Raw genomic sequence first — 70486 nt, 5'->3', positions numbered from 1 at the left:
TTAATGAGAATTCTTAATTGATTATTTTTCATGCTCTTGGATTAAATTTGCATTTATCTTTAGTTCGTCACGCGCACAGAATCACTTAAACTGCTGCCTCTATGCGTAGTGAACAAGGACTATCTCACACAAAGAATGGGCTGTGGAGGAAAAAGATTCCTGGGTGTCCAGAGTAGGAGCTTGCATCATGATTTAGCCATTATTGTAAAGAGTGTGGAGAAAAATAAGCCCAAGAACTTGCTTTTCCTCACAGCAAAATCTATTAAAATGACGATGAAGGTCCACAATATTCATGTGGTTATTACCCTGTAATGTAGAGATCAGTAAGAAAATACAGCCCAAAGACTCTCCTATCTGCCTCTGCACATGGCATCCATTTCTCTCCTGTCTTCATGAGACAACGACATGTCAGTGAGAGAGAATCTGGTTCGACATCCATCTGCTGCTCTTTTCAGCTTACCTGCCCATTTGTTCAGCTAATTTATCATTCAGACTTTGCAACTCTAAACGTATTTCTTTTCATAATAACATCAAATTAGATGTTGCTGGTAGAAAAAGAAAAAAAAAAAAAAAGGGAGGGATGGGGGTGTGTGTCTAATTGTATATAGATAGGAAAGGAAATCTGATCTCTTCTTGGATCTCTGTTGCTTGCAGGTTAACAAACAAGATACTATCCATAAACCACAGTGAAAAGAACGTGCATATTCCTCCCCCAAATTGATGCTGAGCAGATTAGAGAGCAGAACAGTGACACTTCAGCCTTGGTATTCCGAAGACTGTTATCTTTGTATGTATATGTACATACATATATATATATATATATATATATACACTACATTGAGATTTCTATGTAATGAATAAATACTTTGTTCATGCCAATTAGAACTGAATTACAGTTTTGTAACTATCACACAACAAGTGTGCTGAGCAGCTCACCTGCCAGGTTTCATCCAGTTACCTTTTAGAGGGGCTGGCAGTGGTCCCCCTCCCCTCATAAGCTGGTTTTCCTTGAGCATCTGCAAGTCTGGTTTGTCTGCCAATTTGGGATCACATTTCTTTTGCCAACAAACAACAACAGTGAGGTCCCTACATGGCCTGGTGTTGATCATTGTGAATCCTAAATATCACTGAGATGAAACAGGTTGGCATGCTGACTGCAGACCAACATTTCTGAAGGAAACAAAGACAGCATCCAAATACACAGTTGAGAAACTCTACTTCAGTTACATCAGTACAAATTCATGTTCAGGGCACTGAGTGCACTCACAGATCTCTATGCCCCAGGCTATGCTGCTTAAACCAATCCTAGTGCCCTAGCACAGAGGTGATTGATGCCCAGGAGTGTCCTGCTCCCTTGGGGTCAGGCCTGGCTGACAGTCATGTTTTGATACTCCTGGGTCAGTCCCTGATACTTGCAGCTGCCTGCAGTGCCTGTACACCTCACTGCCTTAGCATTCATGACAGGTGCATGCAGTTCTTTTGATCGTGTACAAGCTTAACACACCTAACAGTGCTTGCATTTGAGTCTCTCTCTGTGTGCCCACTGTAATTTATTATCTGAGCAGGTATGGGAAACAGCTGAGATATCAGACAACACAGCATCAGGCTACAGGGGTTCAGGAAAAGCCAGTAGGATCTTGTGTCCTACTCAGCTTAAAGACCTTGCTAAAAACAAGGTAAATTGTGTCATGGGTGGAAAAAACTAGAAAAGAAAATGGAAGACAAAAGTTTAGCTCACTAGTTTGAAAGTGACCCTTGCAATCAATAACATGTTTTGTTAAATTTGGGTTTGTTGTTGTTGTTGTTGTTTTAATTGTTACTTCCAGCTGCTTCATCTACTAAAGCAAGAAATGTTCTACTTTCTGTCATTGACTGAGGCTTTGGGCTGCCACTTGCCATTTCTTTCCCTGTCTCGTTCACTGGGGTGTTTAAAGGCTGAAGTGTGTCTCATTTACCATTTTCAAGCACTAATTAGTGCTTCTCCTAACTGTATGAGGGACAATATCAGGATAACACCAGTCAGCTTGAGAAGGGTCACAAGCTTATTAATACTCCAGCTGACTCATTCTCTCATTGTGATTAATATCACTTTAGTTGATTTTCGCACTATGTTTTGAGTGAGTCTGCCATTTAGGTTAGAGCTAAGTCAAGATACATAACTAACATTATTAAAAATGTACCTTGTCCATCACTCAATGAATTTTCATCCCTAATTATCTCTCCATTGTTAACAAACCCAGGACACCATCAACATATGATAACCAAATAACAGGGCTTGCAATCCAGAAAAAGCAAAACCAATCAGTTCTTTTGCTGCCACAATGACTCCAAAGAAAAGTAGCTAAAATTAATCTGGAGCTCTGTTCTGCACAATGCTTTCTGCTCCTTTTGACTTCCACAGAACACTGTCTAACTGTGCTGCCAAAATACCTTACATTAAAGTATTGTTTGGAAAAAATAACAAACATATAAACCCTGACTGAATCCTATGAAACACAGCTGTAATGGGATAATTCTAGTACTTTATAGTACTGCAGCTCTGAATTCTTTAGTTTTCTTTGCACAGTCATGAAACAGCAGCAGAAAAAACATCTGAAGCACGGCTATTTCCAATTTGCCGTTGTATCTGTGAGAAAATTCTTTCCTCTTGCAGCTCCTGAGGAGAACACAGACTCCAGAGGCTGTGTATGTAGAAATAACAGTTGGGCAGGCATCCTGTAGCAATATTAACAAACAACGCTTATTTGTTTTAGTAGGCTGTGTGTAAGTATATTTGTCTTAGTTTCAGCTGGGGTGGAATTATTTTCTTCACAGTGTCTGGTATGATGCTCTAGGAGAAAAACAATGCTGCTAATGCACTGATGTTTCTAGCTGCTGCTAAGCAGTGCTGGACAACGCCAAAGCCATTCTTAGTGAAGAGACCAAGTTGCTGAGTGGGGACAGAATTAGGACTGCTGACTTAAACTGGCCAAAGGGATGTTCCATATCATACGGCATCATGCAGAATCAATTTTGAAGGGAGTGGAAGTTCATCTTGCTCTCTTTCATTGCTTGTGGGGTGAGCTAGGCATCAGCTTGGGGGTGGTAATTGCTTACACATCACTTGTTATATACATTCATATATATATTTGCATATATATATGTCATAATTATTATCCTTTTTTTTTTTTTTTTTTTCTTCTATCTGAGTAAATGGCTTTTTCTCAGCCCACAAATTCTACTTTGTTCTTTTTTAAAGTTCTCTCCCCAATCTTACTGGGAGTGAGCAAATGACTGTGTGATGCTCAGCCACCTGCTGGGTTAAACCACAACAATCTTAAAGTGTTCCAAGGCTGCTGACAAATACTGCTTGGCATGAGAGATAATACAATACCCAGAGCTGGAAAAAAACAGTTCTGTACAAAGCAAAGGCTGCTGATACCTCTAAATTATGAAAGGACAAAACAAGATGTAATTAACCTTGAACATCATTACAAAGGTACTAAAAGGTGCAAACTAAGAGTAGTACACAAATATATCCTCACACTTTGGTGGCACAACAAGTTTTCCAAATGTAGGTGAACTATGTAACCACCAAAGGGGCAAAATGTCTGTGCAGTTGTATGGATGAGGCTGTAAGTAAAAGGATGAAACAAGCACAAATGACAAATAGTGCGAATATCCTTCTCAGTAGACAAGGCTTGCAAAGACAAAGGAAAACAAGGTAAGCATTTAGAGGAATGGAGGAAACCCTCTTTCAAGTAGGGGCAATAGTCTAAACACATCAGCCTTCAGCTAGGAATTCTTGGCCACAGTAAGAAAAAGTTTCCTCTGACTCTTATTTATCCAATGCACGATCCAGTCTGGGAGATACTGGAGACCTGTATATTCACATGACAGCAAATCAACTGACCTACCAATACAGCATCATCCCCTCAGAACCACGTCTTCACAGCTCATTTAGGATGTGTGGAAGACTGACAGCTTCGTACTCATACCTCCGATGAGAGTTTTTAAGAACAGATTTCTATCACTGGTAGTGCTGCTAAGAAACTAAATTATTTCTTTGGAATTTAAATCTGACTTAAGTCATCAGTCCTGCAAACTCTCCAACACAGCAATCACTGGATGCACCTAAAGGACGCACAGGTTTTCAAAAGAAAGATTGGTCTGAGTCTGGTTATTTCTGCAGAAAATACATAGATATCACAAACCAGAGCTACTAGCACCAGCCAACTTGCAGATTTCATAACTTCACACTTTTAACATCAACTGAATATATTCAGATATACTCATGATGTTACCTTTATTTATTCTTTCATTTCCTTTTCTCCCTCTTGTACCTAGTCAGATTTTAGGGTATACTGAACACCACACAAAGTCAAGCTTTACAGAATACAAGGACAAGTGAGATGTCTGCAATCAGAATGCTAACAAGGATGAGCAAGAAACTTAAGGCTACTGAATACAAACCATAACAATCCCCACATCTCTAGCACAGTGCTCATTTCATCTGCAAGTATATTGTGCTCAGGTGCTGCAGGAATGCTGTTATATAGCAGCAATCACATCAGAAACATATATTTCAATACAGAAGTGAAGGCACACATGCTGGTGTGCAGATAGAAACAGATTGTACTTTCCAACATCAGTAAATGATATTCAAAACTTCTGATATTACATTCCAGATATTTAGATGTTATCTGCAGGGAGAGTTCAGGCATTTAGAAAGAAAAGTACCATCTTCAGGTTTTTAGGAAGGAGATTTTTAGTGCAAAAAAGTTACATATATTCTTACTCACCTCGATCCATTCTTGCTAGTGATAGGTTATAACAGGATATAATCTAGAAAATGTGACTCTGTCAGTCCACATTACAGCAAACGATAATTTGTGCTACAAGTCCTCATTGCATTTGTTTATTTACTGGCACTCTCGTGCTGTTTTTCTCATGCTACCTGGAGAGGAAAACTTGTAAACTGAGAAAAGAAAGAAACGATATAAACTTTACGTGGTGGTTACCCATCAAATGTTACTGAATGCTGTAACCTTATAAATAATCTATGTATTATAAATTACATTACTGATTAAGTTCTTATTTTTAATACATAGTTAAATTAAGAAAAAAAAAAAAAAAAAGAATAGCTTTAGTGGAGCAACAGTATGTACACTGATTGTTAACTGTGAGTCATATTATTTGCTTTTCTTTCCCTTTATCCCTAGAACCTAACTACTGGATAATGGCAGTAATTAGCTGTGGTCAGTGACATGGCTCAATCCAAACTTCAGTGCCTTATCAAAACAAAGCACATTCTCTAAGTGATCATAATATTGATGTTCAACATTTGAACTTCTACCTGTAAACAGGATGTCAGTACAGAAAATGAACCTTTTAAAAATTAAATGTGTTAGACCTTGTTTTTTTCCACAAGAAAAAGACATTAATTCCACCCAGTTTAGCTACAGGCTGTGTTCAAAACTAATGTATTATCTTTAAATTCAGTACTGAGTAAGATGCCCTCAGGATGGCAGCAAAGCTGCCCTTAATATAAGCCCTTAATAATGGTAGAGTTGGCTGAGTAGAATAAAAGTCATTAAAATCTTACAGAGGTCAAATACAAGTGTGAAAAACATTCTCAATTATAGAGTGAGGAGTTTTAATCTGATAGATATTTTGCTGCTCTAAAGGCAAATTTTTGCATCATGGAAGTCATCCTATAAACTTCTCAAAACATTTTTACAACAAAATTGAACGGCTTATTAAGACAACAGAAAGGCTTAAATAGAATTCATTATTTTGGATAAGCTGTTCACCTTTCACTCCTCATCCTACCAATGTTTATAGGTTTCCAAAGAACATGTTTTTAAAGTATAATCTTGTTATCAGTGATACCCTAATGTGTAGTTGATACAAACCTTGATATCACCAAATGTATCTTCATTGGTTACAACTTGTCACATACATCAGTAACTAGTAAAAATTAAACAGTTGCTGCTCACAAGTAGAAAAAATTGTTGTATTTATACTTACATTTAGTTCTATGTTATGATTGATTTTGTTCTCCATTTTTAGCAGTGCTTTTGGTTAACTTTTCCTGTTTATTTTCAGAAGACATGAATGTAAGTAGTAGATTTTCTGACCAAGAGTTTCAGATGAAGGTAAGAGATTCATTTATCCTGTAAAAGGAAAGAGTCATTTAGACACTTTGGCATATCACATTTATCCATTGACTGCTCTCACCTCTGTAAATATGCTTATGCAGCTCAAGATCTCAATCTGGAAAGAAAAAAGAGCGAGAGGAAAAAAAAAAAAAAAAAAAAGAACATTACATATAATATGGCTCCTGCCAACGCTTGCATACAACAGAAAATTTTGACCTTTAGGCAGGTATTTTGGGCATGAACTAAATGTAATGCATTCGCACTGTGAATGGCAATGCAATAAACCACAGCCACTAATAAGATAGAATCATAGAATGGTCTGGGTTGGAAGAGACCTTAAGGATCATCTGCTGTAGGTAAGGTTACCAACCACTAAAGCAAGCACTAGATCAGGCTGCTTAGGGCCCCCTCTTAGAAAATCTCCAATGAGGAAGCATCTACTTCTTTGGGAAACCTATTCCAGTGCCTCACCATCCTCTGAGAAACAAATACCTTCTAGCATTCAGCTCAGCCTATCTTTGCTGGGGAGGTGCTCCAGCCCTTTGATCATCTGCATGGCCTTCCTCTGGACCCACTACAACAGCTCCACACCCTTCTTGTGCTGGGAGCCCCAGGCCTGCAAACAGTGCTCTGCTTGGAGTCTAATGCGGGCAGAGCAGAAGGGCAACCCCCTCCCTAACCCTGCTGCCAGCCTTCTGCTGGTGCAGCCCAGGCCTTCTGCTTTTTTGTCTGCCTCACAGATTATTATTTTATTATTTTCTTTCAAGTATATGATCTTCAATAATCTAAAATGTAATCCTTCCTTCTCCAAATTTCAAATATTTCAAACATTCTTCAATATTTCAAAACTTAGACTACTGCTGTCCAATACTTTCTCTCGCGCTCCTTTTCTATTGGCTACAAGTAGCTCCACAGACCAGAAGCAGCAAATAGGAGTGCCAAGACTTCTTGCAAAATCATTTTATTTCACACATTGAGTATTTTACAAAAGTCACTTCATGACACATAGAGTCCTTCCTTCACCTTAGCCAAGACCAAGGATAATATTGCAGGTTGGAACATAAAACAGCTTTGTTTTCAATCAACTCCATGCTAAAAGTGTGTCCTGAAGTTGCTTAATTGCTCTAACAGTTTAAGAGTATATTACATATTTAAACAAACCCCAGTATTAATTTAACATGAAAATGATTAAAAGTCATATTCCTTACATATTTTAGAATTTTTTCAGCCCACGTTAATGTGTAATTGCAAGGTGCCTGAGGCACCTGCACACATTAATTTCACATTCTCTGCTGATGAAGGAAAATCATAAATAGCAGCATGACTGCTGGCAACGAGATTGATAGGATGGCGAACAAATAGGGTTAATAAAAATGACCTTCTGTAAGAAAGATATTGTCAAATAGGACAACATAACACACTGTAAATAAAACACCAAATAATGTTTAACAGATTTCTTTCCCCAGGGCTGGTAACAAGCAAGCTTTCTGTTTGCAAGCCTGTCACTGTTTGCTTTACCTATTTGCTTTGTTTTAAAGCAGAGCCACATTAAGTGGAGCCAGGATATCACGTTCAGCATGCAGGTGACACAACCTTACCAAAAGACATCTCTTCTAAAGCAAAGCATCATCCAACATTTTTGTTCTGATTCAGAGCAGAGATTTTAAGAGATAATAAGTTCACTGGAAATCAGTGTAACATTTCTGAGACATCAAAACATTTTGTTTCTTTTTCAATAATAAAATATTAACAACATCAACATACTCTGAAATCATTCCTCTCCCCCCTCCCAAAACAAACGAACAGACAAACAAACTTAGCATATACCCATAATTATGGAAACATTCTGTCCCTGCAGACAGCCAAGGCCAGGCTGGGCTGGGCTCTGGGCACTGTGATCTGCTGCAGGTGTCTCCCTTCCAACTCAAAATGATTCTGTCAATCTATGAACTACTGTGTGTATTCTCAGCAGCCCATCCCATTGTAACAAAGTCACCATGCTGTTCACACCCACTGAGCCAAGGGATTTGATTCAGTGGCTGAAACCTGCTTTCCTTGGAGTGCCTAAAGGCCAAATTAATAAATCCATTCTCAACTGCGAAATGTAGTGTTGCTCCTTTGCAACTAAAGAAGGTTATTGAAAGGCTGCACTTCCAACTGGAGGACTGAAATTCTTCTTGTACTCATTTACACAACAAGCAGAATAGCTTGTCTCAAATGTGTGTAGAACCAGGAAAAATAGAGGAGAATATAGGCACACCTGAAGACGAGTAATTAACTGTGCTGCCTCCATTGGAAATCAAGATTTTTTAAAAAAGGCTACCTTCCAGCTCTTTAATATCTTTCAGTTCTGCCTTCAAAACACTGAGCCTCCGAAAGCACTTCTTTCAAACTAATGAGCTAACACGCCAAGCTGTGGAAGATAAATTATGTGGCGGTATTGAAAAGATATCCTGTGAAACAGCTCAGACCAACATCAATAAAAACGGTAATTTTCCACCACTAAAAGCATCTAACTTTAATTGTCCTGTGCTGTTCATTTAAAATACCTGGCTCCATCATGTCAGTTCCTTTTAAGACTGAAGGCAAAAAAAAAAAAAAAAAAAAAAAAAAAATTTAAAAAAAGTAGGAATGGGAAATGATCTTACTAATAACAATTGTCACCTCCATTTTCAAAAGGCTTTTTTAATAGGAGGGGAAGGCAGCTCCTCCTGCTCACTGACATAGGCACATCACACACAGTGAAAAAGCACTGTGCACAAGGTAGATGTGGGGACAGATCTTTTCCATGCATCCTCATCTTTGCTGAACTGCTCACCACTTGGCACTTAATGTTTTCCAGCAAGCATGCACCATCACTATTAGTTGCTATCCTACCTCCATCTAAAGCAGTTGTGGTTATCTGAGAGTACCCGCTGTCCACGAGGAAATGAGTCAGATGAACACTGGAAACCACAGACAGCCCTTGCTACTGGCTAGGGTTCATGCAGCATTGCTGGCCACATCTGCAATGGCACAGCACTTGCCGTGCCTCTCCAGTGATGGATGGTTTCAGACCCTTGCTGGTGGTCCTTTGCAAAGTGAGACTCATGCTCAGGTAGTGCCATGAGCCACCTCAGCACGAGGAGGAAAGCAAATAGTCCCTATTAGATAGAATAATCTGTTCCTTCGTACACACTCTTTCTCAGGTGAAGGAAGGGATCTGCAGGGTTTACAGCAAGATCTCTTTGTAAAAAACAATCACTACAAGCAACAGTTCAGTGAATACTCAATCATTTCTTGCCACAGTTGTCATGCTTATAGCAACTATCTAGATAAGCTACTTCATCACCAATGATAACTGAATTTATTGCGAAAAAAATCTTCTTTTTAGTATTGATTTGTCTGTTCTCCTGTCACCAGTTTTTCAGAGTAGGGCAAGCTGCATTGCCCTTCCTTACACAGCACAGAGCCTCTCCTGATGATTATCTCCACTGACTGCAGAAGTACAGTTTCTGGAGATTACCAGACTACACAGGGAGTCTGTCTCCACCTCATTACATGAAAAGTGCATTATCAACCTCACAGAACATACAGGAAGGTAACCGCACATTGTCACAGTCACACAGGTCATTTTGCACACTTAAAGATTTTATTTACACCTTCTTACAGCACTCACTTTTACTTAACACTCTGAAGAATTCATAGATCTTGTCACTCTGTAATGGATTCTTCTATGTCCACCAATTTCTGCTTCCGTTTGCTTTCATAACTTTTAAAACATTGTCTTTGAATTGTGAGCTCAGATACCCTTTAAGTTCATTCCTTCTCTTCTTACCCAGGAAATACTTTCCAAACCCTGCATTATCATTTCATTACAACTTTTTCAGTTTGTCCTGGAAATGTTTCCACTGCTCATGACATTTCTTCTCTATTCTGCACACTCGGTGCCTCCAACATTTTCTGTACTGCTTCCTCCTTTCCCATTCAAAGCCATTTTTTTCCTCCCAGAAAACCAGGGTAGTAGTAAAATGGTTAATTCTTTCCTTATATGTTCTAAAACATTAGTGTTACCTAAAGGATAATACTCAGCAGCCAGTATGTTGCAAGAGGGGGAAAAAGGCAAACAAAAGCAAAAAAAATCCAAGATGCAGATAAGTATAATTACAGACAAATAAGTTGTGTCCACTGATGCACAAAACTGTACACTTAACTGATGGGCTGAACTCAGCTCACAGTTCCAATTGCCATGACTCAATGAAGTTATACTAATCCACCCTACTTCTATAATTTGCATGTCAGTGTAATACCATATTGTTTTCCCCAAAATTCATATCTACACACAATGTTCTGTAATACTTTCCACACAACCAGAGAAAGCCCATTTGCCATTTCAACCAAAAAGGCACCATATGCTGACTTAAGATTCCACAGAACATTATTACAAAAACACAGTAGTACACTATAAATTTTCAAGTGAATCAGCAGCACTGCAATTTGCAGTTAACTTTGAAAACACGGGAATAGCCTGACAAATTAAGCTAGGTCAGTTTCCTAATGAAATGCATCATCAACCTTAATTTTATTCAATAGAATTTGTTTTACTAGCTGGAAGGAAATTTCATTGTAGGAATGCTACTTTCTAATTTACTGAAATAGCTGCTTTGAAAATAGAGCATTTGCTGTAAAAAGCCTGAGACTACACAAATATACAGTATAATCATCGCACTAAAAGGACTCTGCACAAACACAAAGATAAGTTTTCATACGTATGTTTAGAGAAAAACAAAAAAAGATTAATTCAACATCTGATTGCAAAGACTCAGTCCTATGCCTAATGCAAGATTATTACTTCTGAATGTGTTAAATCTACACATAGGCACAAAACCACAAGCTTTTATAAAGCAGAACTGGAAGCTTTCTTGGTCCAAAATAGACATGTTTTTGGTCTGAATATGAATCATATTTCACACTGCTACAAGACCAGAACATTCTTATTAGACGTTTTATTATACGAGACATGGAAATGACACTTCAAGAACAGCTAATATGGAATACTCAGTTCTCCTGGAAGGTCTGAAAGAGAGGCAACTCTGGTAAGAGTACTTGATACAGACTGAAAGTAACTTAGATTTCTGCATCAAACTTGAAACAGTATTAAGGAAGATTTGAAAAAGCAGAGTGGTACAACCAGTAGCAGCTAATTAACAAGAGAGGCCTTGCGGATTAATCAAAACCTGACCAGAAAATATATCTTTTTAGATAGAGAAGACACACCGGGACGCTTCTGAGTACTGCATAAATGAAAGGTACATGACACTGTTCGGTTCAGTACAGATTCCTCCAGAAATTTTAACAAACTAAATATACAGAAATGTAAACTGACAGCTGATTTGGACAGCAGTTATGTTACAGCTCATTTTATGGAAAGCTCAGTGGTCAATAAGTGCTTTCGCTGTTTGTTTTTTTTTTTTTCCAGTATGGTTAGAATTACAAACTTTCAACTGCCATAAAAAACTCCCATAAAATTGCATCATTCTTTTCTTACTGAAGAAGCAGTAGTAATAGCAGGGACCTCAATTACAAATAATATGACAAAAAATTAAGGTGTTGGCTTTAGCAAACAACACCCTCAGGTTAACAAATGTGTCACAAAAATTACCATTCTTTTTCCAGCAAACCCACATAAGATGTGGAAACCCTTCAAATGAGGGGGAAATCCTTTACTGAACCAATTCCTGATGTAAAATCATACCTTATTTCAGACTCTTTAGATTTTCTGTAGATTCAGTCAATCACTGTGAAGAGCAAAGACACATTTTTTTTGCTCACCAGCGCAGCACAGCAAAACTGACTCTTCTTCTACCTACAAAATCAGGAGAAAGCTTTTTCTTAATATTAATTCTCAAAAAAGCATCAGTCCTGAATTAAAAACAATTCCAACAGTCAAGATTAGAAGTCATGGAAATCTCAGCTGAGAACAAGGTGTTGTAATATTAGGTTGAAAATGACTGAATGTCACTATCTAAAAAACAGAATTACCACATGAACACCGAGTCATGGATCTGAATGAGGAACAGACAACACTAAAGGGTATTTAGCAATGAGAACAGCACAGGTGCAGCTAATTGTTAGCAATTTGCATACAAACACACCAGCTGTTGTTGCTGTAGCCCATGTAATTTTTGTAGGCAGTTATTACAGCACAAGAAATGACTACTGACTTATCAGAGTGACTGTATTTACGCACTTCTTAACTGCCACAGCTTTGTCTGTGATGTGGGCCCTCAGAACTAGAGTGATCATTCAATTCAATCTGGATATGACACATAAAGACGACTTCCCCTGGCACTAACACCTGAACTTCCCAGTCAACAATGCAGACACCAGACAGCAGTTCAAAACATTCAAAAAGAGACTCTGTTACTTTGTGATCTGCTTCTAAGTCACTTCTTTAATTAATTTCCAAGTTTGGAATTCATAAATACCTCATTCAGCTCAGTCTTGGCTGAACTGAACAAAACCAAAATGGGATACAGAACATGGGGAGATACATGGAAAAGAAAGTAAAGCAGATGCCTGCTTTGATAGGAAAATAGCTGAATTAGAGTGATCTGAATGGCATTAGTTTATCATACAGAGACATTTAATTTATTTCATTATTCTCTGCGGACAGCTAAAGCACCCCAAGGCCCTCACATATTCAAGATGAGTATAGAGGACAAAGGCTCTTTCAAAGTGCAATACTTAATGAAACTTAAATTAGGTCTCAAAAGAGCAATGGAGTGCATATATACATATATACACACCGACACTGAGCCATTTTATTCAAATGCATGTGCTTTAAAGTAATTGCCATCAAGTTCATTCAGTGCTCCAGAAGGTTTTAGTCAGGTATTTTAATACAGTCATGCATACAGCTTCCATGTTAACATACACTTCATGTTTTGTTTACATGAGGCACAGGACAGAAGGGTAAGTAAAAGTCTGCAAAAAAGATTAAGCATTTAAGAAACACAAAACAATTCTGCCATATTAACAAATATGCAAGATGTTACTGAATTCAGGGCTCTGCTCAACTACATAAATGTATGTGTATAAATATATACATATCTTTTTGACAAATAAATTTAAGGGAATATATGCTCATGTTTTTAAACACTGCAGTTTAATAAAGTGATCAGGCAGCCAGTGTTGCCTAATGATTTTATACATTGTGCTGAAAAAAAACAAACGGGCTTGAATTACATGGTTTTGAAAATCGTTGGAATAGAATTGCAATGATTTTGAATTAAAAAGATCAAGCTAAAAGGAAGATAACAGGAGAGCATGGTGCTGTATGCTGACTATAATGTAGGAATTCTTCTCCGTAAGGCACTCCCATCCAAACCAGGGAGGTAGCATTCAGACAAAAGCTAGAACTTCAAGATTTGACTCCTATCTGGTAGCAAACAGAAATTAAGAGGAACAAATAGATGACAATAAAATGTCGAGGAAAATATAAGTACTTCATACAATTGTACTAGCACTTCATAAGATTATAGGATCATTTAGGTTGAATAGAACTTCAGCATCATCAAGTCCAGCCATCAGCATGCCCTACCAAGACTCACAGCTAAACCAGGTCCCTCACTGCCACTCAGGATCACAAACTCATTCACATTGAAACAGATTTTCAAAAAAAGAAAAGACTTTCACTTCTGCAATCACTTCATATGCATAAACACTGTAACTTACCAGACAATTTCAAAGTTATTCTGCATTTTCTGCCAGCCATCAACACAAGGTTTAGGCTAAATGTCAGCTTTAGAGACAAATGAGGTCACTTCTGCAATGGTATGCTTCAAATCCAGAGAGAGAATCACCAATGTTGGAAAGGCCTTCTATAACCATCCAGTCCAGCTGTTCACCTATCCCCAGTATGTCCCCACTAAACCATGTCCCTTAGTTGACACCTCAGTGATTCTTGAATACTTCCAGGGATGGTGATTCCCCCACCTTCCTGGGCAGCCCATTCCAGTGCCTGATCCCTCTTTCAGAGTTTTTTCCTAACTCCCAACCTGAACCTCTCCTGGTGCACCTCAAGGCCATTCCCTCTCATCCTATCATGAGTTACAAGGGAGAAGAGGCCAAACCCCACCTCACTACAGCCTCCCTTCAGGGATTTACAGAGAGCAATAACGTCTCCCCTGAGCCTCCTCTTCTCCAGACTGAATAACCCCAGCTCTTTCAGCTGCTCCTCATAAGACTCGTGCTCCAGATCCCTTAAAGCACAGGGCCTGGATGACTTTCTTGCAGTGACAGGCCCAAAACTGAACACAGGACTCATGGCCTCACTAGTGCTGCGTACAGGGGGCCAGCCACCTCCCTGCTCCTGCTGGCAACAACATTTCTGATACAAGCCATGAGTGTTAGTGCACTTTATGAGAGGTTTATGCTGACGTGATACAGAAGGAGGAGAGGTCTGAAAGATGGTTTCTTGGACTCTGGGGAACTGCATTACAAAGGCCTGAGGTATGTTTCACCCACAATTACCAAATAAATGCTAGACACAAATCACACTTGAGATAACCATTTGCTGGGTCTTGTTTTTATTTAACAGTTGTGGTTTTATGTAAGTGCAAAATAAAAATCAGTATTTATGTGAGGGTAAACAAAGTCCATTCTTAGAGACACAGGTTCCATTCCTCATTCAATGCCCAGGCAACGTGGTACTCCATGGACCAGTGGCTTTCACCAGAGAGCTGATGAAATAACAGACTACTAGGAATTGGCCAGAGCCATCTTCTGATAGTCTCTGTGCTACGAGGCCTACACGATCCTGCCTACAGAACAGCTGACTGCTCTGAGATGACATGGGGCCAACAGGGACGATTCTCTCCACAACGACGGCAGCTTTAAAACCTTCTTCGACCACAGCGTCGACCTCTTCCAAATGTCCCTTTCCCGGCTTCTGCAGCGCTGCTGTGGCACACGTTTAGGCGATGGGATCACACCCTGCACCGATCTCCGGGCTCGGAAAGCAACTTGCCACAGATCGGGCTGTGCGGAAGGACAGCACAACCCCCATCTCCGCCGAGCCCCAAGCACGGCAGCACCGCCTCCTTCTCTTCGGGACCGCCTACGGGGGCGGCGCGGGGCTCCTCCGGTTCGAGAGCAGCCGGCGGCAGCGGGTCGTCCCGTAGCAGCTCCTGCAGCTCCTCGTCGTCCAGCTCCGCCCGCTCCTGGCAGCGCCGCAGATGCTTCAGGGCGAGGCGGTGCTTCTCGTGCAGCCTCTCGAGCTGCGCCCTCAGCGCCTCCGCCTCCCCTCCCGATCCCTGCCGCTCGCCCTTCTCGGGCTCGTGGGGGCCGTTCCCGAGCAAGGCCTGGTGGAAGAGGCAGCGGTTCTCGCGGCGCAGCCGGCGGTTCTCCAGTCGCAGCCGCACGTTCTCCAGGCGCAGCTGCGCGTTGTGCCACTCTCCCTCCTCCCGCTGCTGCACCGCCTCGCAGTGGCTGGCCGCCAGGTCCGCGTAGCGCTCCGCCAGCTGTTGCGGGCAACCCTGCGACTGACCCTTCCAGCCCTTCTCGCCGCCCCACTCCGAGAACCGCGCCCCGCCGGCGCCGCGCCCCCCACGGTTGATCCCGGCTGCCAACCACGCTCGGCCCCTCCGCAAAGAGCCGGTGCAGCCCCAGCGGCCGTACACCGCGCACGTGCGCCTCATCGGTGCCGGTCCTGCCGCCGCCGTGGTTGCTGCCGCCGCGGGAGGAGGGAGGGACGGAGGGGAGGAAAGAGCGCGGCGCGCCGGCGCCGCTTCATGCAATGAGAGGAGGGGTTTCACTGCGGCGGGGCGGTGCTGGAACTCTGCTTATGTGTTTGCACTTCAGATTGTAAACTGTTTGTGGAAGGCACCGTGCTTTACTGGCTGTGGGAAGCTAGTTAATTGAGTGTTACACGAATGACCCGCTGAATATTTAAAGGATACTGTGTTTGATACTCATAACGATTTACAACATGGGCATCCAGCCTTCCGGTCTGCCTGGGCTGCACTGAGTGGAGTTGTGGGCCACACATAAAATATGTACTGTAGTTAAGGTATATAAGCAACAAAACTTACTTTTTGTTGCCTTTTTACGTTTTAAAAACCAATAAAAACATAAAACTTGTGGGTTATTTCACCATGTTTTTGTGGAACTAATGCATTCATTCATTTCGGAGAAAGTGGTTGTGCGATTCTTTTGTGAGCTCTCTTTACTCTTCTTCTACTTGATCCTTACCACTAGCTGTTCATAAATGTGCATACTGCCAGAAGTAATGACATGAATAGGACGTGAGCTGAGAGGTGCTTTTCTCTGGTAAGACAGATCTTATGGAAGTATACTAAAGAGACATGGTCAGATTTTTGAGTTAATGATGACAGCTCTCCAGATTCCACTTGAATATTTGTAGGTAGTATATGTATGCATATGTATGTGTTGTCCTTTTGATAGGAGCCTTCCTGAGTACTTGTGAAGCAGGGTCATCCAGAGGTCAACAAGCAACAAGATTAAAAATACAGCATGGCATACAGCTTTAAAACTGGGGTGATAAGTGCCTTCAGAATAGTAGGTTCATTGATGTCATCTTTCAAGGTGCAAGGCCCACTTGGGTGGTTTTAATGTGTTTATGTAGTCATCACACTTTAAGAATCTAAATGGGTATTTACAGAGTTTCTAGCTGACCAATTCTGAGCTTTTTGAAGGAAGATAAATGTTAACTAATGTTTTCTTCATGAGTCAGCCTGAAGGAAATTCTTACCTGGAAAAGATAGCCAGTCTCATTAGAGAAGATGAAGATCTTGTTTCCAGACTTCTGTGATGTCACGTAAAACCATGCAAGCCCACCTTTTTGGAGCATTCTGAGAAGGGGATGGATTGGGGTGAAGGACCTGCAGGATATTTGCTGCATAGCTGGCCTGCTAATTTTTGCTTAATAGATGTAGTCCCATCATTTGAGTTGCTGCTTCCTTTTACTTTTCTTTTTATTAGTTTAGTGCACTGAAGAGTTGTATAAAATACACATTGAATTGATGTTACTGCTAATATTCCTTTCACAGCCGTCAGTGGGTGCAGTATATTAGCACTAGATATATCTAGATTCTGTCAGCAGATTTTACTGACACTTGACAGCATAAGTATTACTTTAATGAAATAATTACTAGAGAGGTGAGAATAAGTAACATTAATTGCATTTATTTATTCTCTTGGTATGAACAGCAACATTTAAGTATTCAAATAGCATAATCTCTGTTTGACACGACCATTTCATCCTATCAGTATGTTGCCATAAGTAGAACTGAGATAAAAATAAGGAAAGCTTGTCTTTCCAACTTTAGATTGCTCTGAAAGTAATGCCTCTTATTTACACCAGTGTAAACTACAACAGGAACAAACAGCATGATAACACTATTTCATAAATTTTCAGATACAGGACATTATTTTTCAACACAGTCACCACCATTAACTATGCATTTTCATCAGCAATGAGCAAGAGCCTGCATGCCACACTCATAAAGATCTGCATTAGCGGAGCTGCCCCACTGCCACTGTCACCACTGCTGAAGTGCACCATCTGTTGCCTCACAGTGCTCGCATCCACTGGTTGGTCTCCATAAACATTCAGCAAGCAGCAGTGAATGTCAGTGGGTACCATTTTTCCCCACAAAGGGAAGTTCAGTTCCATGTCCGCACTTCCATGTCAGACACCGTTCTGTCATATTGCCCCTCTGCTGCCATCTGTCAAACAGCAGTAAAACATAACAGGATACTGGCAGGAATGTTCAGCTTCCACTGGCACACCACCAACATCCACCTCTGGTGTTGCAGACCAACAGCATAATATAGGAGGCATTAATTTTGGAGCACCATTGCTATAGGAAAAGAGAAGCCTCTGAAGACATTGTGGGAAAGACTAATGGAGGCATGTGCTGAGCTGCTCATGCATTACTAGAGAGAAAAGAGAATGATGTGTTAATTGTTACAGGCTGACTAAAAGAATAAAAACCATGCCACAAGCTCATGTTCATCTTGGCTTTCAGAACAGTTAGACTTATAACATAACATAAATGGACTGATAAAAGGCATAGATGCAGGCAGAGGACTGAAGGCATCTGTGTGTGTGCGCTACATGTGCATGTGAGATTCTGCTTATGTAGGTAGGTGAGTACAGAATTCCATATTCTGTGAGTGAGGAGTACCTCTCTAAATGACAGAGCTTATTGATATCTAATTAAGCTCTGGATTTTTTTATTTTTTTTTTTTTTTTTTGGAGTGAGGCTCAACAGACTGGCCTTGGAAATTGTGAATTACGTAGAAGTAACAAACTGAAATTGACACAGTTGACTCATCAGATTTGATAACCAAGGATTATGAGACAAAAATAAATGACCTAATTACAGATGATACTAGATGAGGTCTCAAGAAAAGGGAAAGAGTATAAAAGGCCTCAAGAAATAAAAAAAAAAAAAAAAAAAAGGTGATGAGAAAATTGAATTTGAAATTGGACTTTAATTGGAGCAAGAAGCCCGGGCAGCTAAAATAATGAAGGAGTTAAGTAAGTTTACTGTATTTGCTAATATTAATCATATGCAGTTCATACTGTAAAGGGCCCTATGAAGTTAGATTGTGGAAAAAGCATCTGTAAGTGAGTTAGGGGAGAAAAGTCATTGTCAGCATTGTTTTCAGTGAATAATTTGTTCTCTAGGCAAACAACTACTACATAAACTATTTGTTTCTTTTTAATTAAAGCAGTTCATTCCTGCTTTCCAGCACAAATATAGAAAAAATATCTTAAAACCTATTGTCACAAGCTAAGTTTTGTATTGAAAGCATGAACAACTGCCAGGTCCTGTTTATTTCTTCAGGTGTTCAGGCTGAATGTCAGGAGAAGGTTCTTCATCAGGAGGGTGGTCAGGAACTGGAGCATCCTCCTCAGGAAAGCAGTAACAACACCTAGCTTGCTGAGTTCAAGAAGTGTCTGGTCAACACACTCAGACATATGGTCTGATTTTTGGGGATCCTGTGTGTAAATGAGAGCTGGACTTGGTGATACCTGTGGGTCTCTTCCAACTTGGTATATTCTGTTACTCTATGATTGCCTGTATCATCAAGTGAAATTCGTCTTGCATTTGCAGCATTTATCCTTATGTTTAATTACATATGCTCCGTTTATGGTCAATTAGATCCTTTTGAACATGGTTCACTTCACTGTGATAAATGTGTCTAAAAAAGGACAGGCAGATAACATTTTAAAGTACATCAGAATAACATCTCTCTTATACTGTTGCTGTGTGATAGGTATGCAAAGTTTCATCTCTAGGACTTCTCTTTTTCCAGTATGTCATAATAATCAGGCCATAGGATTACACCAATATAGGAACAAAGGTTTTCTTAAGAAAAAACATGAGGGTAAGGTGGGAAGGGGAGCAGGTTGTAATGTAAATAATTAACTTTTGGTTTATTTTTCAGTTCTCTTACTTGCAGCTTTTGTACGTTTGCAAAGGAGATAGAAATCAAACTCTGATTCCCAAACGATGATATTATTTGCTGTGCTCTTGAGCCTCTTCAGATTCATAAAACACAGTGAGATTAAGACCTGATTTTTTTTTACAGATGATTTTGAAATGTGATCAATGATATTGATATTGTCAAGAAACAGCCTCTAAGAAGAGACTGTCTATTGTGGCAATCTCTTCTCTTTAAGCTGAAAATAATAGGTTTTCTCTTTTACATGTAAAACAAAGAAAATCAAATACATTTAGCTCCGGGTGGTTCAAAGATAATGAATTAATTATATCCATATCAATTCAAGCATCAGTATAATGCATGCTGGTTCTCAAGGTGTCTTTATTCTGTTTGTGCATACTCAGGCAATTTATGTTAAAAGGAAAAAAAAAAAAAAAAAGAAAAAAAAAAGAAGAAAAAACAAAGGAGAGATGAGGTATTCTGAACTATATTTGAAACTGAACAAAGTAAAAGACAAATTTTCAAGATACAAGCTAAGGTAGGACACATGTTCCTATGAATTTCAGTCAGCACATTGCATCTAAATTCTGTGCATGTCTTTGAAGATCACAGTTTTCTGCATGTCCCACAGAAATGACAGCATTGGATAGATCTCTTTTTTTTTATTTCTCTTTTTTTTTTCCACGTAAGGCAGACATACTTTCAAACCAGCTTTCTGCTTATAAAGAGCAATTCATCTGTTTAAAATGATGAAAATGTTGCTTTTACCTTGCCAAATTTGCTAGTGTTTCAATGCTGTTTAGAATCTGTGAGGAAGCTGTCATGCTTGCTTTTTAAATTAACATCAGTATTGAGTACAACAAATGCAGCTAGAGAGCAGACTCCACTGATTGCTACTTTGTGAGTAGAGAATCACGCAAAAAGAACGTAGCTTTTCATTTATTTCTGCAGAGAATTAGAGATTTCATCCTAGAAGATAATCTGAATCTCCTTTTTGCATTTAAAAACATTCCTCTTTGTCTTGTCACTACCAGATCAGGTATCAGAACAAGAACATCTTGCAAGAGGATCATCCAGTTATTCCTTAAACAGCCACAAATTCACTCTTCTGAAGTTCATGGTTCCTGACTTTGCTTTCCAGATGCATATTCCTCAAGATCACAAACTCAGGCATGGTGACTACAGCCCAGAGTGTCTCAAGTCTTATCCCCTTTATTGGCCTCTGCAGTGGTCCAGTAATGCTTCTCCTCTCATTAGTTTGTCTGAAACCTGGACCAGGAAGTTATCCTCAACACACTCCTGAAGTCTCTCAGATTAATGACAGCCCACCATGTAGATATCCAGGTGGTTGAAATCCCCCTTCAGGTTGAGAACCTGAGAGTGCAGTGCTTCTTGTAGCTGAAGAAAGAAGGCCTTACCAACAGGTTCCCTTTGATCAAGCAGCCTGCTACAGACTCTGACCACCGGATGTCCACTATTGCTTCAGACCCTAATTTTTACCCCAAAGCCTTCAACTTGTTATTGCTATTTCTCAGAGGCAGCTTTTTTCAATCTTTCCACTTAACATATAGGACATCTGTTCTGCTCCTGCTTCCCTGCGTATCCTAAAAAGCTTTTAGTCCTCTTTCATCTTTCATCCCACCAATAAAAGGTGCTTATTTTAGATATTTATTAAATAAATAAGGTGAAAATAGCATTATTAGAAATATTCCCAGCATGCATTGAACTTGCTTTGACAGAATCAACAGCCAAACTTGAAAACTGGGTAGCAAAACTTTTGGCTGAAATAATTTCATAGAATCATATAATAGAATCACAGAATGGCCTGGGTTGAAAAGGACCACAGTAATCATCTAGTTTCAACCCCCCTGCTATGTGCAGGGTCACCAACCACCAGACCAGGCTGCCCAGAGCCACATCCATCCTGGCCTTGAATGCCTCCAGGGATAGGGCATCCACAACCTCCTTAGGCAACCTGTTCCAATGCGTCACCACCCTCTGGGTGAAAAACTTCTTCCTAATCTCTACCCTAAACCTTCCCTCTCTCAGTTTAAGACCATTTCCCCTTGTCCTATCACTATCCATCCCTGTAAACAGCCATACCCACTCCTGCTTGTATGCTCCCTTCAAATATTGGAAGGCCACAATGAGGTCTCCCTACAGCCTTCTCTTCTCCAAGCTAAAAATCTTCTTAGTTATTTATTAAAAAATATTTCCAGTTTCTCACAATATTGCAGGTTTTCCATGTTTATGTAAACCAAAAGACCTGAATTCTTAGCTCAAATAACTGTAAAATGTATATGCTTTTGTATTAGCCAGGAGATTAATGGCATAGCCATTTCTCACCAAATTATTATTAAAAGGAGGCACTTTTGAGCCCTAAGGAAAAGTGAAAACAACTACAAGATTTTTCTTTTAGTAGTAATGTATTAGGATTGAATCTATATTATTTATGGTCAGATTTATTATTTTTTTTCTCATTTGAACTCATATTAATGACAGTGCCATTTTATGAATGATAAAAATTAAATATAGTGGAATGAGCTGCTGTGACCAGAATCTGTCCAAGAAAGTACAGAAGCAAAGTAGCAGCAAGCAGAGGTGGCTGGCAGAAAAAATGACTAGGTGACATTTGTTTTTCTAGAATTGAAAGGAATTTCACAAGCATTAATACGGCCTCAAAGCACCTCTTTGGTTCAAACTTATTACTAAGAATCTTTATGTTGTTGTTATATTTTCTTAATTGGCACATTAAGCAACGGTTATAGAAGTACTGGCAACCTATTATCCTGTCCACCTGACATATATGTTAGATTAATTGCAGGTATGTTGATTTTAGATACATATTCTGATTTTTGACGTCTTTCTTCCTTTTATATTCTTGAAGAAACGAAAAGTCAATAAGTGGTTACTTCAGGTATAGATATATGAGAGACAAAGAGATTTGAATCTCAAAATGCTAGTCTTAACTTATTAATCTTATTAATTTGTTTCCTGTAGTTTCCATTTCCTTTTGGAAATTACACAGACATAATTCCATGTATGTTAGTTCTGCTTTTCTGAAAATGAATGTGGCAATATGACGACTGTGTTGCTGGTTCTTTGTTAAAGAAACAAGAATACAATGAATCTATTATTGTGCAATTTGAAATACAGAGGAATGACTGTATATTGTTTAATTATATATAATAAGCTTTTTTAAATTTTAATTAATTTATTTATTTATTTTTGTGGGATTTCAGAGCCAATGTAGAAATTAATATTTGGAAGACGGAGGAAGAAAAAAGAATAGGAAGGAGAAGTCTGGGTTGCATATTGTCTTGTTCCTTCCAATTTAATTTCATAAGGATCATGTCAAAGAGCATCCTAATGCTATGTTTAACACTCCTATGTATCACATTACTGGTGAAGTCTGGATTACATTTCAGTTTTGGAACTGCAGGGAATTTGAAATTATACAAAACAATGCAAATGACATTGAGATTTTTTATCAAAACACTGGTCTAAAATAAAAGTGCCAAAAAAGAGCTGCGTGTTGAGTAATGTTTTTATAGCTATGATAGTCTACAGATGTAAGTCAAGATTTAGAGAGAGGGAAAGCGTATATTTTCTTCCACTAATTTCTGTGGCAGAGAAAAGGGTTATATTTTGGGCACATGAGCCTTTTTTAGTCATATGCAAGAAAATGCTGACAGTAAAGACAGAAGTGAAACACACTGAAATTAAGTCACAAATCAATTGTGGTTCTTGCTGCGGTAAGAGGTAGGTTAGTCAGAAGAAAAAAAGAAATAGTTAAATGAAGGAATCTCATTTTCAGGAATTGTTTATGTACAACCTAGTTCTGAAAACTGGATGAATAGATTTCTAACTTTAAGGGCTCCTTTGATTTTCACTAGCTAAACACAAAATTAAGTTTAAAAAGACCCTTTAAAATTCAGTCCTAAAAGATATGTAGAGGGTGAATTGAAAGCATAAGTCACTTTAAATAAAAAGCGTGACTGAGGAAAAAAAGAATGTTGAAACGAGCAGCCAGCAGAAGACAGAGAGCTTCTCATACAATATCCTGATACCTATATTTGTGTTACGAGTGAGAAAGGAGCAAAAGGCAGCAGTGACGCATCCAGTTAGGTAGAATTCAAGGTTAGGTAATCAAATAAAATCTCTTGTAGCCTCACTTTCTGTTACACTTATAATGAATCACCAGTGATTTTTAAAAAGGATTTTTTTTTCTCGGAGTCATCTGCTGCAGGTAACTGTATTTTAATCCATATCTTGTGTTTCATTGCCAAAAACAAGTGGAACAACGAAAGTCTGAGTTAGCAATATCTGATTTCTGGAACATCTTTAATGAAGCTTTTGTATCGCTGTCAAAACGCTTTGAGAAAACTGAAAAAAAGAAAAAAGCTGTATAAAGATCTCGCATTTCTCATCCTGAAAACAAAAAAAAGGAAAAAAAGTGACAAATATTAGCCAAAAATGTGGGCAAGTTCTTACCAAAATACAACTTTTACTTCCAGGAACCTGGAAAACCAAGCCAGAGCACACTGTTTGACCCAGGCAGCAGGGTCTCAGGAGATGTACTTAATCATAAAATTAATGTGTCTTTTCAAATCAAAATAACAGTTAGACTTTCATTAGGCTACTTATTAGACTAATTAGAGTATGCAATTTCACATATACAATTGTAGTTTGACTTTATTGTTTTAGTATTCTAATTTTGGAGATTGTTTTTTTGTTGGGCTTTTGCTTTCTGCAGTCTCTGTGTGCAAAGAGCTGTTTTTTTGCTTTTAGTTTTCTCCACCAAAAGTAGATATTGAAAGGGCCTGCAAGTAAATATCAACGACACATACTGATGTATTAGGCGGCACGAACTCACGGGATGTAACGCGATAGGCCTCCCCGTGCTCGGTAATGTATATGTATGAGGCTGAAATTGGAGCCCTATATAAGGGTCTCACACGGTTCATTAAACGCCATTTTACAGCTCACCATATTGGTGTGATCAGCGTGTAACTTGGTCATGGGGCCGTCAGATGCACATTCTCAATGATGGACGTAGTTCTTAAGGTTACCTTACACAAGGCAACAATTGGTGCCCCGTGTGAGGATGTCCTGAGAGTGAGTGTGCGACGGCTAACCGCGAGACGGACGCGAATCCTGCGGTTAGATCCCGTGGAAGCGCCGGAGGGGCGATATATTGGCTGCAGCTACTGATTATCCTGCGGTAAGACCGTGGAAGACCGTGGGACTTTGGGCCCGGGTATATATACAAAGGGTGCGAGGACGTACGGTGTCGAGCACCAGAAAAAACATGGATTCCGTCACAAAGGTACTATTACGGGTTTGTAAAACCCACTGCGGTAGGAATGCTCCTTCTATGAAGGAGATTGTTGCCGTTATTACTTTTTTGCAGGAAGCGGAGCTTTCACCCTCCCCTTGTAATTTGCTCGATTCGGAGCGGTGGGAATCTTTCACCGCTGCCCTGCTCCTAAGAGCAACAAACGATTATAAGGCGGAGGAGTTAAAAACCTGGGTTTTGGTCCTGGGTGCGCTTAAAGCGGCTAAGGAGGAGAAAAAGATCCAGGCAGTCGCGAATGGGGTTTTTGGGGTGGGTTCCGGGACGTCTGGGGTCCCGGAGGGTGCGGAGGAACCGCTCCCTTGCGGCGACTCCGTACCCAAGATGGCGCCGACCACGCCGGCCGTTTTCACAATGGCCATGGCGGCGCCCGAAACAACTCCGGAAGGGATGGCGGAAGTTGCCTCATCTGGGGAGGCGCCGCCATATTATCCTCGCCTATACCCCTGTTTGCAGAGCTTTCGTTCACCTGAGGGGGGTGGGTCCTGTCCGAGGGAGGGAGAGTCATGGGGGGAGGCGCGCCGTGGAGGCGTTAAGCCACCCCTAGACCCGCCCCCGGAGGAGGGACCTCATTCCCCGAAAGGGGAGGAACGAAAGGTACTGCCTGCCCCTACCCCTTTGGTTTCGTCTCCCGCGGAGGGGGAGGAGAAAGGGGAGGAACAAAAGGTACTGTCTGCCTTCACCCCGTCGGTTTCGTCTCCCGCGAAGGGGGAGGAGAAAGGGGAGGAACGGAAGGAATTGCCTGTCCCCACCCAGTCGGTCGTGGTTCCCCGGAGGAGGGGGGAGAAGTGGGAGGAGCGAGAGATATCGCGTAAGCCCACTGATTGGACTGACATTTGCGATACAATGCGAGAGGTGGGGCTCAAGGAGCGGGACTGGGCGGTGTTCCCAATTGTAGTCAAACAGGAGGGACCGGTTTGGGTACCTTTGGAAGCAAAAGCAGTTGCTCGGTTTATAGAGGCGATTGACAAAAAGGGATTGAGATCCCCGATGACAATGAGTGCCTTTGAGGCTCTCGTAGCCCCAGGTCCCCTACTCCCATATGATATTGAAAGCCTTATGAGAGTAGCCCTCGAACCAGTACAGTTTACTGTGTGGAAGGAGGAGTGGATAATACAACTCAAAGCTGTTTTAGCACAGGCTGCGCGCGATCCACAGCATCCAGCAAATGGGAAGGAGGGAGATCCAAAAACTGATTTAATGAGGCTTTCAGGTTCATCTGCGGATTTGGCTGGATCTGCAGAGAGGCAGCTTAGGGACCTCCGCCCAGGAGAGCTGCTTGCCACCACGGGGGCAGCTACCTCTGCTTTTATACACTTTATAAGAAAAGCAGAGCCTGTAGCCCCGTGGTCAGAGATTATGCAGGGTCCCTCAGAGTCATTCTCTGAGTTTGCCAATCGATTGATATGGGCAGTAGAAGGATCGGAACTGCCTAAGGAAGCGCTGACTTCTGTTATAAAGGATTGCCTGAAGCAAAAGGCTCATAAAAGTGACTCTTCAGAAAAAGGAAAAAGAACAGATAAAGAACTGCTGCTAGTACCAACGAGAAGGACATCTGTTGTATCACTTGCTGTGTGTCTTTGTGTAATTGCATTCATTACCGGGGGAGAGGAAGTTGGAATGGATGCAAGAACACACGAAGAAGATCGCAATAGATGATGCATTCGGAAGCTGGTTGGAGGGACTGTTTGGTAATCTGGGCCCATGGCTTAAGCAGTTTCTCAAAGTATTAATCATAGGTATTTTATTCTTTTTAGCTTTAATGATTTGCTTACCTTGTTTGTTTCAATGTGTCCAGGGTTGTTTACAGCGTATGATAGAAAGAATGTTTAACGAAAAAATGGAGTACCAACGGGTATATGATAAACTTTGAGAAGAAGGAACTGTATAAACCCAAGATGCCTTGGATATAATCATTAGAAAACTACTGATGTTATTAGATATTGCACTACCTACCTCTGTAGCTTGTCTACCTCACTTTTTAGATAACTTATTAAGTTTAAATTATAGAGACTAACATTTTTATATTAGGATTAAGGATTAGCGTTCGGGATGTAACGGGGCATACTTTATCGAGCATGGAGAGGGGGAAATGATGTATTAGGCGGCACGAACTCACGGGATGTAACGCGATAGGCCTCCCCGTGCTCGGTAATGTATATGTATGAGGCTGAAATTGGAGCCCTATATAAGGGTCTCACACGGTTCATTAAACGCCATTTTACAGCTCACCATATTGGTGTGATCAGCGTGTAACTTGGTCATGGGGCCGTCAGATGCACATTCTCAATGATGGACGTAGTTCTTAAGGTTACCTTACACAAGGCAACACATACACAGTACTTATAAAGGGAGCTTACAAACTGTAACCACCCTCTGGTAAAACGTGATTAGGCAGACTGTGATGTAACTCTAGCTCAACAGGAAGCTCAAACTGCATTAAGAAATATCAGCAAAAAGAGCCCTTACTTCTTAGCCTTGTTCTTCCCTAAAAATAGTTGGTGGTTTTCTTTTGTGCCAGTCTCATTGTCTGCTCACAGTGAAGCCCCATTCATTTTCCATTCCCTTGCTGTGCAGAAAAGCCAGTGATACCCGTGATTTTTGCTGCATTTTATCGCTGTCCCCAAAAGCATCTTTGTATTAGTGCTCCAGGGAACAGAAAAGGAGATTGTATATTATACCAGTCTCCAGATAAAGAAAAAATAGTCTAAAGAGAAAAAGATTACTGAATGAATGTCTGATAACATTACCTTGCCTGCGGTTGGAAAACAGGTAACAAAATCAGGGGTAGCAGACACCAATTTAGCAACACTCCATGTGATACCATGTGTGCAATCACTCTCCTTATCCTCAGAGCAACCCACTATTTTGTGGATGAAGGAGCACCCTGTGGTTGGCAGCTGCAGTTGGTTCAGTGCTACTGGAACTTTATTACAGCTGTCACGAGCCAAGATGAAATAGTGCCACCCATGGCTTTTGGGGAAGGCTACATCATGTGAGGTTTTTGCTTGATTTTGGAAAGATGGACAGTGACAGGATTTTACTCCGGCAGTAATTTTCAGGTATCCTTATTTTCTCATACTGTCTTTATGATGTCTTTTCTCTGTATACAGCTGCTAGTTGCACATTCCTCTGAGTGTGTGGGGTGCTTCAGGCCGCAGGCAATACTACAGCTGTAGACAATACAGGCAGGCACCCACAGCTATCTGAGCGGTCCTTTCTTCAAAGCACTTTCTTTGATTGATTGTATGCCAGTTTTTAATCAGTTTGAGGGTATTTTAAATGCTCACAAATTCAAAACAATCAAAGCAGTTTGAAGGGAACTGACGCATGGGAAGAACAGAAGTAAAGTAACTAGATTTGAATGAGAAATACAGATGTCTCAGAAATTTGCATGTGTACATTTCACTGCTGTGTATAAACAAAATTTACACTATCATTGCAGCATTCCTATCAACAAATGCTTTCTCATCACATAACTGCCTTGTTACATCCCCTTGCACTTACCTCTGTCCTCAGGGTGTTAGGCAAGTAAATGCCTTGGGCTTTAAAGGTTTGTCAGTAGCTAATTAATAATTAGCATATTTTTAGGTTCATAATGTACGCAGACTTCAGCAGTGACTAATGTAGTGCAAGGTGGTTTCATGTTTGTGACATTTTATATTCCACAAATTCCTGTGATGCATTCTTTAAGAAAGATGAGTACAGAGTACTGTTACTCTAATTACTATAATAATAATACTATAATAATTACTATATAATTATTACTATATTATTATTATTACTATAATAATTACTATAATAATAATAACTAATTACTATAGTATCTATCTCAGTGCTTGTTTCCTTCGTTCTGCTTGTAATTTAATACTATAAATTGTGAGGCTGTATCCAGCTGATGTGTAAAAACTCTCTGTAAAGTATTTCAGTGGGAAAAGCTTGAGCTTGAGAGTCCAGTTATTAAAAGATAGCTGTCACATAGAAACGAGATTAGAATGCTGTTCATATAATTCTGCTGGAATACACAAGGCCTAAATGGGGATATAAATTACATCTAGTGTTCATATTGTGTCTTGCTGCTGTGACAGAAGCCAATATAAATTCTATACCCAGGACTTACTAGCAACCATCCCCAATAAAGATTCAACTCTGTGTGCTGATTTCTCTACAGAATACTGTATTACAGACTACTGAGTGATTCCTCTATAGTTTTTAGAGCATTACAAATCATATTTACAGGATTTCCTCCAACTTGCTATGGAGATAGGATTCATTTGGTCCTTTGCAATAGATTTGTCAAAGCAAAGAGGAAAGAAGAACATTTTTTCTATTTGGACAAACGCTTCTGTAAGGGAAATCTGCTGTTGTAGTGCATGTTTGTGATGAGCACTGTTGTAATATTCGTACTACAGACTATAATTAGATGCAGAACTATGGACAGTGGCATTTTGTCCTTAAAATGGTATCTTTAAATGTAATGAGTTCCATATGTCTTGTTCCCAAATAACTTATCCTATGTAGTAAATAAATAAGTATAAATGACAAGCAGTAGAGGACAGCTGCACGTATTAGGCAAAGATGTGTTTACTTTGCAGTACCCTATTTCTACCATTTCAGCATCACCACTTTAAGACATACATCAGTAAAACACCTTTGCTGATTTGACTGCAGTAAAGAACCTCTGATGATTTTACTGTCCTTTAAACTAATGATCCACTCTAAATATGTGCCCTAGCCTTGCAGCTCCCAGTGATTCCACTGTGAAATGTGGGTGCCTGTAACCTAAGGGCCACAAGCCCTTGCTTGTGGGGTGTGCTTTAGCATGAAGTCGTCTAGCTTTTTGGTACAAGGGGCTTTTGACTTTCTTTTCCTTTTGTGAAAAAGAAGTGCTTGTTTGTGCTCTGTAACTTTAGCTTGTAAGCTCTCCAGTGCAGAGACTGTCTTGATTTTTCTGTTCTGCACAGTGCTGGTAATATTGTTGGGTTTTAAACAGTAAACTAGAATGATGACCCATTCAGGTTTCTTACAAGCACTCCAGAAGTTCTTAATCATCTCTTTCCAACAGAGATCAGCAGCAATGCTTTGAAAAGGAATAAATAGAAATGGCCACCAGACTGGCTGTTTTGCATAATAGTTATCAATTGTGGAGGAAATGATACAATGAGACTAAATCCAGTTCACACATCTTTCTGAATACCTGTAGCAATATGATAGTGGAGCAGAAAACAAGGACAAAAGAAAATAACAATATGGCATTTCTTGATAGTGGTTTGAAGAGATTAGAAATTTTGTGAAAACAAATTAGGCTTTGCTCCGGAAGATGAGAATTTAATGAGATTAGCTGATTTCACAGCATTTGGGACTTTTCCAGGATACTGCTAAATTATGCTATTTAATGCAGCTTGTTTAGGACATGGATGCTGGCAGTAGTTCAGTTTGATGTCTGAACTCCCTCTCACATTTGATCAGGTGTCTATGATTCTTATTCTGGCCCTTCTCTGATAAGCTGCCATTTAGGTGATTAGGTTCATTTGATTTATTTCTTTGTCATTCGATTGCACAGATGGCTTTGAGTTTTGAACTGAGTCTGGGGCTGGAGCCTCTGAGAGATTCAGGTGGCTGAAGGCAGTAAAAAGTGAGATTTATCTAAGGAAAAATTTCACTCTTAACAAGTTTTCCTTATAGCTGCTGAATTTTTGAACTCACTGAAGCCATCATTACTCTTCCTTAAGGCACAAAAGTTCTGATTCTGGGGACCTTTACAAAACCTACCCATTCCTAACCAAACACATGAATCCATGCTCATCTTAGTGGAGGGACCAGGTTTGCATTTTCAAAGTACGTTTTCCCAATCAGCGTCCCTCAAAATGCAGCGCTCTCACTGCCTCTCCTTATAAAACGTAGCTCACTGGTATGCAGTGTCTCAGTTGACTGTGCCTTTAGCAGAAAAGCTGTAATTCTAAATTCACTTTCCTATAAATGAGTGGTGTTTTTCCTAAATTCAAAAACAGAATATTCCATTGTAGGTTGCTTTTTGTCTGTCTGTCTATTTGTTTATTTTTTTCAGGTGAACTGAAGATAGCCAAAGAACAGAAGCTGAATTTGAATGGTTTAGTGTTAAATGCAACCAGACAGGTGTACATCTTGCACTGGGGCACTGAGGTCTATCTTCAGTAAATTCTGCCTGAGTTTTAGCAGTCATGCCATCTGCACCACAAAACAAATTATTTTGTCTGCAGAGTAACGAAATATTTACTGCTAGTGTTAAAACCAAGGTGTTCCTTGAATGAAAAATACATATATATGTAAAAATGTTAAATTTAATAAATAAACTTTCCACAAAATTACAGTGGAGAGTACCCACTTTGATACAATTCAGGGAGACTGTAAACACTGTGCTTCACTGTGTCAGTGAAGCTGGTGTGGTAGTGTGAAAAAAGGGAAAAAAAAATATTAATTCATGATAAAAAGAAAGAAGCTGCTTCTTAAGTTACAGCAGTGCTTCACGTTATAGAAGAATAGCAGTGAGCAGAATAACTAGGGAGAATACATTGCCTGTACTGCTGGAGATCTTCATGGATAGCCTATGCACACTCCTTTTGGGGAGACCGCAGACAGTTGCTTCAATCTAATGAGCTATTAAGCCTAATGACCTAGAAAAGTTTTTCTGTGGTTGAGTTTTCTGGAGTTCCATACATAACCACAGCTAATTATATAACTCTGAATCATTCTCATCAGATTTTCTACGAAGCTCTGCTCTCACTTCTGAAAATCATGAACCACTTATATACAAAAGCTCATATGCAGAAGAGTTATTTCCTTCAGTATGTAAACAGCTTTCTTGCATGCAGATCTAAATATGTCTTCATAGCATAGATAACATTTAATGTGGTGTGCATTACTGTACTTGCTGCTTTAAGCAGAGTTTTCTCCTTCTGCAAATAAACCTCTTCTGAAGGGCCTTGATTCATTTTAGTACTGGATATTCAAACTGATTCTGGTATTCTGGCTCTGCTTCTAACAAAAATTTTCTTCTCCATAGAGCACGGAAATGCAGAGTTTATCCCTGTGCAGATAACAATTGCTAGGGCTATGCTACAGGCAATGTTTAGGACCACAGGGGCTGAGTGATTCATAGGAATGTGCTGACTCTCTGCTGAGCTGTGATTTTTATTCAAGCAAGAAGAACCCTTAACAGTTGCAGCATAGCATGTTAAATGTCAAAGTGAAGTCACTCAGGTTCTTAGAGCTTTTAAGAGATATTATTTCAACAGAAATTTTATTCCCCTTGAAAAAGAATTGAAGATTCTCCACTTATCTTTCATGAAAGAATGATTTATTTTTTCAGCTCCCTACCAGTCTCAGAAGCTTTGATACTGGTTGATTAATCAAAGAGACTTTATCATCAATCACAGTGAAACAGTTTTTTAAGTGCAGTTTTCCCCCATACCCGCAGACAAAAGACATCACATCATTGTAGTACAAGGACAAAATTGCAACTTCACAAGCAAAACAGAATACATCTTCACTGTGTGTATTTCAGTAAGAAGAGAGAAAAATCCAATTCTGATGCCAAATGTTTGCTTTTGGATTCAGCTTTCTTGGACTTAGATGCTAAACCACCGTTGGGTATCAGAGATCATCACTGGGATTTAGTTAAATGTGCCTTGAAATTTACAGCTTTTTCTTTTCTTTTGCTCTGCTAATGGACAGATAAACAACTGTTTGGACAATGGGAATTAGCTATAAAGGGACCTCTATTTTTATGCATTACCCCATTTTGGGGGGTGGTTGTATCTGGACTCAGGAGTTGGACTCAATCCTTATGGGTCCCTTCCAACTCTGGATATTCTCTAATTCTATAAAGTTAGGCACGTTGGCAATGCACATCAGTCTTCTCTTACCCCATCCTGTCCCCAGGAAACATATGTGAAAAATGCTTGAAATTCAAAATTGAAAATGTTTTATTTTGTGTATGTGTACAAACCCAGTTCAGTGTGTCTAATGCTGAGGGAGTTGTCTGGGAATCAGCAGGCCAGCATCTACATTCCCCCATTGAACTAAAATAGGTAGATGGATAGCTAGCTAGATAGATAGATAGATAGATAGATAGATAAAGCAGTATTTCTGGAACTTCTCCAAGTAATCATTTTTTCCACTGGAACAGGTCTTATGATGTAAATTTATACTTTTGTACACCCAGCCCTCTGCTTTGTGTTGTAGTTTTGTGTCATCCTACTCACTTGTACAACGAGGTCATGCTATTAAATTGCAGGCTCATCTTTTCTCATGTGTAGTTATGGATCTTGTAGCAACAGCATCATAAACACAGCCTGGGTGTTTAGAATCATTGCAATATTCATACTAGTGATCACCGTGACTCTACAGCACAGTGCTTCTTCCTGGTTGTCCCAGAGTATCACCTCATCAGTTCTCTACTGCTGATTTCTTTTCTCTAATTTACCAGTTTTCAGTCTGGAAAACTAAGGGTTAATGTAGAGAGTCATAGAAATGTATTGGTTTCGTACAGTCATAGGTTTGCATTAGAAGAGACCCTGAAGATCATCCAGTTCTGCATGAAAACTCTAGGAAGCTTATATTCTCATATTCTTGTATTTAAAAACACATTGTTAAAAATACAAAAGATAAACCTAATTCTATGTTCATATACATTTCCAGGCGCTGTGGGAAAAGTTAATTTGATAGACTAGATTTTGACTGACAGCCTTTGGTAGAGCAAAGCATGGAGCTATACACAGCAGGTGATTAAAAGCAGCACACTTTACTTGTTTACATCTGGGTATACATCATCTGTGCTTTATTGCTAAAATGGTGTGAAAAATGTCTTTGCATCATTCTTTATACTTGTGTCCAAAGGAGAATAGGGAGTTTGTTATGGCTCTTCAGGTTGCATTGTCTTTCTTATCATTCCTCACTGTAAGATCTTTTCAGATTGTCATGGGCACCAGACAAGAATCTGTATCTTATTCCTGCTTCTGTGATGTGATTCTTTCCAGTACACTGTGCTTAGTACATCCTCGCTTGTCCAATACAACCCCAGGGACAAGGGAGGTCATACCTATGTCTTCAGCATCCCTGGTTCTCACAGTCTGCTACTGTAAGATTTATGAAAAAGGAATTCCCACAAGGAAGGAGGACATCTGTTCAGGTGTTATCCTGTCAGTTTTTGGAAGTCTGTCTGAAAAAATGTGGTCTTACTTTTAGCAGACATACTCGAGAGTGAAGTTTACAGTAGTTTCCATGATTTCAGCTTAAAAGAGACATAATAGAGAGTATAAATTTAGGAATACTTTAAAAGGTTTCATCGTACTGTCAGGTTTTCATGTGATTGAAGGAGGGGATAGGCTGGCAGGTGGGAGGTAAACATTTACTTGCTTCTCTACACACTGTTCCAGCCATGGGAGTTACAGGTTAAGGCTGAAAATAATGCTAGAAAAACAGTACAAATGAATTAACATTCCTCAGCAGTAAGTTTCTTCACCTGCACAGTAAATGTCTGTCAGGCACAAAATTTGCTAGAAGCCATTGCATGCTGACAAGATACGGAGTATAGAGATTTAACAATCCCAGACTTATTCTCAGGACATTGGGCAGTGCTGATAAATTATATTGTATCACACAGAGAATATAGTTGGGCTAAAATTAAAGGGATATGGCTTATCAGAAATCTTGTTTCCTGTTCTTGCCAGACTGTCTGAATGACAGCAGCTCACCTATCATTTAAATAACTGATGTACAAATGTAAGAACACTGAAAATACTGACTATGGCACAGAGGCTTATAAACAGTGTTTTCTACTGATGGCTAAATGTAACTCAAAACAATCTAATAACTTTAACGTGTAATACGTGCTATATGTTCTCTAACATTTATTTATAATGCAGTCCTTTTCATAGGAGTATATTTTAGGAGCAAGGTGGGTAGTTCAAGTGTGATGTCAGAGCCTAGTATTTAGTATTGCCATTGTTTTTGTTTTTTTGTTTTTCACATGAACACCAGAATGATATATGTATATATCAATAAATTCAAGTATATATATATACATATACATGCGTACATATGTGTATATATATATACTTGAATTTGAGTAGGATTTTCTTTTTTCCCGCTGCCAGTTTTGATTTAAATTTACACATGAAACCAGAGTTTTGAATCTTAGTCTCATCACCATTTAGAAAAGAGAAAGACATTTTAAAAATGCAAAACAATTCAACAAAAAATGAATCCAGAGGGATTCATCTTCACCAGAACCATGAGGAAATTAAAATGTAGGTTCTCTTTCAGTGTTGTAAGTGAACACTTCACATAACATTCTCAGAATCTTCCCAAAATGTGAAATTCAAGCGTTATAATCAAAACGCTATGAAAAGATAACAGGAATCAGACATATCCTATTACTTTTATGATGGAAGTTTTATTTTCAGTACCTCACATCTGTGTGCTTGTGACAAAGTAAGAGGATTAGCTATAGTATAAAGCCTGAGCTTTTAATAGAAAACCATCCTTATACTTTTTTCCTAAATTTAGTATACTATTGCAGATTTCTTAACTATATAATGCTATTACCGTTACAGAAAGAAATCAAGAAGCACCTTGTAAAAATTCTAACACATTCCTTGAATCTGCAGCTTTTGCAGCTAAACTCTGTAGAAACATATTTCCTTTCTTCCATAACTAATCAGAAACCAATGAACACCAGCATGACTTTCAGCAGCTTCCTGCTGCTTTGTACAGTGCAGTCATTGAGAAGCTCTAATGCTTTTTGCAATCAAACACCCTCTTTCATGTATCTCAGAGAGGTTAACCGAACAGTGAGGCTTCACCATTCTCTGTGAAGTTCAGTGTTAACAACCTTTTTTTTTCTTCAGAGAAATATGTGAAATATGTGCAGAGAAATACCTGCAATACATAGAAATTACATGACTTGCTTGTCAATGTAAATATTTTCCCTGAGGAAGCTAGAGCAGACTGGATTAAATTTGAAGATGACAGTTTTCTTTTTTTTTTTTTTAGCTCTCTTTTTGATGCTAAGTACCCTCTAGACTATGCTTTGCACCAACATTTTAAATGTTAAGACATTTCCTCTTGTTTTCTATTATTCTTATCTCCTCCCTCTGAGTCAAGAATTTTTGTATTTCATGTTAAATGATGAAAAGTAGTTGTCCTGCTGTTGCTGGCTTTGTTTATAACTTTGCATTTGCAATGTCATGAATGTCTCAGTAAGACAATATGGAGCATCAGGTTAACTCCCTTATGTCAGTTCTGCTTAGTGTTCAGTCACTGTTACAGAAAGTAACAATTTAGGATCATTTGTTTTGCCCACAAAATAAATTTTCATCTATACTTCCTGTATCAATTTGTCTCCTACACTATTCATTTATTTTTTTGCCATGACATTAACAATAATTTTATCATTTGGAGTAACTCATCCCAGATTTTAGGGCTAATTAGTGCTAAACTAGTTGGTATTGGCATAATAGGCAGTTAATAAATTTCAGACTTTGCAGTGGATCGTAACACTGCCAATTAAGAACCTGTAGCTGATTGGTAAGTGCAGAGAGTCATCTGTGACAAAATGACAGGTCAATTGCATAGCAAAGAACAGAAATAAATTTACTTAAATTTGTGTGAACAAAATCCCTGAATTTGAGGGAAGTGTGGATTAAAGATTAAAGATTGAAGTTAATATCTTAGAGTTACCTTATTTGGGTAAAATAGGAGAACTTATTTTCCATTAAAATATGCCAGTAGTGAATGTGTAGGGATAGCAGAATAAAATATAAGATTCATATGACTCAGAACTCAAACCTTTTAAAGTTAGCAAGACTTTCAAATGGTTGTGGTATGTTAGGAGGTACCACTGCTAATACTCCATCTGTATTTGCACATAGGGCATTCTGGACCTAAAGAAGGACTACAGGATCTGTGAGTGTACAGTACGGTACAGACCTAAGTATGTGTCTGCTGAGACATAATACCCAGAGAGTTATTTATTATGTTCACAAACATTTTGTAAGGGACAAAGACATCATCCAACAGCAGGCAGTGTATTTTGGTCAAGAAGCTCAGCATCAACTCTATTACATTTTCATTTTCTGTCAACAGCTATGAACTCTTTCATCATAGAAAGAAGTTACAAATGGGCAAATCCAAATTAAAAATTCTGTGGTAGTCTGAAGATTAATCCAGAATTCTAATTCTGTTAGACTGATTCACATTTATTCTTGTTCAGGAAGATAAAGGGAAAAGCAACTCTCTACGCCGAAGGTCTGCAGATTTCTCATGCAGCCCTGGGCTCAGCTTTCATTTGGTTCAGAAGTACCCCAAGGCTCCCACAGATGTAAATCCATAACTGCTGTAGATGGCATTCCCTTCTGCTGCTGGAATTATACTGGTGTACACCAACTGAGATGTGCTACTGTATTTGAATCTATTTGCCACTAGCTTACAAAGGCTAAAGAAGTGTGTGAACCCCTGTGTAAGTCCAGTAACTTCTATGCAGCATATATTCAGTTCTATTGAAGGAAATCTAATGTGTGATTGGCAAACATGAAAGATTTCAACTAAATTTCCATGCTGTACTGAAGACACCCAGTTAAAATCTCTGCTCATAGTTGTGTCAAAGCTGTTCTTTCTCATTTCTGTCAGCAATGGCCTTTATCTTCAGTATGTACTGATACAAGATTAAGTTTTAATATGCATTTTGTGGAAGTACAGGGATCAGTCCAAAAGTAATGCCTCCTGTTTATTTCACTGAAAACTGCAACAGATACAAAGAGCACTACTTGGTGGAGAAAATCCTCAGCTACAAAACATAGATGTTCTACGCAGTCACCACCATTAGCTGGGCATTTTCACCAGCAATGAATAAGAGCTGCACATCACACTTGTAAAAATCTGAACCAGTGGAGGTGACTCACTGTCACCTCTTCAAAAAGACAGCATCTGCTACCTCTCTGTGGTCACATACAATGTTTGGTCTCCATAAATGTTCAGCAAACATCAATGAATGTCAGTAGGCATAAATTTTTGCAAATGGAGGAATTCAGTGACACACCTTTGCTCCATACGCACTTCCGTGTCAGATGCCATTGTGTCAGACTGCCCATCTGCTGTTAGCTGTCTCATGGCAAGAAAATTTAGCTGAATGTTGTTGAGAAGGTTCAGGTTCTAATGCCACACCACCCACATCTGCCTCTGATGTTGTGGGCTGATGTAATAAAATAGGAGGCATTACTTTTGGAGTAGTCTATGTAGAAGGTGTCGTTTGACCATTTTTATTTCTCCATTAATATATTGGTTTGGGTATTCATATATGGGCAGGAGTAGTCCATTTGAATTTGTAGCGCATCATTTAACCCTTAACATGTCCGCTATTTTTTTTCTCCACAAGTACATTAGGGACCATATTTAGCTGAAGAATCCAAATGTTGCAGTGACAGTCGGCTGGCCAAAGTCTGATGCCTTTTTTTCTGGTTGCAGTGAAAATGGTGTGGTTTTGCCCACACAGAAGTAGAAACATGGTTTTCCTACTCTCCTAATTAGTTAGTAGAATAAGTAATCAGTGTAACTCTTTAAAATTGAGGATTCAGAGGATATTAGGAAATTCGGAGATATGTTTACAAGTAAGTCGTTCCTTAAACAGGAGAGATGCACGATAAATTTCCTTTGCTTATTTCATACTTATTATCTCTTGTTCAGCATGAAATAGATTTGTTATGCATGAGCAGAAATGAGAATAATCACTTTTTCTGTAACATAAAGGATAAGTGGTGGCTTACACCATTTGTGATGGCCTAAACAAATCTCCAGTGGCTTACGAGTAATTTAGTATATCTTTACTTGAACAAAAAGATGAGAGTTTCAAGTGGAGATTAAACTCCACGAGAGCAATTTATTATTAATTGACATCCACGTTCGTACTTTGTTTAGAGTTGTTAAAGAACTTTGACATGCCAGGATCTTGCCTGAGGAAAAGTGGAGTTTGATGGTATTCTTGTCAGCATAGGAAGGGAGAATATTACCATTTATATTTGCAGTCAGTGACGTCTTTGTATTTGAGTCATTGCATGGATTATAGCTCCTGGTAGGTTAGCCTCTCTTAGATATCCTTGCAGTTTTCTCTCTTTTTCTCTAATTGTCTGAACACAGCACTATTTGATCAGTGGGATAAGAAAGGGAAATTAATGTTCAAAGCAGGAATATATATTTGATCTAAATGGTCTATAGTGAGCAACACTGCGGCATGAAATTCTATGTGTTCAAATATTAACTAGTCAAGCAACTGCTGGAAATCTAAGCCTGTAATTGACACTTCATGTCACTTGATTATAAATGGCTATTGGAAGCTTACTGTGTGGGAGTTGTTCTTTATGTGTAATATCACAAAATTTCACAGAGGTAGGTGAAGCCACCATCACAAAATACTGTTATGCACTGCTATTTAGTGAAATTTAGATTTTCATTGTCTGCTAAATATTGGTTTCTTCAAACCCTTGAAATTCAGTATCTCATCCCAAATGGAGGTGTTCCTCTTCATCACTGGGACTGATGAGCTGTAGGTGGAATACAGAGACAACATCAGAGATGAAAACGAATAACAATTAAAATCAAGCCAGGGCATGAACAAAAGAAAAAGTTCTTCAGGCAGCCATCTCACCTTCTTGATATTATGCTGAACATGTTATTTTGGTTACAGGTTGCTCTTCTGTACTCTGATAGTTTATTTTTGTATGTGTGTGTTTTGAACATATTTCTCTTTGCCCTTTGGAATCTATTTTGGCTGTCATTCAAAAAAATGTGTGCCTCCATAAGGTGTAAGAAAAATAAAAGCAGCTGCAAACACTTTTTTTTTTCTCTTGACAATCAGTTTAGAAGTATGGAGAGCTGGGCACCTCTTCTATGATTTCAAAGGTAATATTTGAGAGTCAGTCTTTGCCCACCAATATTGTTTGGATCATTAGCTGCTCTAGGTCATGCAGCTGTGCTATACTACAGTAAGCGATGCTGGATAGCATGCAATTTATTGACTGGAGGCTCCTGGGGTGTTGAAGCTTTCATTATGGGCATCTCAAAGCAGCAGTTCTCCCATTATAATACTGCATTAATACAGCCGCAGTACTGCAGAGTGCTGCTGGTGTAATGATGTATTATGGAAAATGCGGTGCTGGCCAGAAAATTAACAGGGGAACTCATAAAATGTTATTTAACCTTTTGTTAATTTAAAGGCTCCAATATTATCTAATTTATTTATTATGTGAGGAAAGAGGCTGAAGTCAATTACACAGTGGACTGTGAAATCTGTATATGGGCTTCAGCACTACAGTAAATTATGTGTAGTGAAAGATGGAGATTTAAGCTACATAGTTTTCATCTAAGAGCTGAGAAGGTATACCATAATTTGTATTAGTGACAAGTATTGCTCTTCAAATGGAAGAAATATATTTAAAACCATGGTGAGTTCCCTTGAAATATCTATTTAGGAACCAAGTTTTTAGTCAATTTTTTGTTGGTTTTTGTTGTTGTTGTTATTTTTGTTTTTGTTTTTTCATTAACAAATGCCAGAGGAATGCATTGATATTTTGCATAAATATTTCTTCTTTTTCTATTTGTTTTTAAACAGTTCACCTAACCTAAAAGAATCCATAGAGTTTTGCATATTGCAATGGGTTATTACTTTATTAGGAAGTGTAAACTCAAATCTACCAAAGTCCGTTGCGCTGTGAAACTGCAGAAGCTGAGGATCATGCAGAAGCCTCATGATCACATCGAGCTCTTCTTCATTAATACTTATATCAGTCCACTGAGATTCTAAGATTTATTTTGAACGACGGAGATTTAAATGAGGAAAAGTCCTGTTCTGGCCCCTACCTTGGCCCAGTTCTTCCATTTGTAACTTTCTGTGTCAGTATCTTCATAACAGCTATTTAAAAGGGTGTATAGTGATAGGACAGTGGTTTTAAACTGAGAGAGGGAAGGTTTAGGTTGCATATTAGGAGGAAGTTTTTCACTCAGATGGTGGTGACACACTGGAACAGGTTGCCCAATGGGGTTGTGGATGGCCCCATCCCTGCAGGCGTTCAAGGCCAGGCTGGATATGGCTCTGGGCAGCCTGGTCTGGTGGCTGGTGACCCTGCACATAGCAGGGGGAGGTTGAAACTGGATTAGCATTGTGGTGCTTTTCAACTCAGGCCATTTTGTGATTCTGTGATTCTATGAGCAATTCCAGTTACACTGCTAAGTGATGCTCTGCATGATCATGACTGAAAGTTGTGCCAAATGAAGTTGGAAGGAATTTGTGGGAACTTGCCCTGCTTCATAATAAGAGAATCCCATCTCAAGCAGAAAGAATTTCCAAAATCAGGCATCAAGTGGGCAAGGGAAAATTGAGGCAGAAGTTGCAATGAGTCATGCAAACAGTGCTAACTTTTGGGATATGCTTGCATATCTATTTTTGTAAGCCCACATATTCTGCAAGTGCTTGGTACAGCTGCCAGTAAAATCCTCTAGGGGGGTTCTTCAGAACACTTGTTTAATGTTAAAATCTGAGGGCTATTTATCATTGGAAAGGTTTGAAGCCTATTTTCTTCTGTATCGTCAGTGTACCAAAGCAAAGTTTTTATTGCCCTGTTTGAAGTACATGCTGGTGTCTTCTCGTCTCCTTCTTTCTTCCTCCAGCCTGGAAAGTGTGATGGCGTATCCCACTGTTCTCTCACTCTTCATACACCTGGACCTCCTTTCAGAATGCAGCCTGGGAATACTCACATGTAGGCCTTGTTCTAATAGATATCTTTCATGTCTACTCTCTGAGCGGAGGGCTGCAAAGTGCCCTAGCTCCTCCAGCTTAGATGTAGTCTTTGCTTATCAAATTAAAGAAGGCACTTAATTGCAGGCAGCTGTGATTTGATAAGTATTGTCAGTGCAGTAGAAGATACATGCATGTGCCTTGGATCCGTGGCTTTGGCAGTTTATGTGATCTCTGCAGTTACTATGCAGCCCTGTGGGTGAATGGCGATGAGATCTCTGTGTCTCGGAAGTATATGCAGAGGTACATTTCTGTAGTGTACAGACTTTGTTGCTGTGCAGATGCTTCTCCGCTTCTCTCTCTTTTCATACTCTAAAAATACCTGTCTCTGTGTATTGGAAGTGGTAGATAACAATCTTCCCTGGCTCAGCAGTTTAATCTTTCCAGAGGAAAAGAAACCACCCAATTATACACACTCATAAATTAACTTGACAGCCCACATAGTGGAACTGCCGAGCTTTCCAGAACTGTTTAAATTGTTCATGAGTTCTGAGTCCCTGCAAGCAGAGGCCAGAAAGGAACATTACAAGCCCCTGTGGAAACTGTGTTCCTTCTTTATTTTTCAGGCTTGCTGTCAGCACACTTGGTGGAGGCGATAGTTACGCATTTCTCTTTCCTGGTGGAGTCATTATGCAAAAGAAGCCTCCTGTGCTCTCTCATATAAACATATTCTTAGTAAGGTGGCTGAGATCACTACTGGCCCATTCATCACATTCGCACGCACACATACTCAAATAAAAATGCTGGCTATACAGATTTGAAGTCTGCTGAAGTTTATAGCTGCAAGCTGGATATTTCTCCACATTCTTTTCTCTCAGCTGTCTTATTCCCTGACTTATGAATTGTAGGAGAAAGACTGGGGTAGATTAGTAATATGTATTATTCCCACAAATACGGAATATAATATTTGGTGTCCAATGAAAGCCTGCAAAACAAGGAAGGGCAGTGGGCATCTTGTCTAACTCAGGCTGCCTATTGTTTTGATGATTAATTTGTGAAAGGGTGCATGGAAGCAGATGCAGTATCTCAGCTCTGTTTCTGGAGGATATACGGATAAATATTATGTTTCTCTCCTTGGTCATGCTATTGTAGCTATCTTAGTGGAGAGCCTTTGGGAGATATGTGCATTGAAGAACTCAGATGTATGTGTATAGAAAAGTCCTGTTCATATTTTTGTGGATGGACTGTTTATTTTGAATGTCTCCAGCTGTAGGCATTCTTGTGTAGTTTGCACAGAGCAGTTCCCTGTATCAGAAGGCTGTGCATTGTTGAAGCTTAGCTCAATGTGACACCACAGATAAAATGCTCTGCTTCTCAGTCCAGCAGCACTTTACCTTCTGTGAGCTGGGGCAGTGCATCAGCGTGAGCTTAGTGATGGCTGAAATCAGGGCATGCCCTCAAGGTGTAAAAACACCTTTCTGTTTGCTAAGGAAAACTCCATCACATAACATGCAGTCACCGTACAATTTTAGACCATGTAGCTCTACTGACTGTGGCCAGCAAGATGCTAGTTCAGTGTCCTGTGTGGGTTCACTGAGCTGGCTGCATTTCTCAAAGGCCAATGATACAGTTCAGTCATTGTGGCTTCAACATGAGCATAACCCCCATTGCTTTCCCTTATGCAATATGCAAACAGTAATCACTCGTTCTTCACAGTACAGCGTAATCAGATCACTTTTATTCCCATCACTACTTAAATATTTTGAGATACATTTTCTTAAAATGCCTAAAACACTTATTCAGATCCTGTAAGCTTCTAATCAGGTAGCGTTTGTGACTGCACATTAGCCTACTTTGTCACACAATCACAGTGAGAGATGGCCATTGTTTGGTGTAATGTTCCTAAGTCAATCTATACACTCAATCAAAGGGGGAGTTAAGTTCTTTTTTTTTCTCATTTTAGAAATAAAGAGCTAGAAACTTGACATTTGGAAATGTTCCTCAGTAATTTTTTTTTATTTTAACAAATGCAAGTGAAGAACACTTCACTAGTGGTTGGCAACCCTGGCCATGGCAGGTGGGTTAGAATTGGATGATGTTTAAGATCTCTTAAAACCCAATACATTTTCTGATTCTATGACACAATCCTGTGAACTCATGGGAATAGAAGTTGTGAGTTTCGCATTCACAGCATGCTGAGGCTCCCTCATCTTGGCACACAGAATTGCCAGCTTTCCCTAGGTGGGAGAATTAAACCCAAAATGCAAAGAATTGCACCAACTGTGTCCATGAATGAGCTGCAACAGGTAGAGCTTGGTGCAATGCTGTGAACATAGTTTGTAAAACAAAGAGTAAACAGAGCTGAATTTTGAACGTATTTCTGTTTTTATTTATTTAGTTTGTAAAACAAAGAGTAAACAGAGCTGAATTTTGAACGTATTTCTGTTTTTATTTATTTATGTGCTAACATGATCAAATTAGATGTAATTAATGCATCCCTCCCTTGATAGAATACTACTGCAGGGAGTCTGAGGAACTTACCACAAGGAAGGCTGCAAGCAGGATCTAAAATGTTTTTGTTTGGAACCTAAGTGGTGCCTGAGGTAAAGCTGCACTGTGCTAAAGTAACAATAATTGGCTCCTCCTGGCTTTCCACAGTAAAATAAATTGAATTTCAGTTGACATTGAGTGGGAATAGTTGTGGAGCAGCAATTGTAATTGCTGTGACATTATGTATTTTTGTACCAGTCAGTGCTCAGAAGCCAAGAAAATGTGTTGTCTTAAATTAGAGTATGATCAAAGGATGTATTTCGGGGGGTGGGGGGGATGCGGGAAGGACAGCATATGCAAAGACTATCATATGCTCAGTAGCAGCACTAAACTGAATGGTTTTATTAGGGATGCTTGTATGTGCTAGGAAGGATACAGGAGTATACTGTTAGATACAGCACTAGATGGATGAAGCTTACTTTCTTCAGCTTGGTAGCAGCATCTCCTACAGTAAATCAAATGTTGATTTAATCATTTATAATGCTAGGAGGTGGATATTTAAAAGATATTTGGAGAACTTAGGGCAGTATGTTCTGTGATGATTTTTAATAATAGAGAGCTCAATAGCCCTAGGCAAATGGTATAAGAATCCCCTTAGTCAAACTCCCAGCTGTTAGTTATCCTCACTGTTAGACAGCTTTTTCTGACCTCTAATCTAAATACTGGGAACATAATCCCATCTCATTCCCAGAAGACAAACTGAAAAATTTATTCACTTACTCCTTGCTGAACTTTCTTTAAATATGTTTTGACTATTTAAATCTTTTTTGTCTCTTTACCCCCACAGTCTTACATGCTTTTCCAGTCTCATAGATCCATTAATTTCTTGAACTGATCAGCATTTTTATTAACTTATTATCCCAAACTCAATGGGGCACAGTTTTAGCACCATAAAAATAGACCAGAGCAGTTGTTTTATGAAATTGTTATCTGCCAGACCTTTTTCTACACATCTATCTCTCTATGCCTTCATTTGCCACCCTTCATCCAGACATATTATTCTTTTCTAACACTTCCCCAACTTCGCCAGGTTGGATGGAACCCTGGGCAGCCTGGTCTGGTATTAAATGTGGAGGCTGGTGGCCCTGCCTGTGGTGGAGGGGTTGAAGCTTCATGATCCTTGAGGTCCCTTCCAAGCCAGGCCATTCTGTGATTCATTGATGCTGTAAGTAGTATTTTTCAGATTGTTTCTCTGATTTCTGAACACAGCTTTGTTTTCCAGTGTGTGTGATTTCCCTCCATCCTGACAAAATTATTTTTCACTTATTCTACAATTTTCACTGCAGCAGTATGGAGCACTGCAACCTTGCAGCACTGTGTTGGACCCCTGTTAATGACTGTATGCAGTTCCGAAAAAATATGGTTTACAGTAGTTTCATACAGTCTACATTTCCCTAGCTTGCTTGGAAGAATCTTATAAATGTCATAAAGCTGAGGTACATGACAAATTCAGGCATATCTTTATCCACAAGGTCTGTTGCCTTGTCATAGGAATAAGTTAAATAGTCTGCTGCTGAAGATTCTTTATGAATTGTTTCCTGTTAGTTATATTTATGAATTTATAGATGCTTTATTATTTCTTTCAATATTTACTGCCTATGAAACCTTTAATTTTTGCCTCTAACTTTCTCTTTGTGTCTTTCTAGAGGCAGATAATACACTCATGATGCAGTCTGCTGATCTATCTCTGAAAAACAAAACCAAAACTGCCATCACTGCTGCATCACAAGCCTGTTCCCTGCCATAGAGCCCTGTTTCCAAATATGTGAAGTTTGTTTTAGCCTGAGACCTTAAATCCCTTTCCTGTCTTAGGCCACAGGTGTTTTACTGAAGATGCAAGTTAACAATCTACCAAACACTTTGGCTTTCAGTGTTGTGGTGGTAACTCTCACTCTACCACAAGAAGCAAACTCTTTTGTTTTCTAATCTTCTTAGTACTAATGTTCAAATTGACAGAGTGGATCAGATCAGTTAATGGATTACTCTAGCATGCTTTTACCCTGTGGAGGAATAATTCATTATAGGCAATCTTTATTTTCAGTGTCACAAGGTGGTAGTTAAGTCCAGAAGCAGAGGATGTCTTTAGTAGCTCGTTTAAAATACGTGTTATCACTGCAGCTCTTAAATATTTTCATTACTTACATTTCTGTTAAAGTTTCTAAGCTCTCAGTGATGTCCTTTGAATAACCCCAGGAAGAAAAAAAAAAAAAGAAGAAATAAAATAGTGAAAAAGTCTTGAAATTTCTTTAGCGCCTTAGCTATTTTCCTTATTCCTTCTGGATCACTGTAAATCAATGAGAAGAATGTGTTTTCTGCTTATAATGAAACCTAAGGATGAAATTCAATAGAAGTATTTTTTTCAGTGAAACTTTTTTTTCCAAACTTCAACAGATGAACAGATGCACAACTAAACATCTTTATTTCTACGGTTTTCCATTTTGCATTTCTGTGCAGTTCAGAGTAAACCTTCAATCACTGTGTTCTTTGGAATGAGCTTGGAGTGCTTGTTCTATATTTTATACTGATCTTGGGCTCCTGTCTGATGCTGACAAACAGCTTGTTAACTTATTTTTAAAAATAAGTGAAGTGCAATTTGCATTTCTGTGAACTGGGGATTAAGTACTGTGTGTAGATTAGGAATAATTTATGTCTAATTAATATTAGATACTTTTTTTGTCTCTCTTGCTTCAGATTTTGTTTTGCGTGAGAACATCAGAGTACTCCCTGGTGAAGTCAAAGGAGAGCATTTCTCAAGATCAAAACATGAAACCATTAAATTGGAAGCAGTTCTTGTTTTAACCTCTTACTTACTGACCAGTAAATTAGTTTTGACCAAGTAATATCTTCTCTGGAGATCTGAACATAGTTGGATGCTGCATTTTGTTGATCTAAATGCATCTGCTGCCAAGACTATTTGAAGTAGTTTATCCTCATGAAAGTACGTTGGCATAGTGAACATTTAGATCCATGTAATTTGTACTGCTACAATTCTTTTATCCAATGTATTAATAATGATTTCAGCTGAAACATAGTCTGTGAGAACTGTATAATACTCTGTTTTAAATGAAAATCTTATCCTTGCTAACAATTTGTTTTTTTCTTTACCTTTAATCATACATACAAAAAGACGGGACTGTATTCATTCACCATTTTCAATTTCTAAGTATTCAGTTATACCTTTTTTCATTGTTTGGCTGCTTTGCAGCTGTAGGCAGAAATAAACCTTTGTGTTGGGAATGGTTAATTGGTGAACTTTATTGGGTAGGCCGGCAGAATTGCTTTGCCATAAATAATTTCAATCACTTTAATGGCAACTTTGCAATCACGAGGAAGCCAAGAACAAATAACATACATTTGATGGCATAGATCTTCCCTGAAATAAATGTACTTTCTCCTCTTCATTAAGGAAGAAATGGATTATAAAGTGAGTTAATGAAAAAGACCTTCCTACAGTCTCAGTCTACTTTGCTGGGAAGCCCTGCTGTTTCAATGAGATGTTAAACCTAGTTCACTTCTACCCATCAGTAACATCTATGTACAAAATGTCTCTGTTCTCATAAGATCATTTTTTTTTCCAATTGAATGGCCTGCTAGTATCCAGACAATGCAAATTGTTTATGAGCATTATGGGCAAAATCCAACTCATGAAAATAATCCCCCTGATCTAAGCAGGAAAAGAACCAGCACTGCACAAGTATTTTTCATTGGTGCAAAATTCAATGACAGTGAGAGACATGCTCGTGAAGCTCCAGTGGTTCAAAGTCTCTCTCAATTGCTTTATTCATTATTAAGTAGCAAACCAGAAGTTGAAGCACAAAAGAAAATCCATGTATGATGCTGCTGAAGAGGGGATTACCACGAGGAAGAGGGTGCATATCTGCTATTTCTGCCTCCTCTGCAAATCTGAATTAGAAAATGAGAACAGTGTCTATCCTGTGACAGTCATAAGAGCTCAAAAAGTAGATTGTTAGCAGCCAGGCTGTGTGGTAGGAAATTTTTGTAGAGTCCTGCTGTGTCAGTGAGCTATCCCTAGGCAAAAGGAAGCGTTCCTCTATGCCTGTGGAATGGAAGTAGTTTTGTGCAAAAGCTCCACAGAAATAAAGCCAAATAGCAGTATTTAATAAACGAGAAAACGATACTGCCATATAGAACTTTGGAATTTGTGTATGCTTTGGGGGCCATCTCTTAGGATAATTCTGAGTTCTGTCTATCAGTGGTATTAAATGACTGGTGTTAAGAGTTTAAGAGTAGCATGTTTCTTGAGAAACGAATTCCTGTGTATCTTCAGTATGTGCTGCAGACTTCAGCCATCCTCTTTTTCACCTGCTTTCCTATCTGAGGAAGGGGCTTATTTTCTGACATAGTAGGAAGTCAGTACTACTTTGCTGTATTGCAGCTGCTGTTAGGAGGGCAGCTGGCTTAATTCTGTGGTTGAAGAGCACTGAAGTGTTTTGAATGGCTGAAAACACAGACTGATTTTCTGTCATCATGAAAAAGAGCTGCCTGTTGCATTATGGACACTCTTCAGAACATTATCTGCTCAAAGACCTACCCAACAAACACAGTATTATTGGAACTAACAGCTTTTAAGTGATCTTTCCTGACTAGCATAAAAGGGTTTCTTTTAAAAGTGTGCAGTGAAATTTGCCCTAAGTAAGCCTTTCCAGGACTAATAGAATCTTAGAAACATAATGACGTACAAATCTAGGAATGAAATTGTCTTTAGTGAAAAATTTTTTGGCCCAAAACACAGATATTTTCTGTTAGAGGGCTTTGTTGTAGACTCTAATTTCTGACTCCCGAGGAATTACTCTCAAAGACAAGCTGCTGATGAGTCGTACAACTGTGATCTGTAAATGTGCCCAGTGTTTTGCAGAAGAGTGTACTGCAAATTGATAAATAAATAAGCCATAAATTCAGCTGGGCCAAGCTAAATTGCTGCTCTAGCAGGCAGCATTTGTGTTAGATCACAGCACAGGGATGCTTAATTTGTTTAAGAATCGTCTTCCTGTGACACACCATTTCTTTTTACTGTGGTGTACTGCTCAATGTTAGATTATAATAAGCTTGATCTCAGAGTGGAATGCTTCACTCAACTGAGGAAAACAACATCTTTATTACTTAATATATTCTGTTTACCTCATTTCTGTATAAAAATGTGAGCTCCATAATGTTCTATGTGAACTGAATATGATTTACCTATGCTTTAAAACAGGACAAAAATAAAATACAAATTCTTTCTTACTTAAGTAACGTCTTGTCTTGATTGAGTAAAATGCATATTAATACCATGGACAATAGTGTAGGTTTTATCCTTAGCAAGTTTGCAAATAGCATAAAAATGGAGGGAATGGCTGACTCTTTAGGTGGGTGCATGGTTGTGCAGAGTGGCTATGGCAGACTGGAGAGGTGAGCTGACAAAAATATCACGAGGTACAAGGAGATGTGCACAGTCCGGTGCCTGAGAAGAAAAAGCCCCAGGTACCAGAATATGTTGAAGACCATCTAACTGTTGCTGAGCTTGGCAGAATCTCAGAATCACAGGAGTTGGAGATCATCCAGTCCAACCCCTCTGCTAAAGCAGGTTCTCTACAGTAGGTTACACAGGGAAGTGGCCAGGCAGGTTTTGACTATCTGCAGAGAAATAAACTCCACAATCTCTGTTCAGCTTGCTTCAGTTCTCTGTCACCCTCACAGTAAAGACATTTTTATCCATGTTTTGATGGAAGCTCTTGTGATCTAATTTGTCCTCATTTCTCCTTATCCTGTTGTTGTTCATTATCAAAAAGAACCAGGCCCCATCCTTTCTACACCCATCTTTCAGGTATTTTTAAGTGTTGAGATGATCCTCTCTCAGCATTATCTTCTCAAGGCAGAACAGCCCCAGGTCTCTCAGCCTTTCCATCTCCACAAGGGAGATACTCCAGGTCCCTAATCCTTGTGGCCTTCAGTTAGACTGTCTCCAGCAGTTCTCCACCTTCTATGAAATGAAAAGCCCATAAATACAGTCAGTACTCCACATGTGGCCTCAACAGGGCAGACCAGAGCAAGATGTCACCTCCCTCAACCTGCTGGCCATCTTCATCTGACAAACCTGTTTTGCACTCCTTCTGGAAAAATAATAATTAGGACCCTATCAGACCTAGAGATGTTTTAACAATGTCATGCTTGTGTGCTTGATTTCATTCAAAGTAAATCACGTGCAACAGGTATAAGACAGATCTCAGAACTCCAGAATGGACTTTCTTCATCATGTGCTTTTTACCAGCCACTCTGGGAACCATTATTGCATCCATCAGTTAAAAAGGAAATTATTTCTTTCACTGTCTGTACCTCCAAAACCACTCATAGAGCAAAAGAAAATTCTACTGTGTAATAAGGTTAGTAGCAGTGTTTCAACAAATATAGACTTAAACGCCTTCCTGTCCAGCAGCTCTTACAACGAGCTCCTTGATGTCAGAATACAACAAGGCACTCAGTGCTTCTCCAACAGATCTCTTTGAAGTCAGATTGATCTTTTGTCTCCATGTAGTCTACAAAGACCTGTGCTGCCTTGAAATAATTCTGAAGTGGAAATATGGAAAGGCGAAGAACCTTGAGAACAGGTTTTTCCTTACTATAAATACACATTCAAAACTGTATTGTCAGTATTTGTCTCATTTAAAGTACAAAGGATATATCTAGTCTCTGAACATTTATTTTCTAGTAAAAACACAGATAAGCCAATAAGTCCAGATGCTTTTAAAGCAGAATGTTAAAATGTTAAAAACTTAAAATGCCACTGTCACTTTACAGTTGATTGATTGAAAACTGGTGTTCCGGAACCTTCTAAATGCTTTTGTATCTGTGTTAATCAATACATTACCATCACAGTAAATTTGATTAGTTCTTTTTATGTACTTTTTGTAAAGTGCTGAAAATGTAAGGAGATTTGGAGAGTATTCTGTCTGCTCGGCACAGAGCTGAGACATTGTCATGCCTTCTTTCCCTACTGACTGCATCTTACACTGCCTAGAAACTGCACCAATGGAAACAGCCCATTTTGTGTTTCCAGTGGTCTGCAAAGGTACTGAATTTTCAGATGTAGAATTCTGTTGTTATTGGCTGCTTTAATATGCAGCAGGGTGGCCATCAGGAGATGGGACATGTGCATTGTACATTGTACTGATGGTTTGGGAAAAAAGAGAGAAAGTATGTCATAGATCTAGCTGCAGGCCTTAAATATGCTATCACCTTTAGCTAGGAATTAGCAGCCAAGCAGCTAAGATGACACAACATATCTGCCCACTACCACTGAAATTAATTGAGGTAACCTCTCCTACAGTAACCAAAATGATACTGCCAGTTACAGAGTGGGGTTGTGGGGTTGAACATTTCAAACAACCTGCCAGATCTGCAGGAATGCCTCAGCCTATCCCCTGCAGGGCGACTTAGGTCTGACTGTCTGAAAGCAGAGGTTGCTGTCAAAGAACAGAAAGTGCTTGACTCAACATGTCAATCTATACTGATCCTACTTTCACACGGTTGCATAACAATTGAATCATTAATCATCAAATTGTACGACTTATATGTCGTAAATTTTATCCTTTTTATTGGCATTGTTATAAGCTATGCTAACAGCCATATAAACATTATCAGGAGTAATCCCATAGATTTGAAGTGAATGAAATAATCACTACACAAATGAGGTATTTAACTCATGTGCTGGATCTATTGTGTTCTACATCTGTCTATATAACTAAGTAACAGTTTGGCATTATTAAACCACGTGAAGGAGAATACAAAAGGCTTTTTGAGCTGCTTCAGCCAAAGAAAACATGTGAATAGCTAGTTGATGTGAACTTACAGAGTATATGGCTGAGATAACAGCAGCTGTTTAGAAACACTCCTGGGAGGGAAAAAACTCCAGGTTATTTGTGCCGTTCTGCAGATTGAAAGTGCCCGTATTTTAGTTATTCAATCATCTTTTTGGATTCACAAAAGAAAACATAAAAGAAGTTAAAACATCTAAAAATTTTATTTCTTGATCCCAACTCCCCTTCCCTTCCCTTCCCTTCCCTTCCCTTCCCTTCCCTTCCCTTCCCTTCCCTTCCCTTCCCTTCCCTTCCCTTCCCTTCCCTTCCCTTCCCTTCCCTTCCCTTCCCTTCCCTTCCCTTCCCTTCCCTTCCCTTCCCTTCCCTTCCCTTCTTTTCCTTGTCATGGTTTTGTAATGTTGCTGTCAATATTCCACATCATTACATCATGTGCAGTATGGATCATTAAAAGGTTCATAGTCCAGTTTCGTGGAATAACAACATCCCAAATACTCAGCTCTCAGATGAAAATTACATATCCCTGGTGGTCTAGTGGTTAGGATTCGGCGCTCTCACCGCCGCGGCCCGGGTTCGATTCCCGGTCAGGGAACCATCTTCTGCTATCAAGTCCTCTGTATTATGTAGTTTTCTTCTTTTTCTGGAATACTGACAGCAACATTACAAAACCATGACACTTTTCTTTCAGGAAAATGCATTTGTATGAAACTTCAGCTGTATCACCACACAGTAATTGAGCATATTACTTTTGTAGTGCAGTAAAATGATTACAAAAGAGATTCACATGTTGGAAGTCATGTGATAAATTTTATTTCCAGAGTGCATTGGTAGTTCTGTCCATTGCTGTCAAGTTTCTATTCTGGCCTTGGGGAATGGCTGGATATAGATGTGTGTAGTTCAATTCCTGCTCAGTAGCATAGCAACAAATTTGGGCATACAGCAATATTGATACCACAGCAGAATAAAGAAAAATAGATTTCACTGTGAAAATGTTCTTCATCAGAGGGTGATTGTTAGGGAAAATGGTAAATTTCTCAACCAATTTGCTACTCATGTATCCCCTGTATAGCCCTGAACCATGACCCATGTAGGGGTGTTAGAGTATTGTGAAGTTATGAAACAGCAGAGGTAGACAATAATAGTGCTGACATTGCTATTTAGTAGTTATTAAGTTAAAATGTATAGTTTAACCATAAGACAGATGGAATGGACTGGTCTAGCTCGGATGGCTCGGATGAAAGAAGATAATGAATTTTTGGACAAGTTCAAAAGAAGAGTAATACGTGAAGCATGAAGCCTGGGCCTAGGACGAAACACAGTGGGAAAGAAGGACTGAAGATATATTGATTAATCACGAGAAATGAATAACATAAATGATGTAATGTTTACCTAATCATATAAATATAGAACGTCTTTAAAGCTTGATGGTCATTCACTAGGAGTGACCCAAGCTCTGTATGCATTTTTCACCTGAGCACTGAGCTTGTTAATAAAATCAACCCTGGAGTACCCACAAGTTCGAGTCTCAACCTGGTTCCTTTCTGCAACAGTGATGGGCATGGGACAGCTTCCCTGGGCAGTGGGCATAACCTCAGCTGCCAGAGCTCAAAGGTATGCTTTGAGCTCACAGACACAGGGTTTGATTTTGGTTGGTTGGGTCTGGAGTTGATCTTGATGACTCCTTCTGGGTTCCTTCCAGCTTGTTTGGTTGTTCTACAGTTTTATGACTTCTCTGTTCTACGTTCTTGGCTGGCATTGAAGAGGTCTGCTCTGGGCAAAGTACAGGAGAAGAGGGATCATCTGCATCTTACATAGTTATATAGTATGTCTGTGACAGAAAAAAAAGACTGTAGAGAAGAATCTGAAGCCACATTCATAAATGACAGCATGCAGAAGATGCTGTAAATCTTTCTGCCAAATCACTCGTGTGTTAAAACATGTGTCTTCTTGGTATGTAGTTCTGTTGAAAAGTTACAAGGTTAGAGCTGTTTGCTCAAAAGTTAGTCTGTCTGATATATAATTTCTTGCCCATTTACTGTGCTGGGTTTTTTGTTCTTGCCTTAATTGCTGCTATTCCACCTACACAGACAATGAACAACTCAGATTTTAAAATAACATAAAAATATTCCTTTTGGAGTGAATACAGTTTTCTTTTAAGCGTAAACTGTATCAACCTGAGTGTAAAAATTTCTAAAATGAATATTATTATATTTCCCCACCCCCCTTTTTTTTTCCTCTCTGTATGAAGTAGTCTGGAAAGCTATCATTTTGTAGATGAGTTTTAACAGGTGGTCAGTGGTTTAGGCAAACAATGGTGCAGGGGTTTATTGTCAGTGATGTGGATAGAATAGGCTGTAATGATTTTGGCTGAGATGGAGTGAACTTTTCTCACAGTGGCTGGTATATGTGTTGATAACACAACCAGTGTTTTAGGTGCTGCAGAGCAGGGCTTAAAATATGCCAAGGACATTTCAGCTTCTCATGCTATCCTGCCGGTGGGAGGGTGCAAAGAGCTGGGAGGGAGTAAATCTGATCCAAACTGGCCTAAGTGAGGTCCCATACCATGTAGCATTGTGTTGATAAAAATCTTTGGAGAGACCAGGCATGTTGATGTTGGATGAGATGCAACTGACCAGATAGGGAAAGAGTGTTCTGGGCAGCAAGCTGGCTGGACTGATTTCCAGAGCCTTAAACTAGATTTGATTGAGTTTGATATGACAGAGAAGATCTGGGGAACAGTGCCACTTTAGGAAGCAGCAGGGGAAAAACTCAGATTTGTCTCAAAGGAATTAGAGAAGGCTCCCTTAAGAAGGTAATGTTGCCCTTAGTGTAGTTGATGTCCCAATGCACAAAGCATGGGAAATAAGCAGGAGGCACTGTAAACCACAATGCAATTAGAAAACTATGATGTAATTACTATCACAGAAATGTGGTGAGACAAAATATGGACTGCTATGATTGAGGGCTAAAAGCTTTTTATAATATATGCAAGGAAATAGGGTCAGAGGAATTGCCCTATGTCAGGAAATGGGTATAGTGCAAAAAGCTGCCTCTGAGAAACAGGCATAAGCAGGTTGAGGGTTTATGGTTAAAAATTAAGGGTTAGACTAGTAGAGGACATCTAATGGTAGAGGTGTACTACAGGCCACTTGACCAGGGGGAGCCTGTGGAAAAGACCTTCTTGCTTCAACTGCAGGAAGTGTCATGCATGCAAGCTTTCATCTTGATGAAAGCTTTCACTAAACTGGATGTCTGCTGGGAAAGCAATAGCAGGCTGCAAATAATCCTGAAGATTCCTGAATTGCATTCAGGATAACTTTCTGGTCCAGTAATTAGGCAAATGAACCCCTGGAGGTGCATTTCTGGACCTGGAGCTTACCAGCAAAGGGGAGCAGACTGCAGACATTCTGGTATGTAGTGATCATGCCTTGGCAGAGTTTGTGATCTTGAAGAGGACGGGTCTGGCAAAAAAAACAAGGACAGGGCTCTTACCTTCAGGAGAGTGATCATTGGGCTGTCCTAGGAATTATTGGATGGGATCCTCTAGGAACCTGTCCTTGAGGACAATGGAGCAAAAGAGCTGGAAGCACTTTAAGGATTCCTTTCTAAGATCAGAAGATCTTAGAAGAAGATCTCTTGGAAGCTGAGTTAAAGCACATGAGGAATGAGCAGGTGACCTGGGGCAGCCAGTGTGGCTTCGAGAAGGGTAGATTGTGCCTGATCAATCTGGTGGCCTTCTTTGATGGACTGACAGCATCAGCAGACAAAGGGGGGTTCAGCTCCTGTAATCTATCTGGACTTCTGCAAGGCCTTTGATATGGTGGTTTGGATTGTCTCAGCCAGTGGGTTCTGGTCAATAGTTCTGTGTCCAAGCAGAGGCCAGTGATGAGTGCTATCCCCCAGGGGTCCATCTTCAGTCTGCTACTCTTTAACTTATTTATCAGTGACCTGGATAGTGGAATTGCATGCAGCCTTAGCAAGTTTGCTGATGATAGTAAGCTGAGGGGTGCAGCTGACACTATGGAAGGAAATGACACCATCTGAAGGGACCTGGTTTGAAATGTGGGCCCATGTGAAGCTAATTAAGGGCTGAAAGGATGATCAGAGGGCCGGAGCACTTCTCCTGTAACGACAGGCTGAAGGAACTGGGTTTGTTCAGCCTGGAGAAGTGAATACTATGTGGTGACCTCAGTGTGGCCTTTTAGTACACAATGGGAGATTGTAGACAAGGTGGAGAACAACTTAACATGGTCTGATAATGCCAGGACAAGGGGGAATGGTTTTAAAACAAGTGAAGGGAAATTGAGATTAGATATTAAGTGAGGCACTGGCACAGGCTACCCAGAGAAGCTGTGGATGCCCCATTCCCAGAGGCATTCAAAGTCAGATTGGAGGGGATCTTGGACAGCCTGATCTTGTGGGTGGCAACCCTGTTCATGGCAGGGGGTAGGTACTGGATTATCTTTTTGATGCATTCCAACCCAAGGCAATCTATAATTCTATGATTCTATGAATAAAATATTAAGATTACTGTGTGAGAGAACTGATGAGAATAGCAATTAAGTGACATTTGTGATATCTTTGACATGGTTATACAAAAGATGCTATATACAGCACGTGCCAAATATAATGATTATCATCAACAATATCCTTCTGACACTAATTAGATAATTGAAGGGCAAGCCCTTCAGTGATATTGCACAGGATGAGATATTCGTCACTGAATCTTTTAATATTTTCTTTTTTATTAGCATACTAAATGAATTAAGGGAACAGCTAAGTACTGCATTTTCTTTCTTGCTGATATTTATTTCTCTAACTTAATTGTTCTGAAACCTGCGTTGGTATCAGTTTTGCTTTGATTTAGCTCAAAATTACTTGCTTCTGAGGAGCATGGGTATTACCCATGAACAGAAATAGTGACTGATGATCCTTGCTTATTGCAGATTGCCCCAGAACTCAAAAGCATAAATGTAGCTAATGTTTGTATGTTTGCTGTAGTTTTCATGTGGGGACATGTTTACTAACTCTACAATATTTCACAACCATTTTTTTGTGATAAATTGAGAAAGAAAAATAAAATAAAATAAAATAAAATAAAATAAAATAAAATAAAATAAAATAAAATAAAATAAAATAAAATAAAATAAAAATCCCCGAAACAACTAATTACAACAGAGCTCCCAGAAGTCTAAAATCCTAACACATCAATACTTTCTATTGTGCATAGAACCAGAATTTCCTGTTGTCTGTCTTCACATCTGGCACTCATGCAACCTGTGGATTCTCCATCTCTGAAAGCATTCAGAGGCAGGTTGGATAAGACCCTGGTTGGCAACACGATTTACAGCAGGACTTAGATCTCCATGAACTTTAAATCCCTTGCAACCAGGATTTCAGTCATTGCACTTGTGCTTGCAAATTACATTCAATTCCCACTATGTCATTTCCTTATTTACTCTATAGAAGTTCTATATCTTGACCCATGGAAGCAGAAAAAGGTGGGACTATTCTTGGGTTCTAATTATATCCACCCAAAGGCACTGGTGATAAAAGCCATTTTCTCTTCATGATATACCAGACATGTGCATTTAACCTGTTCCTGTTGTGCTGAACTACTTGTTATTATATTCAAAGTTCCCATAATCTATCTTGCTTCTTGACTACATTTTAGAATTAATTCAAAAAAAGTCTACAGTGTTGATGCTAATTTTAAAATTCAACACAAAATTTCAATTTCCAAAATATTCTGCTTAGTCAGGCATTTTCTCAAGCAGTCTTATTGGTCTGTGGCTACAAAACCTTATATTTTGAATTGAATCCTACATATTCAGGTATACTCCTGTCATTCCAGAAAGTCATTTTTGCCATCTATTAGTGGCAGTTCTACCACCATTTGCTTTGACATCACCCAGTCCCTCTAAACAGGTAGGTGATTGGACAGAACTAATAACGACTCATCTTTAATATACTATCAGCATTAATTTTATTTTGGGGGCGGTAAAATTAAACCAATGCAAGAAAATTTTTTCTTTCTTTTCAAAGAACATTTCAGAAGGATCGACAGACACTGATTTCATTTGTCTAAGTAGATAAATCATCCATGTTGAACTTGTCTCCACCAGCATGACCATGCTTATCCATGATTTAATTTGCAATTTTTCCTCTTTTTCTCCCCTGAAGAACTACTGTTTAAATAAAGGAAGTCTGAAGGTTATAGAGTGCCATGCATTTTAATCAGTACATCTCTAGAAAGCCAGAATATAAATATTTCCCACAACAGGCTTTTTTTTTTTTTTGTCTCCCTTTGCTTCATTAATCTACACTGACTTGTGGTGACATTGAGATATTGGAGAAGGAAATAATCTTTTATGAGAGAACAGAGTAAAGAGATGATTTTATTCAATTTCTTTTCTAGGGCACTGGGTTCGGTGGGAAAGTTTAATATTGTCATTTAAAATCAAGCAGTAATGAAACCATACAGTAATACCTTACAATACTTCTATGCAGTAGATGACAATAGTTAGCTGTGCTCAGGCACTCACAGTGTTTCAGAGCACACTGACATGGCTGGTCTTTGAGGTTGACCCTTACTTTTTCTGCTTCATGCTGCAAAATATATATTTTTATATAACTGAGGAATATTTTATGTTTCACTTATCCATCCAGTGTATCTTTAGCAAAAGTATTGTCTGGAAATGGACTGGATAGAAGTAAATTAATTATTCTACGTTTTATCTTGCCTGTCAAAATATGGTAGGCAACACAGGTGTCAGTGCTCTGTGCCATCTTCCTCTACATGTTTATAGAGCGATATTAATTATTCTTATATTTAATCATGCACCGCAAACAGTGCTCATAAAGCTTTTCTGTGTCTGTGCAAAAAGTAATTTTACCTCTTTGGAGTCATTTAAATACTTTCCTAATAGACAAAATGCATCTCAGATCTGCACAAATAATTCAAACATTGTCTTTTCGTTACCCTCTTTGAATTTATCAGAAGTTCTCTCTTTGGATCTGCTTTGTTTTTTCCCCATGCCTTCTTCATAACCTTTGAATGAAAGGAGGGTAATACAGAACAACCCAGCCTAGATACATGAAACTGTCCAGTTTCCGTGTTTCCACAGATAAAGCCGATGTACTTCATGACACTTGAGTAAATCCTGAACATTTGATAGTGCAAAATCTTGCAGAGAGAAAGAACATAGCTGTATTTTTCACTTATAATGAGATAATCAGTCATATGTTTAGACACGTGAAAATTATGTAGTGATCCACAATGTAAAGGAGCACTTGAGGAAGAGAAAATAATTAACCAGTCTGTAGTTTTGTAATGAGCTTTCTTGGCTTCATTACAATTAAAAAGGACTTTCACTATTTAATAACTTCAGGAATCCATTTAATCTACAAGATTGAATGTCATGGGCATTTATAGTGTTGTGCTGCATATAGCAATTTGATTAATTAGGTAGGATATTAAAAACGAGCGAATAACGTTATAGCTAGTGACTTATTACTAAATATATATTTTAAATATAAATAAAAATTCTATTGTTTGATGTGCTTCAGAAATACATATATGGTTATGGTCCAAGACATCTTAATTTCTCAAAGAATTGGAGACCATAAGTATGTTTTAATATTCTTCCTTTTAAATTCTTGTCTTATCACATATGTAATTAGTTTGGGCAATACATTCCATTAATTCCTCATTGACAGTGTAGGTGGAAGATTTTTATTTGCATTTAAATTTTGATAATTTTTATATAGATAAAAGAGTTATCTACTTTCTACTTTTTTTTTTTTTTTTTTTTTTTTTTTTTTTGAATTCCTTAATCAGAACAATCTTCCACTTTTTTAGAAATCTGGAAATTCAAAATTCAAAAATTTCTTTCTGTAATATCATTAGAATGCTATTATAGCAACTTGGATGGAATTACACAGTTTCATTAGTAAAAGCAATCATGAGTAGGACGCAAAAAATGATCCTATAGCAGGATTGTTCAAGTTTCTTAGCAGTGCTTTCATAACACTGACAAAAAATTGTGCAAATTTATGTGTAATTCGTAACATAAAGTCTAAAATGTATTGTTTCCTAGCTTTAACAAAACATTGTTTCTTAAGAGTTTCTAGCTAAATTATAGTTCAGGTTATTTATAATATTAAAAATACCTTAGTAACTGCCCACAGCAATATCACCTTCTAAATGAGATGATTGAAAGTACTGCAATATCTCTGAGACTCCCATCTATAAAATAGAAATAGTTCTTATGATCATATATGGTAAATTTCTGTAATGTGCAAGACCAAGAATTTGAAACTATTAATTGTCTTTGCCATTAATAGAGTTTAGACTCCCGAAACATAGAAGTGACTCAGCAAGACACTAACCCACCGGTTTCTGTGGCCAAATTAAATTTCAAGGGAAGTCTTTTTCTGCCTCTACACTATTTTCTGTTGTGGTATATTTTCCTTTGAATTCACTCTGTCCTGCACCTTTGATGTGTAGAAATACAATGCCTGGAAATAGTATAAACACCTTCTAATTGTGGTCACTCCTGTCCTTTATTGCTAGTTATGGTACAACTGTTTAGCCTGTTGAAGGCAGAGTACATATATATGTAAGCCTTCTGTCTGATAAAGGAAGATCTCAACAAAGCTGAGAACTGGAAGAGAAATAGGAGACACTCACCACTCTGAATGAGAGAATAAATCTTTCTCCAGGGTTACATTTTGTCAATCAAAAGTATATGTGCCTATAGATATAAATAATAACATTGATTTGCTGGTGTATGAGGCAGTCCATACTTCACAGATGAATTGTTGGGTAGCCATTACTTCTGAAGAAGTTAACTGTGTCCATGTTGAAGGACGTGAGTTAGAACTATTCATGCCAGATCTTGGTACCAATTATTGAGCTCAATACATCTTCAGTAAGCTAGGTGGGGGTGTTTGTTTCACTTTATGGTTTTATTGGAAATCACTTAAATGAAATTTGTAGTTTGAGTCACACCTAATTCAAATGTAGTCTGGTTTTTCTGGAAAAAATAAAAATTGCTACCGAAGCTTTCACTATTCCTCAAAATTTGTTACCTTTTATTTATACACATCTGGATTGTGTCAATGCAAATGACTTTTGATGCTTTGGAATAGCATGAAGAATATGCACTGTTCATACCAGTGTGTCAGGCTTCTTATTTGCAGTGACACAATGCATTACCATGAAAAATGTTGCGTTTCTTGATTAGGAAATCATAATTTCAGTACTATACATTCCAACATTTTACTTCTCATAGTGAGCTTTTGCAGGAGTATGAGATACACAGATACTGTGTCAACTTACTAAGAATTACAACCACAGTATGTAAATCAAGATAATCTGAGGGGAAAAGCAGTGTTCTTTAGCAGAGATACTACATATCAATCCTTAAAGACTGTAAGGAAGATGAAATTTATTATAAAGGTTCACTGTTTACATAAACATTAATATTTTCAATAATATTGAATGCAGTGATGAAAATAAATTATTAAATATACATTCATTGACATTTCTGAAGGAATAGTCATTGTACCATTACGATAATGACTTTTAAAGGGCAAATTTTACCATTAAAAAAACAAAATAAATCAATCTGAATTCAAGAGAGATTTAAAAATCTTTATGGAACACAGTTTATTTATTTATCAGATCAAATACAAAAGTACCTCAACTTACTTATGATGTTTCCCTTGAGCAGGAACTTTGCCTTTCCCATCCCTACCATTAATGCTGCCGAACTGCATCATCGTTATCATTGGACAGAGTTGCCACAAGGTATGAAAAATAGTCCTACGATATGTCAGCAGTTTATTGCCAATATCCTATTGCCAATCTGCCAAGAGAATAACAATGCTTATATACACATTATATGGACGATATTTTGGTAGCAGCGCCAACAGAGCCAGAGGTGAATTTGATAGTATCTTGTATTATACAGGCACCAGCCGCAGCCAGACTAAAAATTGCTGAAGATGAAATTCAGAAGACACCCTCCTGGTTATACTTGGGATGGAAGATTTTACAACAGAACGTCCAGCTACAGACCCTGACAATAGGAACAAAGATTAATACTTTGAATGAATTACAGAAACTGTCAGGCACCATAAATTGGGTAAGACCACAGGAGCCTCTACAGAGGACCTCCATCCCCTCTTTAAATTATTGGAAGGGGACCCAGAGTTGTTATCACTGTGGCATTTGACTGCTGAAGCTAAAACAGCTCTGAATACAGCTGTTACAAAGATGAATCAACAAGCATCACATCACAGAAAGATAAACCTGCCAACTAGCCTTTTTGTTATTAGTTCTAGTAGTTATTAGTGTCGATCTGCCTAGGTGTAGGAGGGCCCTATATCTGTACAGGCTGGATTGATGAGCTGAGGCCAATGGTGTGATCTTTAACAAGACCTAGTGCTGGGTACATTTTGTGTACAACAACCCCTTGCATCTACAGGACTGCGCTATAGTGGCTAGAATGCTGAATTCTGGCTTGTATGAGAAATAGTGTTGCCAGCAGAAGCAGAATGATATTTGTCCCCCTATATTTAGCTGCGGTGGAGCTACATATCGAGAACTGTGTTTAGTTTGGGGCCACTTATTATGACAAAGGCATTGAGGAACCAGAGATTGTCAAGAGAAGAACAACAAAACAGGTGTGGGTTCTTAAGAAGAGTGGCTGATGGATCTGGGATTGTTTAATCTGAAGAAGAGGAGGTTCAGGGGAGACGTTATTACTCTACTACTACCTGAAAGGAGGTTGTGCTGAGGTGGTAGCTGGACTCTTCTCACAGATAACAGTGATAGGAAAAGAGGTAGCGCCTTTGAGTTGTGCCAGGGGAGGTTCAGATATTAGTATTCAGATATTAGTAAAGATTTTGTCCCTGAAAGAGTGGTAATGTGTTAGAACAGACTACCCAGGGAGGTGGTTGGGTCACCATCCCTGGAGGTGTTCCAAGAAAAGGGTGGATGTCACAGGCTGGAAGTTCCCTGTGTCCAATACTGCAGGTGTAGAAATCAATACCCACTCTGACTTGTTGGCATTCTTTAACAGCAGCAGAATCTTGAGCTGGTGTCACACATAATTCTACCAGTAAAATTTATATTTAAAAGTCTCTTACTGTATTCCCTTTGAAATTCATTGTTTATTGAATTATTGTAGGTTACTCTGATGCAGCTAATGTACATGTCAGACAATTTTTTCCAATGTTATTCTGAAATCTTTTGGGGAGTCCTCTTCTAGCTAAGAAAAAAAAGGCAGAATACCTTACATTCCTTCATCTTGCACTGAAAACTCTGTATTAAAAACAGATTCCCTGTTCATCTCCTCCAATGTGCATTGAGCAAAAATGAAAAACTAGTAGCAGAGTAGTTGCTGTAGGAGCAGCAATCAGATTGAAGTTTGAATCATTACCTGTAAAGGTAGTTTACCAAAAACTTTAAACAGCAGGCAGTAGCATAGAACTCAAGCTATTTCAGTGGCATTTCACATTCTGATAAGCACGCTATGAATTACTCTGGATATGTTTATGTCACAGGGAGGACAGTTCCATTTGCAGCATATCTGCACTTTTATTTTTGATAGGTTCAATCAGACTCACAAACTGGGACTATGTGTAAGTGTAAGAGCAGGAGATGTAAGGCCATCACGAACAGTTCAGTAAAAAGACTCATGTATGCCAAAGCATATTTCTTTTGCGAGCATGCAATCAAGTCATATGCACATTAAAATGATGGAGGAAATAAGACCTAGAGAGATGCAAGCATTGTCATTTTCACAGAGATATAGGTTTTCTCCATCTCCCAGCAGCTTTGAAACACCTGATACCTTTTTTCATATCTTTTCAGGCTGTGGAACAAGAACTCTAGCATACAGAATCGAAAATCAAATCAAATAAAATTTCCAGTGAAAACATGTCAACACTAATAAGGATTGGAAATCAGACATCAGCCTGTATTTAATGAGACAGAGTAACGTGTTTTCTCTGAGAATAGTTTGTTCTACATTTGCTAAACAGTCTTCTGTGTACTGGTCAGCACTGGAATTAAGCATAGGCTGGTCCTTGGTGCTGTATGGCAGTTCTAGAAAATTGTTCATATATTCCACTGGTTCCTTTGCATTTATTTCCTCATTCTTCCTTAGCAAGAGAAAATAAACAGAGAGTTTACATTCTGATCCCAGTTACTGCACTATAAACTTGATGGAATGTTGTCACTTGAGAAAATGCCTCTGAATTTATGTCAGTGCAATTGAATATAACAAAATCTGGCAGTGCCATGAAAGAAAAAAAAAAAAAAAAAAAAAAAAAAAGGCAGAGTACAATAGAGTACAATGAGGTCTGTTACTTCCAGAGGAGTATATTTTTTATGAATTAACCCAGGTGCCAGGAGGAATATACTGCTGCATGGTGGTTTAACAGCATCTCAGGAAATTCTTGATGTGGATTTTGCTTTTTATCACGTCTGCATGTATTCAAAGACATATACAAAATACAGATCCAATAACACTTCTACTTTGAGTTCAGTTTTCACTCTTCATAGAGCTGTCTTCATGCAATTAGTCAGCTTCCTTTAGCAATACCTTCCTTCATACTAAAACAAGAAGGAAAATCGTTTGTTCCCAACAAATAATGTGAATCAGTCATGCAGTGAGCAATATGTCCTGCTCTTTAGAAATCTGTTTTTGCTGTAGTTTACATTTTAGCTTATATTTTATTTTTTTAAATGGATATGTAATTTTGAATCTCACCAAGGCCCCTATTTTATCAGTGGTTGAAAATCAGCACAAGATTGGTAAAAAATAAAAAATAAAAAATAAAAAAACATACATATACACAAAAGTAAAATGTGCTGAGAAATTGATCTACTTCCATTCAGATTATACTGCCAGGCAGTGTTTACAGCTTATAGGAGGAATGTTCTGGTTACAGCTCGCTCGCATTAAAATTAATTGTCAGTACAGTAGGAGTTACTTATAATATCTCCACTATCACATGCAATTTGTTTTATAGTAACTCCATATTCCAAATCAGTTAGGTTTTTCTGTATCTGGTTAAAATATCTGTTAGAGTTCAAGTTTTCCTTCCAAATGTTAATACTTTTAAACTCCTTGCTATTACTCTACATGACAATTCATTTGTCAAGCTACAGTAAAATTGGAGCCCTGGGATCTATTCTAGTTACTCTTAGATACATATTTTAAAATTGAACAATGAAAGAAGCTCCAGAAGAACCATGAAATGGTTTGAAATCAGAATAGTGTGGACCTGTTTAGCTATAATAAAATGTTGCTTTCGAAGCACCAGGTCAATTTTAACACTAAATTTCTCAGCCTTGTTTATTAATGATGAGAATTCTTTAAATATATTGGACAAGCACCAAAGTGTTAGGGCATTTTTATCCAATACTGTCTTGAAAATGAAATAAAAATATGTCAAAAAGAGACTCTCCTATGTGATTTCATTTTCTTCTTTTCCCAGACAAGGAAAATCCTTATCAATTTTGAATGTGCTCTTCTTCCATGCCATCCTCTGATGCAACGTCCCTCTCTCTTTTAGTAGCTGAAATGATGTTGATGCAGATTTGAACATCAAGTAATTTTTTAGTACCTCTTTGTTGTTTTGGTGGGGTTTTTTTTGGTTTTTTTGGTTTCTGTTTGCTGTTGTTGGTTTGGTTTGGTTTTTCTAGTTAAGTACAAGACCTGTTCACCTTAACCTGGAACTGATTTCATAATGTGCACATCCACAGGGTAGACGTTCCTGTCTTAGCCTAAGAAGGGTCAAATTTGTTTTAATTCTATTTGTCTTTTCAGAAGAAAGACATGTAGTGCAATTTTTAACATAAAATTTCTTGTTAACGAGTTCGTTTATGGTAAAGTCAAATATTTTTGATGTTTCCAGTTTTTTCCAGCTTTTTCAGGGAAGAGATGAACCCAATGCATTTTATTGAGGTTCACCAGGGAGGTGAGGAGTGTGAGGAGTGCAGAATTCGATGCAAAAAAACCCCAGTCTTTTTCAAATGGCTACAGAGTCTTTGAGAGTACAATTCCCTCTGCAATTTATCTATCTATCTATCTATCTATCTATCTATCTATCTATCTATCTATCATTTATTTATCTATCTATTCAAAATTTGGATATCATAGAATTTAAATTTATTCTTTAAATACTCCAGTGGAACTGAAAATAAAAAGATTTTTTTTTACTTTTCTTTAATGAGACTTCTCAGACACCAATTGGTCTTCAGTTGAAAAACAGAGCATAGTATTACATATTTATTTTAAATTATTAAAGCTACACAATTCTTAACGTGACTGTGGAACCTGGAAGCTGCTACAAGGGCAGGACAGAGGAGCACAACTCGCTGCTCTGCAGGAAGAATCAGGGGCTAATGAGCCCTGGAAAGCTGCACTAAATGCCTTGCCCTGTTTGTCCCTGTTGTAAAGAGTGTAGGTAGAAAAATACAAATCCACCTTCAGCCACTGTCTTCCATTGTCTTCTACTAGGTAGGCTGAAGGTGGCTGAGGTTAATCTTAACACATAACCTTGAGCTTCTGTGCCTGTGGACTTGGACACACACTCCCTGTGTCAGGCTGGAGGGTAACTTCAGCTGTCAGAGAAACATCAGGGTGAGATTTTCTCAACCTGAACCTTTGTTGGCAGCAAGCAGTGTCTCTCTTTATAAGAATCTCAGTTTGTCAGACATAATATGGCATTATTGTGTGCTGAGGAATATTTTTCTCTTACGAAAGTCTGCTAAAGAGACATGATACAATTGTTGGGTATCTGATTGTATTTGTTCCATTTAAAAATTTGCAGGCAATTTTTTTTATTTCAACTAAAAACAGAATCACAATTATAAAAAAAAAAAAAAGTGATTTTTTTTTCAACAGCTATCAAACATATTCTCTAATTCCTTTATCACAACAGAAAGCAGGGATGCACATTTTTCCCTGCGCACAGGACTGTCTTCAGCCAATATATCAAAAGGCATGCAGTTATTTGCCATAACTCGAGTTGGTTCTGCAGTGCACCCTCCCCATCTTCCATTTTCAGCCTAGGCAGTGCCAATCACACACTGCTGTATGGTTGTTCTGAGTGATGGGCATGCAGTTGAAAGCAGGACAGGACTGGAGTCCAGGCGGTGCAGACCTACCACTATGATGGCGCAGGGCAGGAGACAGCTGCAAGGTGATCTGGGCTGGGCCACCTGTGTAAGAATTAAGCAAGACTCATACAGAGCAATGGGTGGACATTTGAAGTCACCAAAATTTTAGTGGGCCTGCCATTCCCACCATAAATTTTGTCATCTGTGGTGTAGACCTGTGCTATCTTATATTGTCCCCAGCTTTGAAGCTTGACAAAACTCAACAGGTTAGGGGCGGTTCATAGGTGTGAGGAATCATTATTCACTGCCATGAAGGACAAAGGCTCGATTAGCAGGACAGTGTTCCACACATTGTTATTGAAAATTGGGAAAAAGAAAAAAAATCTTTAAAAACACACTGCTAGCTCCTGTCCTTTCACACATGGTTGGTAAAATTCTATACCCTGTCTCTTGAGGGCAAGTCGCAGCTCATTTCACTGCTAATTGCTAAATTAGCCTCTTCATTTCTTTGCATCAAAAATGTTTACAATTACCTACCCAAGAAGCAAACAGAAAGTAGTGTATTCATGTATTAAAGCAGCAAGACACAGGGATTAGGCAAAACAGATAGCAGCCATTCTTCAAGTAAGAGAAAAAATAAGGATGAAGAGAGGAATTGAGAAAGAAGGTAAAATGATATCACCTATTTTCTTATACTTTGTGTAGGTCGTGTTCATACATTTATGTTTGTCCATAGTGTTAAACCTATAAATGAATATATAAAATTGTCTTAAAATATATGAAATCTTTTATCTAGATTTGGATTTGAAATCCACAGAGCCTCATAACTGTAGTAGGGACACAATATTAATGTTCAGTCTTTCAAGAAGAGTTTTAGAAAATTCTGAAATATTTCTAACTTCTGATTCATACATGTCTATACAGCCTGGAGACAGCTATTGGGTGGATTTCTATCCTTCTGTTTGCGCACAGTACTTTACCTGGTCTGTGGGAATTTAAGGGTATGCTCTAGTCACAGATTGAAGAGCTAATCATGCTGCACCCTTCCCTCTCCCTGGAAGAAAAGGGGGAAGGAAAAGAACCCCACTGAGCACAAACAAATTTAGTAAAATAAATGTGAGATAATACAGAATAATTTAGAGTAATAAATCAAACAAAACAAAAATAAACCAGAGAAGAGAGGGAGTCAGACTGAGTCTTTACTGGCAGACTCCCACCAGCTGTACAAGTAGGTCTCATCAGGAGGTTTTGCCCAGTTTTCACCCCCTTCTGGTTGCAAGGTATCACTACCAAATCCTCATATTCCCTTTACAAATATTTGACTTTTCGCTTTGGTTTAAATTTTTCTTCCTCTAAGCCTTGATGTGGTATGGAGGATGTGCTTAGTTGTGAAAATCATAGGTGTCACATGCTGCTGGTTCATTTTATGCTTTCTGTTAAGGTCATCTAATAGCTTTTGAATAGGAAAGCAGACATCATTTGCAGAACTGAATTTAGAATCTTCCTGCAAACATTCATGTTCTAATGCCTACCCTTCAGACCTGGAGAATAAACCCAGTGGGAGGGTGGAGTTTAAAGTAGAAAGTATGAGCAAGAGTTTAAAGGGCCACTTTCTCGTGATGGTCTCAGGGCTTTGAAGTTTAGCTATTTTTAATGAATGTTCCTTCAAATTCAAACTATGCACATGCATGTCATGTTATTTTTCTCTCTAATTTTATATTGGAATCCATAGATGCCTTGAAAAACATACAAATTAAAACAAAAGACATCAGATGCTCAACAGAGGGAAAGTTAAATTGCTACTTATCATGTGCTTGCAGTCACTGCTGAGTGATGTATAGTGATTACTATTTTCTTTCTTTTTTTTTTTTCCTTTTCTTTTAATTGGCAGGCTTCAGAGACTGCAAGGGGGAATTGGTGACAAGATGATAGATCAGTTTCACCATATTGGCCTGTTGATTCAATAAACCTAAAGTCAATATTGGCATTTGTCATTCAGCTTTGGACCCCTACGGACTCCTGCTGCTGATTAGTCAAATACTTCACCTCCTCATAATTACTGTTCCAACAGCAGAGGCTCTGAAAGATCCTCAGAGGAACAAACTTTTACAGCTTATCTGCTACAAAGTGCTACTCAGCACCAGTTGAGTAAGAAGAAGTAGAAGAAGTAAGCATATGGTGCAAGGAGAGAAATCAATGACAGTGTTTGAACAGCTTAACCCTGCTGGCCCTTGCATGTTAATAGATCACTAATGCATCACTTCCCCATTAGAAGGAAATCAGTATGACTAGCATTTTCTCTGTACAGACTGTGAACCACAAACTGGAAAAAAAAATGTTTGCATGCATTTTTACTTATTACCTTGAAAAATGACAGTAACAGAGAAGCTGGGGCAACCTCTCCCATCAGCTGTGCTTAATTCATTGGCCTGAATTCCAGAGAGAAATTTTCCTATCAGGTACAGGCTGCTTGTGCTGTAGAGGCTAAAAAGAAACTGAGTTAAGTAAAAGAATGAAAGGAAATTATGTCTTTTCTTACTTTTGAAAACAAAAAACCACAGGTACCAGAAATCTTGCAATGCCAGCTTCTTCCATATATGGTATTTCATTATTAGTAAGGGAGGCTTCCATCTCTACAACTACATAACAACATCACAGTTTTTGTGTCTTTTACATGGTTTGGGATATTGGTAATAGGAGCACCTAAGGTTTATTAAAGTGGGCTGAAAAACAGTTCAGTACTGTGTGGCCTGCATTTGCAGAAAGAAGCATGTGAGGCTTCATTGCATGTAAGATTATTTGTTGGAATGCGACCCTAAAGAAAATCAGAATTAAGTGTGCTTCTTTTCTGTGAAAATACCTTTCTTAGTCCACAGACATTCATAGGGTAGAATATGTTTCTTGAATATTCCCAAGAGTAAGAATCTGGATTAGCTCCAACATATTCTAGACAGACACAGACCTAAAGACCAGACCTCTTTTTAAGATACCTTTTTACTTTATGATAAAATTTAAATCCAGCATTATTAATAGTAAATCCAGCACTAAAGTGAAGAACAATCTTTGAAAAGAAGAAGATTTAAAAGATTAAACTTAAAAGATCCAGCTAGAAGACATTTCATAAAGATATTTCTTTGAGAATACAGACTGGATTCTTGTACTTACATAGCAATAAAACTTTATTTCTTCTTCTCCAGGAACTTTCTCTTTTCTGCACACAATGATATATATATACTTATATTTGAAGGGGGGTGTGTGGAGGGA

General features: G+C 38.7%; 2 protein-coding genes and 1 non-coding gene across 3 annotated transcripts; 2 read left to right on the top strand and 1 right to left on the bottom strand.

Moving 5' to 3' along the window:
- Positions 1-14693: 14693 nt before the first annotated feature.
- Positions 14694-16276, bottom strand: TUSC1 (tumor suppressor candidate 1). Its single transcript, XM_015849910.3, has one exon. The coding sequence runs from the start codon at positions 15818-15820 to the stop codon at positions 15110-15112; it is 711 nt and encodes a 236-aa protein (XP_015705396.1). The 5' UTR covers positions 15821-16276; the 3' UTR covers positions 14694-15109.
- An 8294-nt stretch (positions 16277-24570) lies between these two features.
- Positions 24571-49518, top strand: LOC107306607 (uncharacterized). The gene is made up of 3 exons (XM_085529443.1): positions 24571-41741; positions 45300-45434; positions 46961-49518. Exon 1 carries the CDS (start codon positions 24910-24912, stop codon positions 26611-26613), a length of 1704 nt encoding a protein of 567 aa, XP_085385569.1. The 5' UTR covers positions 24571-24909; the 3' UTR covers positions 26614-41741; positions 45300-45434; positions 46961-49518.
- Positions 49519-52600: 3082 nt separating this feature from the next.
- On the top strand, positions 52601-52672 carry TRNAE-CUC (transfer RNA glutamic acid (anticodon CUC)). The gene has a single exon. It is a non-coding gene; the product is annotated as a tRNA-Glu (tRNA).
- Positions 52673-70486: the final 17814 nt, after the last annotated feature.

The sequence above is a fragment of the Coturnix japonica genome, chromosome Z (genome assembly GCF_054131305.1).
Source record: "Coturnix japonica strain WE chromosome Z, WE-NBRP24, whole genome shotgun sequence".
Taxonomy (NCBI): Eukaryota; Metazoa; Chordata; class Aves; order Galliformes; family Phasianidae; genus Coturnix; species Coturnix japonica.
This window is presented reverse-complemented; position numbering and strand designations above follow the sequence as displayed.

Bases quoted from the DNA above. Each gene is read 5' to 3' on its own strand.
- TUSC1 (XM_015849910.3), bottom strand. From the start codon at position 15,820: ATGAGGCGCACGTGCGCGGTGTACGGCCGCTGGGGCTGCACCGGCTCT.
- LOC107306607 (XM_085529443.1), top strand. From the start codon at position 24,910: ATGGATTCCGTCACAAAGGTACTATTACGGGTTTGTAAAACCCACTGC.